Source organism: Pongo pygmaeus, chromosome 3 (assembly GCF_028885625.2).
Source record: "Pongo pygmaeus isolate AG05252 chromosome 3, NHGRI_mPonPyg2-v2.0_pri, whole genome shotgun sequence".
Taxonomy (NCBI): Eukaryota; Metazoa; Chordata; class Mammalia; order Primates; family Hominidae; genus Pongo; species Pongo pygmaeus.
In genome coordinates, this window is record NC_072376.2 from 16474973 (window position 1) to 16547061 (window position 72089).

A 72089-nucleotide genomic window follows, 5' to 3' on the forward strand; every position below is an offset into this window, starting at 1 on the left:
AAGCCATGATTGTGTTTTGAAATGTGAGAAAGACATGAGATTTGGAAAGGGCCAAGGGCAAAATGATATGGTTTGGCTCTCTGTCCCCACCCAAATCTCATGTCAACTGTAATTCCCAATGTTGAGAAAGAGATCTGGTAGGAGGTGATTAGATCATGGGGGCAGATTTCCCCCTTGCTGTTCTCATGATAGCGAGTGAATTCTCATGAGATCTGATTGTTTAAAGTGTGTAGCACCTCCCCCTTCACTCTCTCTCCTGCCACAATGTGAAGAAGGTGCTTGCTTCCCTTTCACTTTCTGCCATGATTGTAAGTTTCTTGAGGCCTCCCACCCATGCTTCCTGTACAGCCTGCAGAATTGTGAGTCATTTACAGCTCTTTTCTTCATAAATTACCCAGCCTCAGGTAGTTCGTTTTCTTTTTTTCTTTTTTTTTTTTTTTGAGATGGAGTCTTGCTCTGTCACCACACTGGAGTGCAGTGGTGCGATCTTGGCTCACACCAACCTCCACTTCCCAGGTTCAAGCAATTCTCCTGCCTCAGCCTCCTGAGTAGCTGGGATTATAGGCACATGCCACCATGCCCAGCTAATTTTTTTGTATTTTTAGTAGAGATGGGGTTTCACCATGTTGGCCAGGCTGGTTTCGAACTCCTGACCTTAAGTGATCCGCCCATCTCAGCCTCCCAAAGTGCTAGGATTACAGGTGTGAGCCACTGCACCTGGCCAGTTCTTTATAGCAATGTGAAAACGAACTAATACACTAACCATTCATCATTTTATTTTAAAGAGCTTTTTAGACTCATCTAAATACTTTCATGTATCATTCTTGTGCATAAAAAGTAATATATATGTAAAATAAATTATTTACGGTATTAATTAAAACACTTTAAATCAGTGTTAAACTCTGCTAAACCTCTTTTTGACTCAGACTGGGTAATGTCTATTTTTCCTTTCTCATATGATATCATACTCTGTGCCATCAAATGCAGTGATATTACAGCAATTTTTGAAAGAGTGTTGCGCTATCGTCTCTGAAGGTATTCTTTGGAACCACTGACACCCATCCTGCAAGTCTTGGCACTGAAACTACCTTTATCAAAAGGTATCAATGGAAAGTTTTCAAACACAAACCTGGATTTATATTCATTCCTTGAAAGACCTTGGAATAAAGACCAAGTCCACTGCTTTATGAGCAATGACAACTACATCTCAACAGCCATTTGGCTGACATCTATTGTAACATTCCATTGACTGTGAGACATATATCCCAAAGTTAAAATACGAAAAAGTGTTCTCAGAGTCAGTGAAATTTAGTATGTGCCAGGCAGTTTTCATTCACATTCAACTGATATCCATTATACTCCTGTGATGTAACAGACACTACATTAGGCACCAAATTACATCAAGAAATAAGTTGTAGAATGCCCCGAAGAGACTACAGTATCTTATAATCCTCACAAGAACCCTGCAAAGTTGACAGAGATATCCCCACTTTGCTGATGATTTTTTACCACCTTTTACTATAATCCCCATTGTACAAACAATTCCAAGTACAATTTTGCTTTGTAGGTTTTATAATTTAGTGGTGGAGCTTAGATAGCAAACCTGGTATTCCCTACTTTTAAATATACATGAAACCCACTAAAAAAGTAAAAGTAGTAATAACACAATCCAGAACTGAACTGAACAGAGATTTAGCTGTTTCTACATAAAGGTTTTTACCAATTCTTTTAAAAATAAATTGTAGATAAATATCAAAGGCCCACTGTATCATATCTCTTGCACGAAAGTATGCTTATACTAGCTGTATCCAGTTATTATTCCAATGTGTGAGTATAAACATTATCAACTGAACTATTTTATAGTCACCAAACGACGCCTTACATGTTACTGCAGACAGAAAAAAATATTTTTAATAGCCGCACTATAGAGTAGCAGTTAGGAGCACAGACTCTAAAGCTAGGTTGCCTGGGTCCAAATCTTGTGCTGCTTACCAGATGAGCGACATGGGCAAGTTATTTATCTTGTCTATACCTCAGTTTCCTCTTCTGTAAAGTGGAGATGATGATGATTGTATCTCTCTAATAATCTGTTGAGTATTAAATGAGTTAATGTGTATAAAGCATTCCAAACAATATATTGTACATAGTCAGCACTATATGAGCATTAGCCAAAATTATTCTTATACCCAGATAATTTTTAGATCTCAATTGGTGCCCTACCAGTATTACAGTCAAGATTTCAGTGCCCAAGAGTGATTGAATCAATCAATAAATGAATGAATGGAGGTTGCTTTTACAAGGGGCATTTCTGGGTAAGGGAGCAGCACATTATCTTTGCACCAATTGGACAAATACTCTGACCACCCCAGACATGCACATCAGCCAGTGAGTTATTGAACCATGAAATCTAAAGAGAACTCAGAAATCATTTTGTCACTTACATAAAATCCAGTTGCAATTTTAAAATATCCTATTTATAAGAGCTCGACTCTGAGTTCACTTAACTCTGAATGAATATTTTAAACATTATTTTCTATAGTGCCTCCAAAGAATTAAGTGTCTTCAGAAGAATAACTTCCAATTAACACTAAACAAGTAAAAGGGAACTAGTTAAAGATCAATACCCATTTTCTCTCTTACTTTATAATTAATGGAGTGATTGCTTTGCTTTGACAACTACAACTTACTATGAAAAAAAAACCACAAGCTTCAGGGTTGGAGACTGGGAGAAGTGTGTGAAATATACAGTTCTACTTACATATTCAGTATTCTACAGTCTCTTCTCATTTTTCCTGAGGCTTTGTTTGAAAGCTTCTGCCTTTGCTCCGTTTTCACCCAATTTGCTGAGAACAATGATTTCAGCCTTCTGAATTTGTTTTGCAGGGAATTGAGACATGAGCATGTTGCAGCTTTTAGAAATGTTTAAAAAAGAACTGTCTCTCAGCTGCTATCAGGGGATTAAGGGAAGCTGGGAAGCTGTGCTGTTCGGAGCTGCATGGAGGAGCTGGTGAAACAAGGGGCAAGGGGAAGGAATGTTATAACTTAAAAGATCAGGGAGAATGGAAAATGAAATTCGGTATTGGAGCATCACAGGTAGGTCAGAAAACCCCAGTTCTGATCAGGTACTTGGGTACCAGTAGACACAGTTGGTCTTGCCTGCCCAGCATCCATTCCATCATCTTTCCTTCCCTTTGCAGAGTTCCTCATCCCTCACTATCAGCTTGTAGATATCCAGTGGAACTGATCACTCTCATCCCTAGAATGACCACATAATTTATCTTCAAAATTATGGCATTGTGAGAATAAAAGTTTTAAAAATTGTAATTATGTAGTTTTTGAACTATGTATTTAGTAACCAACAAATTTATTTTATTAAATGGGTGGGCCTACGAAATAGTCCTATTCAAAAATTGTTTTCAAAAATACATTTTTTCCAAAAAATACAACATATGCACAACCATTAGAGCAAAATATGAGGTGGGGAAGAGGGACATCTAATTTTATTTATATTGATTTTCTGAACATTAAAATAACAAGCAAAATAATTATTCTTCATACATCATTAGGTATTTCAATCAATTTCAATTTCTTTCTTTTTTTTTGATACAGGATCTCACTCTGTCACCCAGGCTGGACTGCAAGGGCCTGATCATGACTCACTGCAGCCTCAATCTCACTCTGAAGCATTCCTTCCACCTCAGCCTCCTGAATAGCTGAGACTGCAGGTGCATGCCACCACACTCGGCTAACTTTGCGTGTGTATGTAGAGATGGGATCTCACTATGTTTCCCAGGCTGGTCTAGAGCTCCTCAACTCAAGCAATCCTCCCATCTCGGACTCTCAAAGTGCTGGGATTACAGATGTGAACCACCATGCCCGGCCCAATCATTTTCTTAACCATATCTGTCTCTAATACAAACTTGTATTTTCTGAAGAATTAATGATCATTTTTAATATTTTCATAAAACTGCATGCACTATGACACTGGTTGAAAGCTTCAACTGACTCTCTTGTCTGTAGATTCAAACATTTCCCATATCTAATTGTTGATAAGTAGTAAGGAAAAAAGTATGCCAGGCTGAAGAGGAGCTTTTTTTGGTTGGTTGTTTGTTTACTGTGGATATACTTTAGTCTTTTTTGTTTAAAACTGAAACTCTTGGAATTCAAAATTAACATCCTTGCCAGTGAGCTTCTTATAGACATCAGAAAAAGTCTCAACCCCGTGTTCCACATTGTTCTGCTGTGCTTTGTCTGAATGAACTTTCATCAGCCGGCTGCCATCCAGTTTCATGCATATTCTCTTGTGCATAATTTCACTTGGGAAAAGCAAGTCCTCAAGGATGGTACCATGCATGGCTGTCAGAGTACGGCTCCTGGGACACTTTTGCTTATTGTTTGTATGGCTTTTTTGAGTTGCCTTAGGCAGAATTCTCCTCTGAACAATGAAAACAACATTCTTCCCCACTGAACTTTTTCTCCAATTCATGTACTAGCCAGATGTGGATTTTCTGGAAAGATTCAGTTGAGGAACAGGAACAAAGATGATGATAGCTTTCTGACCACCACCAACTTCAATTTCCTTGGCTGCCATAATTTTCAGCTCCCTGAGCTGAGCCTGAGGTCCAAGTTCATCTCCAGCTTCAGAAGTGCCTGGAAGAGCTACACTCGAACATACTCAGCTTCCCGCAGCTGGGCTTCACGATCTTGGCGCTCTAACTGAGCGTGGCCTCCTTTCTGAGCTCTGGCTTAAGAAGGGGCCCAAGTATTACAAAAGCCTCTCAAATTCCAGCAGCCTGAAGAGATTTCTTTAAATTCAACATCAGCTTAATCATAAAAATTTTGCAGTTTTGTCATTCAAACTGCATGTTTAAAAATTATATAAAATTGACAGGAAAGCTCTATTTTGATTCATAGAATATCACAGCCTATTCAGATGCATTTCTGAATTATGTGTACAGTACAACCAATTCCATGTACAATTTTCCTTGATAGGTTTCAAATTTAGTTTTAAAAAGTTGTTTTACCTTGACGTCATGTTGTTCCAAAAATTGTAAACGTATTTATTACCTTAAATAATTTTATCTTCAATGTTGATCTTTCTAACTTAATCTACAACATCCATTAGTCAGATGTTTCACCATTAATAGAACAAATTTCCAAATTTAGTTTGTTTTCAATAATTGGGTGAAAAATGCAAACCCTTATAGATATTAATTCTAGAAGTTAACTTTTCTATTTGAACCATCTCAGAACATGGATATAAAGCTGGCACCCCTTTAACTGTCTGCAAATTTCTTTTTAATGGAGACAACACACTAACAGCTATCGTATTACTTTTTGTATTGCACAAGAAAACGTGGTATAAAAAATGAGCAAACTGAATTTAGAAGAGCAGTCACTTGATCTAAAAGAAGAGTCATGATTTGGCTGGGCGCAGTGGCTCACTTCACACCTGTAATCCCAGCACTTTGGGAAGCTGAGGCGGGCGGATCACGAGGTCAGGAGATCAAGACCATCCTGGCTCACACGGTGAAACCCCATCTCTACTAAAAATACAAAAACAAAATTAGCCAGGTGTGGTGGCAGGCGCCTGTAGTCTCAGCTACTTGGGAGGCTGAGGCGGGAGAATGGCATGAACCCGGGAGGCGGAGTTTGCAGTGAGCCGAGATCACACCACTGCACTGTAGCCTGGGTGACAGAGCAAGACTCTGTCTCAAAAAAAAAGAGTCATGATTCACAGAGGGATAGGCAAAAGCACCTAAGGCCATGGCACATGTTAATTTATCATTATAAGTCACAATCTTAAAATAACTACCAACACTGGAGGTAGATCCTGATGCTCCCATACACTTGTGCCTTCTGGTTTTCAAGTGGTCAGTGATAATATTATGCCTTCTCCCACACCTATAATAAAGTCAATAAATATCTTCTACAAGTTAACCTTTATCATCAACTTTCTTGTGGGTTTTTTTTGGTTTTTTTGTTTGTTTGCTGTTTTTTTTTTTTTTTTTTTTTTTGAGACTGAGTTTCACTCGGTTCCCCAGGCTGGAGTGCAGTGGCACGATCTCGGCCCACTGCAAACTCTGCCTTCCACGTTCAAGCAATTCCAGTGCCTCAGCCTCCTGAGTAGCTGGGTTTACAGGCACGCGTCACCACGCCCACCTAAATTTTTGTATTTTTAGTGGAGAAAGGATTTCACCACGTTGGCCAAGCTGATCTTGAACTCCTGATCTCAAGTGATCCAGCCACCTCGGCCTCCCAAAATGCTAGGATTACAGGCATGAGCCACTGCACCCGGCCTATCATCAACTTTCTTGAGAAATTAACATTCATTCAGTAATTTTTCAACAACAAGCACATTTTTTAACTCATTGATGTTAAAATAATATTAAAAGTCACTGCAAAATAGAAAAAATATTACTAAACAATGAAACAAATAGTTGCAGATTTCACCACACAGTAATTGACAAAACCACTGTGGCAAGAACATTCAGATTATTTTCTATTATAATGTGAGCGATATGGAGGAAATGATGCACAGCATAGAGAATATAATGTGTACATTACAGTGTACACTCATTTCCTCCACATGCCTCATATACACCTGACTAGTTTCCATTTTTCCAAGTGATCCTGCCAGCTGGAGACCTGGCAGTCCCAGGAGTCACATAGGCCTTGGCACAAGCCACAGCCCTCTTTCAGGTACCCTCTGTGGCCAGCCCGGGCAGCAGCATCAAATACCCCACTACCACCCGAGACCAAAAGAATTTGCAAGCCCAAGCTGCTCTTCCCTAAGCATCCAGCTTACTGCCCTTGAGGACAAGGTATTAAGTTATTTCATGCCAGGGTCCAGACAAGGGAGTCATCATGGCTGGATGGACTTTTAGATTTAACTACGGACTAAACTCAAGTGTCTTCACTACATATGTTTCTCTCATTCGACCAGAGGAGTCTATGGCAAAAGGTGGAAATACAAAGTAGAGGTTTACCAAAATACATTTCCGTGTATTTTTAATGTCACTATTAATAACATTTTATTAAAAATAAAGAAATCAGGGTAAATGCTAAACTACCCAGGAAAGACAACAGGCACAAACTTAGACCTTCTCCCACAAACCAGAGCACATGGTCATCAGAGAGACAGGCACCTCCTAGCCTGGCCTATCAAAGCTTTGCAGCCTCCTGGCCACAATGATTGGTTCCAAGTTGAACACACATGACTCTTCTTGAACCAATGAGAATCAAGCTCCAGATCTTTTGCTGGGAATCTTTTTTTTTTTTTTTTTTTTAGACGGAGTCTAGCTCAGTTGCTCAGGCTGCAGTGCAATGGCACGATCTCAGCTCACTGCAACCTCCACCTCCCGGGTTCATACAATTCTCCTGCCTCAGCCTCCCAAGTAGCTGGGATTACACTCAACTGGGATTACAGCCTGAGCAAGGCCCAAGACAGGAATGAAAACGTTTGTTAAGCCATCTTAGGATGTACACAGTGCTTTTCATAGTGCAGCTATCACTCCAAGCCCATTTTAAAGGCTTGAGCAGTTGAAAAGGACAAAGAGATGATCTGCTGGTCAACAAATCTCAAATATTTATCTAGCAGGGATGGTTTAACATACACAAGTCAATAAATATAACACATCACATAAACATGTGATCTAAATAGATGCAGAGGAAGCATTTGAAATCCAGCATCCCTTTATGATAAAAACTCTCAACAAGCTAGACATAGAAGGGACCAACCTCAAAATATTATAAAAGCCATATGTAACAAACCCACAGCCAACATCATCCTGAATGGGGAAAAGCTGAAAGCATTCCCCATGAGAACAGAAGCAAGATAAGGATTCCCACTTTCACCACTCCTGTTCAACATAGTTCTGGAAGTTCTAGCCAGAGTTAATTAGGCAAAAGAAAAATAAAGGGCATCCAAATTGGAAAGGAGGAAGTCAAACTATCACTGTTTGCAGATGAGATGATTGTATATCTAGAAAATCCTACAGACTCCCCCAAATAATCTTAGATTTGATGAATGAATTCAGTAAAGGATCAGGTTACAAAATCACGTATACAAATCAGTATCACTGCTATACACCAACAACCACCAAGCTGAGAATTAAAAATCAAGAGCTCAATCCCTTTTTACAACAGCTGAAAAATAAAATAAAAAAGTAATGTAGGCCTGGCGCAGTGGCTCACACTTGTAATCCCAACACTTTGGGAGGCCAAGGTGGGTGGATCACGAGGTCAAGAGATTGAGACCATCCTGGCCAACATGGTGAAACCCCGTCTCTACTAAAAATACAAAAATTAGCCGGGCGTGGTGGCATGCACCTGTAGTCCCAGCTACTTGGGAGGCTGAGGCAGGAGAATTGCTTGAACCTGGGAGGCAGAGGTTGCAGTGAGCTGAGATCTCGTCACTGCACTCCAGCCTGGTGACAGAGCGAAACTCCATGTCAAAAAAAAGAAGTAAAGTAAAATACCTGGGAATATACTTAGCCAGGGAGGTGAAAGATCTCTGCATGGAAAACTACAAAACACTGCTGGAAAAAATCATAGATGACACAAACAAATGGAAATGCATCCCACGCTCATAGATTGGAAGAATCAATATTATGAAAATGACCATACTGCCCAAAGCAGTCTACAGATTCAATGCAATTCCCATCAAAATACCAACAGCATTTTTCACAGAACTAGAAAAAACAATTCTAAAATTTATATGGAATCAAAAAATAACCCAAATAGCCATGGCAATACTAAGCAAAAAGAACAAATCTGGAGGCATCACATTACTAAACTTCAAATTATACTACAATGCTATCATTATCAAAATAGCATGGTACTGGTATAAAAGTGAGCACATAGACTAATGGAACAGAATAGAGAACCCAGATATAAAGCCAAATATGTCCAACCAACTGATCTTTGACAATGCATACAAAAACAGAAATTGGGGAATTGACACCTTATTTAATAAATGGTGCTGGAAAAACTGACAAGCCACAAGAATTAAACTGGATCCTCATCTCTCACCTTACATAAAAATCAGCTCAAGATGGATCAGAGACTTAAATGTAAGACCTGAAACTATAAAAATTCTACAAGATGAAATTGAAAAAACTCTTCTAGACATCAGGCTAGGCAAAGAATTCATGACTAAGACACCCATAAGCAAATGCAACAAAACCGAAAATATATAAAGGGGACCTAATTAACTAAAAAGTGTCTGCACAGCAAAAGAAACAACCAGCAGAGTAAACAGACAAGCCACAGGGAAAATATTTGCAAAGTACACATCCAGCCAAGGACTAGTATCCAGAATCTACAAGAAACTCAAACAAATCAGCAAGAAAAAAATAATAATAATCCCATTAAAAAGTGGGCAAGGGACATGAATAGACAATTATCAAAAGAAGATAAATAAATGCCCAACAAACAATGAAAAAATGTTCAACATTTCTAATCATCAGGGAAATGCAAATCAAAACCACAATGAGATACCACCTTACTCCTGCAAGAATGACCACTATTAGAAATTCAGAAAACAACAGATGTTGGTGTGGATGCAGGAAAAGGGGAATGCTTATACACTGCTTGTGGGACTGTAAATTAGTACAACCTCTATGTAAAGCAGTATGGAGATTCCTCAAAGAGCAAAAAGTAGATCTACCATTTGATCCAGCAGTCCTGCTACTGGGGATCTACCCAGAGGAAAAGAAATCATTATATGAAAAAGACACTTGCACACACATGTTTATGGCAGCACAACTCACAATTGCACAGGTGTGGAACCAACCTAAGTGGCCATCAACTATTAAATGGATAAAGAAAATGTGGTATAGATCACCAAGGAATACTACTCAGCCAGTAAAAAGAATGAAATAATGTCTTATGCAGCAACTTAGATGGAGCTAGAAGACATTGTTCTAAGTGAAATAACAGAGGAGTGGAAAACCAAAAACTGTATGTTCTCACTTATAAGCGGAAGCTAAGCTGTGAATATGAAAAGGCATATAGAGTGACATAATGGACGTTAGGGACTCAGAAGGGGGAAGGTGGGAGTGGGAGGAATAAAAAACTACGTATTAGGTACAATGTACACTACTTGGGTGATAGGTGCACTAAAATCTCAGAATTCGCCACTAGATAATCCATCCATGTAACCAAAAACCACTTGTACCCCACAAGCTATTGAAATATAAATAAATGAGGTAATGAGGAGAAATAAACTAAATAAAATATTCAGAACTTTGAATCGTGTGTGTGTGTGTGTGTGTGTGTGTATAGCACTTGAGCCCAAAAAATTCTCCACTGTCCTGGATGCCATGAGAAAAAAAAAACAAAGAAGAATAAAAGATCTTTGGCTTTTAAGGAATTTAAAGGCAGAGGTGAGTGCATGAGACAGACACAGAAAGCATGGGGGTTCGACTTGCTTTATAACAACTCGCTCATGCGATAACTAACCAGCCTCTGCAAGAAGGACATTAATACATTCATGAGGGCTCCACCCTCATGACCCAATCACTGCTGATTAGGCCCCACCTCCCAACAGTGTTGCACTGGGGATTAAGTTTCCAACATATGAAATTTTTGGAGACACAGTCAAACCATAGCAGTGTGATTCTGGCTGTAACTGCAGTTTCCCTCATTAGAGAACTACTGGATCTTTAGGGAATTAAATGTTTCAGTCCTGATCCAGTTGTGTATGTTCTTTTGAAGTCTCCTGTTTACTGACATGTCAGGCTACCTTGCACCACGTTTCACTGGCTAATTGAGGAGAGTTATCTGTTTCTCTGCCACCGCTCAAAGGCTTCATCGTCATCTACACTTCTAAGCTGTAGTTTTCATTACCCCTCATTTGATACCTCATAGATCTGTGCCTTGGTGGAACTTATGGAGGCTCATATTTCTCCAATTATACTCTGTAAAATTTCCTGCTGCTACAGCCTCTTATTCTCAGCTGTGAGGTCAACGACTACATCAACAATAGGTTTTGGTAAAAAGAGAACAATTTCCAAACTGTTCTTAAAAGTTTCCTAACATTATGAAAGGAAAAAAAAAACCCAAATCTATTCTTACTGGGTTGTGCTAACAAATATCCCTTCACCATCTGCAAAGGTCAGGGTTTTGTTTTCTAACAACATATTGCCCACTTATTAGGATGATAGCAATCAAGTGTAAATGTCACTGAAATAGTATAGACAATAAATGCCATAGAAATCCACTAAAGAGAACTCTCACTTCCCAAGCAGACTTCCATTCATTTGCTCACTTATCCATTCAATGAATATTTATTGATAATCTACACACACCAGGCACTGAGCTAGGCACAGACATAGCCTCTGCCATCGTGGAGCTTTTAGAGACATACAGAAAATAGTCACACAGATATGGAGATAATTACAAAGTGTGGTAAGTGCGATGCAAAAAAAAAAAAAAAAGTGCAGAGAGCTATGAGAAAAAAATAGCCAGCATGCGAATGAAATTTAATTTAGATTTAGACGGAAAGTAAGATTTAATTGGGCTATAGGCAATAAACGAGATTTATTATGATCAGAGTCTAAACAACAAAGAAAATGACTGAGTGTTGAGGCCTCTCAAGAAAGTCCCAAATAATTGAAGACAATTATGATGACTTCTAGGTACCAGCAGGTGGTGACCTCTAACAGGTCAGGGGACAATGCTGTCCCAACATGAGCCCCTCTCAGAAACTTGGGACCTCTTCTGACACAGGTTTGATACTCACCTCCTGCTCAGATTCACTCCCACCAGCGGCGTTCCCCAAACTGTGACGCTGGCGAATCTGTGTTTTGGTGTTGAAACGGGAAAAATTCCCTTATCCCCCTCGTAGGGCATGTGATGAGTCGCTCACTTCTTCGGTGCCCCACTGCTCAAACCCCTAGGGGGAGCATGCAGACGGGCTGGTTGTGGGGCTCCGACCCCACAGCAGTGTCCAGAGATGAATGTTTTACAGCTCCTGGGGCCCCAACGGGCATGTTACAGGGTGGTCTTTTAGTTTAGCCATTTGTAGGCGGCTTGTGTTAGCTCAGTTAGACCCCCTGCCTGATCACAAGAACAGAGGACTTTCTGTATCCCAGGATTTCTTGCCTTGGTGTGTCGGGAATTGGCGGGTTCTTGGTCTCACTGACTTCAAGAATGAAGCCGAGGACCGTCGAGGTGACTGTTACAGTTCTTAAAGGTGGCATGTCCGGAGTTTGTCCCTTCTGATGCTCAGTTGTGTTCGGAGTTTCTTCCTTCTGGTGGGTTCGTGGTCTCACTGGCTTCAGGAGTGAAACTGCAGACCTTCGCGCTGAGTGTTACAGCTCTGTGTCCGGAATTGGTGGGTTCTTGGTCTCACTTCAAGAATGAAGCCGGGGACCCTCGCGGTGCGTGCTACAGCTTTTAAAGGCTGCGTGTCCGGAATTTGTTCCTCCTGATGTTTGGATGTGTTTGCAGTTTTTTCCTTCTGGTGGGTTCGCCGTCTTGCTGGCTTCAGGAGTGAAGCTGCAGATCCTCGCGATGAGTGTTATAGCTTAAAAACGCAGTGTGGCCCCAAAGACTGAGCAACAGCAACATTTACTGCAAAGAGCGAAAGAATAAACTCTCCACAACGTGGAAAAGAACTCCAACAGGTTGCCACTACCAGCGCGGGCAGCCTGCTTTTATTCTCTTATCTGGCCCCACCCACATCCTGCTGATTGGTCCATTTTACGGATAGCTGATTGGTCCGTTTTGACAGAGTGCTGATTGGTGCCTTTACAGTCCCTCAGCTAGACACAAAAGTTCTTCAAGTCCCGGCTAGATTAGTTAGATACAGAGACCTGATTGGTATATTTACAAACCCTGAGCTAGACACAGAGTGCTGATTGGTGCATTCACAATCCCTTAGCTAGACATAAAGGTTCTCCAAGTCCCCACTACACTTAGGAGCCCAGCTGGCTTCACCCAGTGGACCCTCACCGGGGCATGCTGCAGGTGGAGCTGCCTGCCAGTCCCGCGCCTTGCGCCTGCACTCCTCAGCCCTTGGGCGGTCGATGGGACTGGGCGCTGTGGAGCAGGTGGCGGCGCTCGTGGTGGAGGCGCGGCGCTCGTGGTGGAGGCTCGGCCCACGCAGGAGCCCTTTGCGGGGGTGGAGAGAGGCTCAGGCATGGCGGGCTGCAGGTCCCCAGCCGTGCCCCACGGGGAGGCAGCTAAGGCTGGGCGAGAAATCAAGCGCAAAGCCGGTGGGCCGGCACTGCTGGGGGACCCGGCGCACCCTCCGCAGCTGCTGGCCCGGGTGCTAAGCCCCTCACTGCCGCGGGCCGCTCTGAGTGCGGGGCCCGCCAAGCCCACCTCATCTGGAACTCTGGCCCGTAAGCGCTGCGTGCAGCCCAGGTGCAGCCCAGGCGTGCAGCCAGCATGCTGTCACCTCTCATTGGTGTACTGGAAGAACTGGAGGGCACATGGGCTTGGAGAATGAGTGCAAGGTTTTATTGAGTGGAAGTAGCTCTCAGCAGATGGGGGACCCAGAAGGCTGATGGAGTGGGAAAGTGGTTTTATTCCGGGAGTAAGGCAGCTCAGCGGCCCAGGCTTTCCTCCAACTATCCTATCCAAACTCTGAGCCATTGCACCCGTGGATAGCCAGCTGGTGTGCTCTTCCTTAGGTGTGCTCCCCTCAACGTTCTCTCAACCTCCAGCCACTTGTGTGTTTTTCCACCAATGTGTTCCTTTTTACTTCCAGCCACATGTGTGTCTGCCTGCTGGTGGCGGGGGGGTGTTGGGGGGTTTATAGGCACTGGATGGGGGTGTGGCGGCCCGGGGTTGTCTTGGGAAATGCAACATTTGGGCAGGAAAACAGAAGCCTGTCGTCATCTAGGTCCTAGGGCACAGGCCCAGGAGTGAAGCCCTAGCCAGGACCACGCCTTTGCTTTCCCAGCACTTCCCTTCCCCGCTTCTGTATCAGTAACAGTCTCTGAGTACACAAGCGGTTCCATCCAGCGTCCTTGTGCACCAGCACAGGAGCGGGTAATAAGGGAAGTATTGAAGAGAGCCTCATTTGGTCAGTCACTGAGCCCAATTGGCCAGTTACTAAGTAATGATCCCAGTGTTCTTTTCTGTTGTTGAGTACATGGGAAAGGATTGGTCAAGGCTGCCTTTTTCTCTGCCCAGGACCAGCAAAGGGTCAAACAGGAAGAGGACAATGAGCATCAGATCTTAAATCTAAATTTCCTCTCAGTAACCCTACCCTCAATTAAACCAAGTGCACAGTGTTTCCTTACTGCGGGATTTCTCCATGTCTTTTTATGCCTTTGTGTATTGTGAATTTCTAGGAAAGGAGTGTTTTATGCAGTGTTTTCTATTTTTTTTTTTTTTTTTTTTTTTTTTGAGACAGAGTCTCGCTCTGTCACCCAGGCTGGAGTGCAATGGCGCAATCTCGGCTCACTGCAACTTCCCTCTCCTGGGGTCAAGCGATTCTCCTGCCTCAGCCTCCTGAGTAGCTGGGATTACAGGTGTGCATCACCGCACCCGGCTAATTTTTGTATTTTTAGTAGAAACAGGGTTTCTCCATGTTGGTCAGGCTGGTCTCGAACTCCTGACCTCATGATCCACCCGCCTCAGCCTCCCAAAGTGCTGGGATTACAGGCATGAGCCACCGCGCCTGGCCGTTTTCTAATCTTTTATGACCACTGCATTAGGTCGTAAACTGTTTGCCATGCTTCCGGTTTCTCTCACTACAAGAATATACATCTCTACACTGATGAACTCAAGCGAAACGGGCAGAAGTGATACATATCACTTCCTGTTGTCAGTTCTGGGCAAAGCTTTAGCCAGCTCACGTCTTCTCTACTCTCTTTCCTCTCCCATGGCAGAGGAAGCAGCCTAGTCCACATACAGAGTCCTGGAGTAAAGATGATGTAGAACAAACTTGCAGTCATGGCACCATGGACAGGTTGTATGCACAAGAAATAGGTCCTTGTAGTTTAAGCCGTTGAAGTTCCACAGTCATTTGTCATCACAGCATAACTAGCCTGGCAGTTCTCAAAATGCAGTCTTCAAACTCCTGTGGGTCCTCAGACCCTTTCATGGTATCCATTAGGTCAAAACTGGTTGTTGTTTTGTTTGACATGGAATCTCACTCTGTGGCCCAGGCTGGAGTGCAATGGTGCAATCTCTGCTCACTGCAACCTCTGCCTCTTGGGTTCAAGCGATTCCCCTGCCTCAGCCTCCCAAGTAACTGGAATTACAGGTACACACCACCACACCCGGCTAATTTTTCTATTTTCAGTTTTTGTATCTTTAGTTTTGCATTTTAGTTTCACCGTGTTGACCAGGCTGGTCTTGAACTACTGACCTCAGTTGATCCACCCACCTTGGCCTCCCAAAGTGCTGGGATTATAGGCATGAGCCACTGTGCCCAGCCAAAACTATTTTTGCAATAATACTGAGATATCGTTTGCCTTTTTCATCATGTTGACATTTACATTAATGGTGTAAAAGTAATGGTGGGTCTCCATCCATTTGTGTTACTATAAAAGAATATGAGACTGGGTAATTTATAAAAAAAAAAAGGTATATTTGGCTTATGGTTCTTCAGGCTGTACAAGAAGCATGACACCAGCATCTGCTTCTGGTGAGGGTCTCAGGCTGCTTCTACTCATGGTGGAAGGAGAAGGGGAGCTGGCTTCTGCAGAGATCACGTGGCAAGGGAGCAAAAGAGAGGGGAGGTCCCAAGCTTTTTATAAATAACCAGCTCTCTCAGGAGCTAACAGAGTGAGAACTCATTCATCTCCCACCCAAGGAAGGCCTTAACTTATTCATGAGGGATCCACCCTTGTGACCCAGACACCTCGACTGCACCCCACCTCCGACACTGGGGATCGAATTTCATTATGAGGGTTGGAGGGTCAAATATCCAAACTATAGCAATGGGTAAAATGGCTGATCCTTATCACAAATCACAGTAGAATACCAAACTGTACTTAGTAGCCATTGTAGTTTTCACCCCATGCAGTCACAGTTTTTTTAAATGCAAGTTCTTGCCAGGAACTGTGGTTCATGCCTGTAATCCCAGCACTTTGGAAGGCCACGGCAGAAAGATAGCTTGAGCCCAGGAGTTTGAGACCAGCCTGGGCAACATAGCAAGACCCCGTCTCTTCAATAAAGAAAACATTAGGCATGGTGGTGCATGACTGCAGTCACAGCTACTTGGAACACTGAGGTGGGAGGATCACTTGGGCCTGGGAGGTTGAGGCTGCAGTGAAACATGATTATGCCACTGTGCTCCAGTCTGGATGACAGAGCAAAACCTTGTCTCCAAAAATTAAAAAATAAAATCAATAATAAATAAATAAAATATAAGTTTTGCCTTATCACTTAATGCAACAGAAAAAAAGACATTTTTTAAATCTCACTTTTGAGTACACATCTTAATATTCTTTGTGATGAAATATAATGTAGACATAAAGCTCTTTCACTGCATACCAAAATACTGTGGTTTGTCATGAGAAAAAATACTTATGATTGTTTGAGCTACAAACTGAATTAGCTACTTTTCCATTTTTAAAAAATTTCATATTTATGAGGATGACTGACAGACAAATTACAGTTATTCAGACTTAATTATTTGGCAAACATATTCTTGCCAATGATAAACTTCAGATTTTCAAGTGAATCTTAGCATTTTGGAAAACTTTTATCTGACATCGTGAGCTTGATAGCTGCTAATACTTAAATACTTTTTTCCTAATGAGATCAGTGGTAATGTGAATGAATGTGGATTTTTTCATATTATATAAGAAAATGTGCGTCAAGCATGGTGGCTCACACATGCAATCCCAGAACTTTGGGAGGCCGAGGTGGATGGATCACTTGAGGTCAGGAGTTCGAGACCAGCCTGGCCAACATGGCAAAACCCTGTCTCTACTAAAAATACAAAAATTAGCTTGGTGTGATAGCACACACATGTAATCCCAGCTACAGGGAAGCTGAGGTAGGGAAATCACTTGAACCTGGGAGGCAGAGGTTGCACTAAGCCAAGATTGTGCCACTGCACTCCAGCCTCCAGCCTGGGCAACAGAGCGAGACTCCATCTCAAAAAAAAAAATGGAAAAGAAAAGAACATGTGCCGCAACAAATTAGGCTTCAAAGAAGCATACCTCAAAATAATAACAGCCATCTATGACAAACTGACAGCCAACATCATACTGAATGGGCAAAAGCTGGAAGCATTCCCCTTAAGAACAGGAATAAGACAAGAATGCCCACTCTCACCACTCCTATTCAGCATAGTACTGAAAATCTTAGCAAGAGCGATCAGGCAAAAAAAGGAAAGAAAAAGCATCCAAATAGAAAAAGAAGCAGTCACATTATCTTTCTTCTCCAACAATATGATTCTATACCCAGAAAACCTAAGAGCTCCACAAAAAGGCCCCTAGAACGGAAAAAGAGATTTCAGTAAAGTTTCAGGATACAAAATCAGTGTACAAAAATCAGTAGCATTTCTATACACCAATAATGTTCAAGCTGAGAGCCAAACAAGAACACAATCTCATTTACAATAGTCACAAATAAAATAATAAAATAAAAAAAATACCCAGGAATACATCCAACCAAGGAGATGAAAGATCTCCACAAGGAGAAATACAAAACACTGCAGAAAGAAATTATAGATGATACAAACAAATGGGAAAACATTCCATACTCATGCATTGGAAGACTCAGTATCATTAAAATGGTAATACTATCCAAAGCAATCTATAGATTCAACACTATCCCTATCAAACTACCAACATCATTTTTCACAGAATTAGAAAAAAAAACTATTCTAAAATTCATGTAGTACCAGAAAAGAGTCCAAACAGCCAAACAAAAAAAAATAAAGCTGGAGACCTCACATTACCTGTTGTTAAACTATGCTATACAACTACAGTAACCAAAAGAGCATGGTACTGCAGTGTACAAAAACAGACACATAAACCAATGGAGCAGAATAGAGAACCCAGAAATAAAGCCACATGCCTACAACCATCTGATCTTCTACAAAGTCAACAAAAATAAACAATGGGGAAATGACTCCCTGTTCAATAAGTGATGCTGAGATAACTAGGTAGCCATATTCAGAAAAATGAAATTGAACCCCTACCTTTCACCACATACAAAAAAATTAAGAAGAATTAAAAATTTAAATATAAGACCTCAAACTATAAAAATCCCAGACAAAAACCTGGGAAATATTCTTCTCAACATTAGCCTTGGCAAAGAATTTACAGCTAAGTCCTCAAAAGCAACTGCAACAAAAACAAAAATTGACAAGTAGGACTTAATTAGACTAAAGAGCTTCTGCACAGCAAGAGAAACTATCAACAGAGTAAACAGACAACCTACAGAATGGGAGAAAATGTTTGCAAACTATGTACCCAACAAAGGTTTAATGTCCAGGATCTGTAAAGAGCTTAAACAATTCAACAGGGAAAAAAAAAAAAAAAACAAATAGGCAGATTAAAAAGTGGGCAAAATCAGCCTGGGCAATATAGTGAGACCTTATCTCTACAAAAAAAAAAAAAAAGAAAGAAAAATTTTTTAATTAGTCAGGTATGGTGGCATGTGCCTGTACTTTCAGCTACTTAGGAGGCTGAGGTGGGAGAATTGCTTCAGCCCAGGAGGCTGAAGCTGCAGTGAGCCCTGATCACACCACTGCACTGCAGCCTGGGTGACAGTGTGAGACCCTATGTCAAAAAGAAAAACAGTGGACAAAGGACCTGACAGACTCTTCTCAAAAGAAGACATACAAGCAGCCAACTAGCATACAAAAATTGCTCAACATCATTAATCATCAGAGAAATGCAAATCAAAACCACAATGGGATACCATTTCACACCAGTCAGAATGGCTATTATTAAAAAGTCAAAAAAATAACAGATGCTGGCAAAGCTGCAGAGAAAAGGAAATGCTTATATACTGTTGGTGGTAATATAACTTAGTTCAGCCACTTGGAAAGCAGTTTGGAGATTTCTCAAAGGACTTAAAAGAGAATTACCATTTGACCCAGACATCTCATTATATAACCACACAAAAATAAACTGTTCTACAAAAAAGATACACGCAAAAAAGGTACATGTTCATTGCAGCACTGTTCACTATAGCAAAGACATGGGATCGACTTAGGTGCCCATCAGTGGTGAATTGGGTAAAGAAAATGTAGTACATAGACACTGGACTACTACACACTCATAAAAAAGGATAAAATCATATCCTTTGCAGTAACATGAATGCAGCTAGAGGCCATTACCCTAAGTGAATTAACACAGGAAGAGAAAACCAAATACCACACGGTCTCATAAGTGGGAGCTAAACATCAGGTACTCATGGACATAATAGAAATGGAATAATAGACTATATTAGTCAGTTTTCATACTGCTATAAAGAACTGCCTGAGACTGGGTAACTTATAAAGGAAGAGGTTTCATTGACTCACAGTTCAGCATGGCTGGGAAAGCCTCAGGAAACTTACAATCATGGCAGAAGGCAAAGGGGAAGCAAGGCACCTTCTTCACAAGGTGGCAAGAAGGAAAAGTGATGAGTAAAGGGGGAAGAGCCTCTTATAAAACCATTAGATCTCATGAGAACTCACTCATTATCATAAGAACAGCATGGGAGAAACCGCCCCCATGATTCAGTTACCTCCACCTGGTCTGTCCCTTGACACGTGGGTATAATAGGGATTACAATTCAAGATGAGATTTGGGTGGGGACACAAAGCCTAACCATATCATTTCATGCCTGGTCCCTCCCAAATCTCATGTCCTCACATTTCAAAATACAATCATGCCTTTTCAACAGTCCCCCAAAGTCTTAACTCATTCTAGCATTAATCCAAAAGTCCAAGTTCAAAGTATCATCTGAGACAAGACAAGTAAGTTCCTTCCACCTATGAGCCTGCAAAATTAAAAGCAAGTTAGTTACTTCCTAGACACAATGGGGGTACAGGCATTGGGTAAATACACCCATTCCAAGTGGGAGAAATTGGCCCAAATGAAGGACTACAGGCCCCATGCAAATCCAAAATCCAGTGGGGCAGTCAAATCTTAAAGCTCCAAAATGATCTCCTTTGACTCCATGTCTCACATCCAGGTCACACTGATACAAGAGGTGGCCTCCCACAGCCTTAGGCAGCTCTGCCCCTGTTGCTTTGCAGGGCGCAGCCCCCTCCCAGCTGTCTTCATGGGCTGGCATTGAGTGTTTGTGGCTTTTCCAGGCACACTGTGCAAGCTGTCAGCGGAACTATCATTCTGGGGTCTTGAGGATGATGGCCTTCTTCTCACAGCTCCACTAGGCAGTGCCCCAGTGGGGACTCTGTGTGGGGACCCCAACCCCACATTTCTCTTCCACACTACTCTAGGAGAGGTTCTCCATGAGGGCTCTGCTCCTGCAGCAAATTTCTGCCTGGACATCCAGGCATTTCCATACATCCTCTGAAATCTAGATGCAAGTTTCCAAACCTCAATTCTTGACTTTTATGTACCTGCAGGCTCAACACCACATGTAGGCCTCCAAGACTTGGGGCTTTTCCCCTCTGAAGCAACAGCCTGAGCTGTATATTGGCCCCTTTTAGCCACAACTGGGTTGCAGGGCACCAAGTTCTGAGACTGCACAAAGCAGCAAGGCCCTGGACCCACCCCACAAAACCATTTTCCCTTCTAGGCCACTGGGCCTGTGATGGAAGGGGCTGCCATGAAGACCTCTGACATGCCCTGGAGAAATTTTCCCCATTGTCTTGGCGATTAATATTTGGCTCCTCATTACTTATGCAAATTTCTGCAGCTGGCTTGAATTTCTCTTCAGAAAATGGGTTTTTATTTTCTAACACATTGTTAGCCTGCAAGTTTTTTAAACTTTTATGCCCTGCTTCCCTTTTAAACAGATGTTCTAATTTCAAATCATCTCTTTGTGAATGCATAAAACTGAATGCTTTTACAAGCATCCAAGTCACCTCTGGAACACTTTGCTGCTTAGAAATTTCTTCTCCCAGATACTCTAAATCATCTCTCTTAAGTTCAAAGTTCTGCAGATCTCTAGGGCAGGGGCAAAATGCCACCAGTCTCTTTGCTAAAGCACAGCAAGAATCACCTTTATTACAGTTCCCAACAAGTTCCTCATCTTCATCTGAAACCACCTCAGCCTGGACTTCATTGTCCATATCACTATCAGCATTTTGGTCAAAGCCATTTAACAAGTCTCTAGGGAGTTCCAAACCTTCCCACATCTTCCTCTCTTCTTCTCAGCCCTCTAAACTGTTCCAACCTCTGCCTATTACCCAGTTCCAAAGTTGCTTCCACATTTTGGGGTATCTTTATAGCAGTACCCCACTCTCTGCAGTACCAATTTACTGTATTAGTCTGTTTTCATATGGCTATAAAGAACTGCCCAAGACTAGGTAATATATAAAGGGAAGAGGTTTAATTGGCTCACAGTTCAGCATGGCCAGGGAGGCCTCAGGAAACTTACAATCATGGCAGAACTTGAGAAGCAAGGCACCTTCTTCACAAGGCAGTAGGAAGGAAAAGTGCTGAATAAAGGGGAAGGAGCCTCTTATAAAACCATCAGATCTCATGAGAACTCACTCACTCGTTTAATATAAAGCCTTATTAAACATAACAGGGGGCCAGGCGCAGTGGTTCACGCTTGTAATGCCAGCACTTTGGGAGGCCAAGGTGGGCAGATCACCTGAAGTCAGAAATTCGAGACCAAGCTGGCCAACATGGCCAAACCTTGTCTCTACTAAAAATATAAAAATTAGCTGGGCATGGTTGTGGGTGCCTGTAATCCCAGCTACTCAGGAGGCTGAGGCAGGAGAATTGCTTGAACCCGGGAGGCAGAGGTTGCAGTGAGCCGAGATCACACCACTGCACTCCAGCCTGGGTGACAGAGCGAGACTCCATCTCAAACAGAAAAAATAAATAAATAAAATAAAATAAAATAAAAACAACAGGGGAGTAGCTATAGAGATGGGAAGAGTACACTGAAGAATACTCCAGGGCCAAGGAAGAGCATCCAAGGAGAAGCAAACTTGGAAGTTGGGGCCTCCCCAAGGCTGGGATTCAGACCTTGTTGGAAAAGGTGTGGTTGCAGCCGACAGGAAGAGAATCCCCCTCCTCCTGCAATGTTTCTCCAGTGTTCCTCTACTGACAAAGCTTAACACCATGCTTGCTACAAAAGAGCAATGCTTAAGGCTTCACTGTGGAGCTGGTAACAAAAGGGTGAATTTGGAGCTGAGAGGTAATAAATTGATAGTTGGCACACTGACAAAAAACACACCACATAATCCTTTTTTATACCATATTCATTAATTCATCCAAAAATAGTGTTCTAGTGATCACTTTTTTTTTTTTTTTCTTAGTTGAAGTCTTGCTCTGTCACCCACGCTGGAGTGCAGTGACGTGATCTTGGCTCACTGCAAACTCTACCTCCCGGGTTCAAGCGATTCTCCTCCCTCAGCCTCCAGAGTAACTGGGACTACAAGTGTGCCACTGCGTCCGGCTAATTTTTTTTCTTTTCTTTTTTTTTTTTTTTTTTTTTTGTATTTTTAGTAGAGACAGGGTTTCACTATGTTGGCCAGGCTGGTCTGGAACTCCTGACCTCACATGATCTGCCCAGCTCAGCCTCCTAAAGTGCTGGGATTACAGGCATGAGCCACCACACCCGGCCGGGACCACGTTGTAAAAAACACTGATCTTTGCCTGTCATGGACAATACATTCTCAGTCTCCTCTCCCTCTTATATGTATCCATTGTGTTTGAATTTCAAAATCTACATGTCAACAACCACATGTGGAAAATACTCTCCACTTAGGAAGGCTGCCAAGGGCCGAAAACTAGGTGTGTATAGTTTGGGCAAAATTCTGCAGCAAGATTTTTTTAGTGCGGGAAGCAAAAAAAGATTGATGAATCATTAATAAGGGCAATTGAGCAAAATATATCAACAAGTTATTGCATTTAGTGGCAATGTTATGACTATTTCCCCATTAGCCCAGATCTCTGGTTATATGGGCTTTGAAAAGCTTAAATTACACATCTCCCAAGCTGGATTTTTCTGCAGCATACGAATAAAACTCCTAAAGCTAGAGATACAACACTGGCAGTTTTTTATACCTCACAGAAAACCATCAAGGTCTTTGTCATCCTTCAAGTACTAACTTAAAATACAGCCTTCCCAGACCCCTCCCCAACAAACAGAACAGATCTCTCTCCCTCTGGACCCTGACTTTTTCTGTTTATGCCTCTGCTGAAGCCCTTCCCCAGGCTAACTTGTTCTGTAGCCAGTTATGTCTGCATTGTTCCCTCCCACTAGACTGTGAGCTCCTCGAGGGCAGGAGCATTCCTTCTTCATCTTGGTATCCCCACAGCCAAGCACAGTCATTTGATGTAAGCTCCTATCCTTATTTGTTGACTCAAATTTGTTCATTTCAAGTGAAGGAAGAATGATAGTTTAAAGTCATATGATTATCATTCCTTACTTGCAGAGAAACTTTGCAACAGACGGGTGCTTAGCTGGTTTCTGCTGTGAGCAATCTTCAAGGCATTTCAAAAACAATGGTCTTCGAGGAGATTCCTTTGAGATAGGCAAAGGTATAGAATTTATTTGAGAATCCTGGAATGCAAGAAGGTTACAGGCTAACTCAAAACCCAGAAAAAGCAATTGATTTTAGACAGTAATTCTGTTGCAGCTTCTCCAGATTCATTGCTTTCCTTCCCCTCATTTCCCACCTCCAGTCTTGATTCCCCATCATTTACCAGTAGACTATTTGGCATAGTTTTAGGATATTTTGTTGGTAGCACAGAATACTTTCTACCCCATTTCAAACCTTCCCCGTGAGGCTCAATTGGTCAGAATAAACTAGATTATGAGGCAGTAACAGATAGCCCTCAAATTTAAGTGCCTTCATACCATAATAGTTTACTCTTCATGTTTGCTACATCTACTGTATGTCTGGGCAGCTCTCCAGGACAACTAAGGTCAATGCAGTAACTCAGCAAACTACATGTCCCTTGCCTTGTGGCTCTAACATCTCAAGACAAGCTTGAAGAGAGAGTGTGGCAGTCCCAACATCTGTATGTTCTATGCTTGGGCTCTGAAGTGAAACTGGACACATAGCTCCACCTACTGGCAAGGGAGCTAGGAAATGTAATCCTCTGTGGACCCAGGAAGAAAAGAAAAACCAGATACTGATAAGCTCTCGTACTGTCTCTTCTAAGGGTTTCACAATAACTTTTTTGTTGTTGTTTTTTAGACACAGGGTCTCTCTCTGTTGCCCAGACTTTGATGCCCAGTAGTACAATCATAACCAACTTTACTGAAGCCTCAACCTCTTAGGTTTGAGCAATTCACCAACCTCGGCCTCTTGAGTAGCTAACACTCCAGGTGTGTGCCACCACCCAGCTATTTTTTTTCTTTTTTTTTTTTTTTTTTTTTTTTGGTAGAAACAGAGTCTCACTATATTGCCCAGGCTGGTCTCCAACTCCTGGCCTCAAGTGATCCTCCCACTTGAGCTTCCCAGTGTTCTGGGATTACAGGCGTGAGGCACTGTGCCTGGCTCACAAGGACTTTATAAGTTAAAAATGTACAAGTGCTCCACCCATCAAACCCATCCCCTTTGTAAAGCAGTGCCATGAACCACTACATGCACTTGGAAGGCAGATTAGAAGAGGCAGCTTGCTGCTTCTGCCGAAGATTAACCTAAGAAGACTAAGCCAGGACCAGTCTCCTCCACATCCCCTGAAGCAGAAACCTCCCCTGCACAGATCAGAAGGGAAAGTGCAGACTCCCTGCCTTTCTCACCTACAATCTTTTTTATGGGGTGGTGAGGGTGGGGGGGCCTGTATGCCTATTTGTTTATCAGAGGTGTTTTAGCCTAATTGGTTAGGAAAGAAACAAAGCAATTAGACAAATAATTGGCCATTCCAGGACATCCACCCTTGAAGAGTTCCCTGACCAGGAAAAGAAGATTCAAGAGTAAAGTTTGAAAGGTTTCAGCTTTCTTTCCAATGTTAGAAGAAAAACCTTAGCCAAAGTAAATGTAACAGTTTAATTGAGCAAAGAATGATTCATGAATCAGCCAGCCTCCAGAGCGAGAGTAGGCTCAGAGAGTTCAGAGCAGCCTCAGGGTGGAAGATTTATGAACAGAAAAAGGAAAGTGACACACAGGAAACAGAAGTGAGCTATAGAAACAGCTGGACTGGTGACAGCTCAGGCATCTACCTTATTTGAACACGGTTTGAACAGTTGGCACCCTTTGATTGGCCAAAACTCGGTGATTGGCACAAGAGTAGGTTACAGTCTGTTTACACCTCTGTTTAGGTTATAGTTCATGATGTACAGAGAAATCTTTAGGCTGAACTTAAAATATGTAAAGCGGTAGCTCTAGACTAAACTATTTAACACCAAATTCAATAACTAATTTTATTTTAATATAATACTTCTCTTTGCTTATCGATATTAGAATTCAACACCTCCAACAAATATTCATTGAATACTTACAATATACCTGACTGCAGGAAATAGAAACCCAAATATTTTTCAAACAACTATGATGTTCCAAGTTCCAAACTGTATGTTCTTTTATTTATTAAACTTTATTTTATCCTTTATTAAAGGATAAATTACTTTATCCTTTTCGCATCCTTTGATGTTCTTATGATTGCTCCCATTTTGCAGAAAAATAAACTGAGGCTCAAAGAGTTGAGCAGTTTAGCCAAGGTCAGGGATAGGAATAGTGGGAAAATGGGCATCTCAACTACATTGGTCTCCTTATGATAATGGAGGTCCACATATTCATTCCAAATCAATTAAAACTTAGAAGTCATTGGTTTAACAACCATTTTTAGACTTGGTATTACTTGAAAGTATAATCAAGGGATCATTTATTCATTAGAGTAACTACAGTTCTATTTGAATAAGCTGAATTTTTTCCCTGCTAATTACGTCTTTTGTGTACTATTCATTATGGCATGATGATCTTTTCAACTTCATCAACTTCCCTGTCTCTGTAATAACTCATTGAACAGAATGCAGTTCTATAAATGGTCCAGGGATGTACTCCTATCCCAGGATTTAAAAAGATAATATTCATAAGGCACTTAACGAAATGCCCATAACTAATCGGTGTATAAAGATTATTTATTTTCTTTAGTAAAGTTGCAGAGTATTGGTCCTTATGTCATATAGTAAGTGAAAACCTAAAAAATAAAACCCCTAATACCTGATAAGAACTGTAAATATCACAAACCTATTAGAACTGAGATAGAGATGGAGACCATTATATGTGTCTAAAGTGACGCATCTTTAGCTTCAAACACACACTTATGGGGCTTAACAAGAGCAATTCTGTGTTCACTGATAGAAAGACAAAAATCAAAACAAATTTAGAAATATTTTGAAAAGTTGGGAATCTGTTGTCAAAGTTATGACTAAAAGGCAAGATATAAATAGAAGTTTTATAATATTTCTTGGCTTTTTTTCAAAGAACACTCCCTTATACTAGATAAGCCTAATGTTTAGATTTTCTTACATTTTATTTTATGCACATTTTCAGGAGCCATTTACACAAAATTAGGATACTGCCAGTGTGTACTTTTTTTACACAATAAGTCTACTTTGTTCACTGTCTCCCCAGTATCCAAAGCAGTGTCTGGCGCACAGCAGGCTCTCAGGAGGTCCTTGATGAATAAATGAATGACCAGATCTACATAGGATAATACATGTGACAAAGAGGAAAAAAAAACTTCAAAAGCTAGAGCTGAATTCCCCTTAGGGAGATAGCTGCCCTTTTATGGATAATCCATTGTGATGATTAATTTTACGTGTCATTTTGCCTGAGCCATTAGATGCCCAGATATGTGGTCAAACGTTATACTGGGTGTGTCTGTGAGGATGTTTCTGGATGAGATTAACATTTGAATCAGTACACTAAGAAAAGAAGATTGCCTTCCCTGATGTGGGAGGACCCCATCCAATCAAATGAAGACCTTAACAGGACAAAAAGGCTGAATAAAGGGAAACTCCTCCTGCTTAACTGCCTTGAGCCAGGACGTTGGTCTTTTCAGGCCTTAAGACTCATACTGAAACATCAGCTCTTTTTCTTTTTAGTTATTTATTTTTAATTTTTTTAATTGACACATAATTGTACATATGTATGGCATACTTAGTGATATTGCAATACATATATAAGGTATAGTGATCAGATCAGGGCAATTAACATAACCATCATGGCAAACATTTATCTTTTTTTGTGTTGGGACTGAGATGGGATTGTTTCCTTGACCTTGACCCCCTTTGTGGGCAGGAACTGGAGTGGCTCATTTCACTCAGCCTGCAGTCCATGGATGGCTAACTGTTAGAGCTCAGTGAAGGGTCAGAGTGATAGCCTCCTGCACCTGCCCTTTTTGACACCTGAGTTCTTGTTCGGTATCCAGGAAGAATCAGGTCACATGAACTATTTGAAGGGTAGTGTATGTGGAGGATTTTACTGGGTGATAAAAGTGGCTCTCAGTGGGATGGGGAATTGGAAAGGGGATGGTATGGGAAGAAGATGATCTTTCCCTGAAGCTGAACCATCTGAAGTTAACTGCATCTCCGTAGTCTCTGATGCTCAGCTGCTTGTATCCCCAAAGTTCAGCAACTTGTATCCCTGAGGCTCAGCAGCTTGCATCCCCAACCACTTGCACCAGCCGCTTGTGTTGCTCTGCCAGATTAAGTCTTTTTATGGGCACAGGATGGGGGTGGGGAGGGCCAAAAAGGCAATTATTTGAGCAGAAAAATGAGGTCAGCTGCTTTCACTTAGGGCCCAGGTTCCAGGCTTGAGAGTGGAGTTTAGCCAGGAGCTCAGCCATTCTGTATCAGGAACATTCAATGCTCTCTTTCTAGCTATTTGAAACTATATAAATTATTGTTAACTATAATCATTCTACAGTGCTGTAGTAAACTAGAACTTATGCCTCCTATCTAACTGCAATTTTATAACCTTAACCAATCTCTTGCTATCCCCCTTTCTCCTTACCCTTCCCGCCTTCTAGTCTCTTCTATTTCTTACTTCTATGAGATCAACTATTTTTTAGCTTCCACATATGACTGAGAATATGTGGTGTTTAACTTTCTGTTTCTGGCTTGTTTTATTTAACAACATAATTTCCTCCAGTTCCATCCATGTTGCCACAAATGACAGGATTTCATTCCTTTTTATGGCTGAATAGTATTCCATTGTGTATATATGCCACATTTTCTTTATCCATTTATCTGTTATTGGACACCTAGATTCATTACATAACTTGGCTATTGTGAAAAGGGCTGCAATAAACATGGGACTGCAGACGTCTCTTCAATACACTGATTTTCTTTCCTTTGGATAAATGGGACTGCTGGATCATATGACAGTTTTATCTGTAGCTTTTTGATGACCCTTCATACTCTTCTCCACAGTGGCTGTGCTAGTTTACATTCCCACCAAGAGTATGTAAGAGTTCCCATTTCTCCACATCCTTGCCAGCAATTTTTTTTTTATCTTCTTGATAATAACCATCCTAACCGGGGTGAGATGATACCTCACTGTGGTTTTGACATGCAGTTCTCTGATGATATGGTTTGGCTGTGTCTCCACCCAAATCTCATCTTGAATTGTAGCTCCCATAATTCCCATGTGTCATGGGAGGGACCCAGTCGGAGGTAATTGAATCACGGGGGTGGATCTTTCCCACACTGTTCTTGTGATAGTGGATAAGTCTCATGAGATCTGATGGTTTTATAAACGGGAGTTTCCCTACACAAGTTCTCTCCTTCCTGCCACCAGGTAAGATGTGACCTTGCTCTTCCTTTGCCTTCTGCCATGATTGTGAGGCCTCCACAGCCATGTGGAACTGTGAGTCCATTAAACCTCTTTTTCTTTGTAAATTACCCAGTCTCGGTTGGGTGTGATGACTCTCGCCTGTAATCCCAGCAAGCACTTTGGGAGGCTGAGGCGGGCGGATCACCTGAGGTCGAGAGTTCGAGACTAGCCTGACCAACATGGAGAAAACCCGTCTCTACTAAAAATACAAAGTTAGCCAGGCATGGTGGGGCACGCCTATAATCCCAGCTACTCAGGAGCCTGAGGCAGGAGAATAGCTTGAACCCAGGAGGTGGAGGTTGCAGTGAGCTGAGATCATGCCACAGTCACCTGAGGTCAGGAGATCAAGACCATCCTGGCCAACATGGTGAAACCCCATCTCTACTAAAATACAAAAAAAAAAAAAAAAAAAAAAAAATTAGCCGGGTGTGGTGATGCACGCCTGTAGTCCCAGCTACTCAGGAGGCTGAGGCAGGGGAATCGAACCCGGGAGGCGGAGGTTGCAGTGACCCAAGATCGCGCCACTGTACTCCAGCCTGGTGACAGAGCGAGACTCCATCTAATAAAAAAAAAAAAAAAATTCTCCCATCCTGTAGGCTTTTTACTCTGTTGATTGTTTCCTTTGCTGTGCAGAAGTTTTTTAGTTTGATATAACAAAAGCAAAAATAAACAAATGGGATTGTATCAGGTATCAGCTTTTCTGGGGTCTTGAGCCTGTCAGCTCTCATACTGAAACCCCACCATTGGCTCTCCTAGGCCTCCAGCTTGCTGATTGCACATCTCAGGACTTTTCATCCTCCACAGTCACACGAACCAATTCCTTATAATAAATCTCTTTCTTTAAATATGTATATAAATATGTAGTTTTATATACTGTTCTGTTTCACTGGAGAACCCTGACTAGTACAGGCATTAAAGGGATTTTTATTTCCAGCAGGATGGAAGACCAGGTACTTCGAACTACCTTTCTAATGGAAAATCACTAAAATACGAAATGAAATCTTTTTTTAAACTATCTTTGAAATGCATCACTAATTAAGCCGGCACAAATGTAAGGAATTTGCAGAGACAAAAACAAAGCAAAAGAATTAGGTCACCAAACTCTAAAACTAACTTTGACTATGAAGTTTTCTGCTGCACCCTAGAGACCCTGAAATTTGCTAGGTCATGCATTGCAGTGTGGGAAGGACTGGAAGACAAAACTGAAGGTCTGCACAAAGTGATCAACCCTTCTTGTTTTTACCCCTTTATAAGCTTGACTTCCAGTTTTTACTAAAGGCATACCTGCTTTTATTTCACTTTGCTTTATCGCATATTTTTGAAATTGAAGGTTTGTGGCAATCCTGTGTCAACTAAGTCTATTGGCATCATCATTTTTTCAACAGCATATGTTCGCTTCATGTCTGTGTGTCACATTTTAGTAGTTCTTGCAATATTTCAAGCTTTTTCATTATTATTATATCTGTTATTGTGATCTGTGACTCATAGTCTTCGATGCTACTATTATAATTGTTTTGGGGCACCACTAACCATGCCCATATAAGATAGTGAATTTAACTGAAACATGTTGTATGTGTTCTGACTACTCCACTTCCCTTTTGGGCTCCCTATTCCCTGAGACACAACAATATTGAAATTAGGACAATTAATAACCCTGCAATGGATTCCAAGTGTTGAAAAAAAAGGAAGAGTCACAGGTCTCTCACTTTAAATCAAAGGCTAGAAATGATTAAGCTTAGGGAAGAAGCCAGGTCAAAAGCCCAGCTAGGCCAAAGCTAGGCCTCTTGCACTAAACTGTTAATCAAGTTGTAAATGCAAAGGAAAAGTTTTTGAAGGAAATTAAAAGTGCTACTCCAGTGAACACATGAATGGTAAGAAAGTGAAACACTCCTATTGCTAATATGGAGAAAGTTTCAGTGATCTGGATAGAAGATCAAGTCAGCCACAATATTCCCTTCAGCCAAAGTCTAATACAGAGCAAAGCCCTAACTCTCTTCAATTCTACGAAGGCTGAGAGAAGTGAGGAAGCTGCAGAGGAAAAGTTGGGGCCAGCAGAGATTGGTTTATGAGGTTTAAGAAAAGAAACCATCTCTGTAACAAAAAATGCAAGATGAAGCAGCAAGTGCTGATGAAGAAGCTGCAGCAAGTTGTTCACAAGATCTAGCTAAGATCACTGATGAAGGTGATTACACTAAACAACAGATTTTCTTTTTTTTATTATTATTATACTTTAAGTTCTAGGGTACATGTGCACAACATGCAGGTTTGTTACATAGGTATATATGTGCCATGTTGGTTTGCTAAACCCATCAGCTTGTCATTTACATTAGGTATTTCTCCTAATGCTATCCCTCCCCCAGCTCCCCACCCACTGACAGGCCCCAGTGTGTGATGTTCCCCACCCTGTGTCCATGTGTTCTCGTAAACAACAGATTTTCAATGCAAATAAAACAATCTTATTTTGGAAGAAGATGCCAAAATGGGACTTTCACAGCTAGAGAGGAGATGTCAATGCCTGTCTTCAAAGTTTCAAAGGACAAGCTGACTCTCTTGTCAGGAGCTAATGCAGCTGGTGACTTTAAGTTGAAACCAGTGCTCATTTACCATTCCAAAAATCCTGGGGTCCTTAAGAATTATGCTAAATCTACTTTGTCTGTGCTCTATAAGTAGGGGAAAAAAGCCTGGATGACAGCACATCTGTTTACACATAATTTACTGAATATTTTAAGCCCACTGTTGAGATCTACTGCTCAGAAGAAAATATTCCTTTCAAAATATTACTGCTCATTGACAATGCACCTGGTCATCCAAGAGCTCTGATAGAGATGTACAAAGTGATTAATGCTCTTTTTATGCCTGCTGACACAACATCCATTCTGTAGTACATGGGTCAAGAATTCATTTCATAAGGCTCTAGCTGCCATTGATAGTGATTCCTCTGATGGATCTGGGCAAAGTAAACTGAAAACCTTCTGGAAAGGATTCATCTATCTAGATGGCATTAAAGACATTCACAATACATGGAAGGAGGTCAAAATATCAACAATAACAGGAATTTGAAAGAAGTTGATTCCAACCCTTATGGATGACTTTGAGGGATTCAAGACTTCAGTGTAGGAAGTAACTGCAAAAGTGGTGGAAATAGCAAGAGACTACAATTTGAAATGGAACCTGCGGATGTAACTGAATTGCTGCAATCTCATGGTAAAACTTGAATATATGAGGAGGCGCATCTTATAGATGAGCAAAGAAGGTGGTTTCTTGAGATGGAATCTACTCCTAGTGAAGATGCTGTGAACATTGTTGAAATGACAAGAAAGGATTTAGAATATTACATCAACTTAATTGATAAAGCAGTGGCAGAGTTTGAGAGGATTGACTCCAATTCTGAAAGAAGTTCGACTGTGGTAAAATGCTATCAGGCAGCATCACATGCTATAGAGAAATATTTTGTAAAAAGGAGTCAAATGATGCAGCAACCTTCATTGTTGTCTTATTCTAAGAAATTGCCAGAGCAATCCCAACCTTCGGCAACCACCACCCTGATCAGTCAACAGCCATCAACATCAAGACAAGACTCTCTGCCAGCAAAAAGATTATGACTCTCTGAAAGCTCAGATAATCAGTAGCATTTTTAGCAATAAAGTATTTATATGTAATGCATGTACCTTGTTTGTGAGATGTAATGCTATTGTATACTTGATACACTACAGTATAGTATAAAAATAACTTTTATATGTAATGGGAAACCAAAACATTGTTGGCTCACTTTATTGTGAATTGGCTTTATTGCAGTGGTCTAGAACAAAGCCCACAATATATCTGAGCTATGCCTAAATTAGTTTTACCTAGACTTAAAGCTGGTACCCTCAAAGAACTATAACTCATTTTTAAAGGAGGACTAGACACCAATTTGTTGTTCAGAAGTAAAGTGTCTGAAAGAGGGGAGGAAAAGATGAGTGGAGGGAAGCCAAGCTCTCTGACCTCTCTTTCCACTGGACAACAAAGCCTCCTCACTTTCAGATTTATCCAGAGCACCTTAAAATTCTCAGTTCAAATAAGGCTCTTCCTGATTTATTGCTTTAGCTCAAGGATTACAAAGTAGAGCAGTGCGTTCATTTTAAGGAAACAGCTAAACTTTATTAAAATTTTCTTTTCTTCATTAGATCATATACATACAGAAAATTATTACCTGCTTAGGATTCTCTCCACTTTATAGAAATCTGCTGCCCTTGATTTCGGTGTAAAGAGCATGTTGCTTGGAGAAGCCACTAAAGTGGCAGTGAGTGAGCATTAGGACATCATCCATGGATTTGACATTGTGTTCAAGGAGTGTTTGGAAACTCAACCCCGAGTTCGGCAGAGAGTTTAATCACAATACTGGAGAAATGATATCTCTTTAAAAGCAAACATTATATTGATACCTCTACAGGACAAGGTGTGCAATTAAGGTTTCTTTTTAAATAATCAACTTGGTATAAACAACAGAGGAAAGAATTGATATGGCAATGGGTCTCTGAGTGGGAATAAAAGAAGAAAAAATATATTTTCAAGAGGCACCATGAAAAGCAGAACTTTCCATTCAATTAGATTCTACATATATCTGTTAAGTATCTCCTATGTATAGGGAACAGAACTAGGCCAGAGCATTTAAAAAAAAAAAAAAGGGCCAGCTAATGTCTGGATGCACGTACTCCATTCTAGTGCTATAATCAGTGATTATAATGTCCAATTCTCTTTTTTTAGTAAATTTTCTTACCAAAGTAAAACATACACACAGAAAAGTTTATGAGTGTACAGCTCAATCAATCTAAACAACGTGAAAAAATTTATGAAATCACTACTCAGATCAAGAAATAAAATATTATCAAAATTCATTGCTGGTTTGGCTGTTCTCTGAGGCCTTCAAGTGCCTGTTTTTCATAATTTTTCTAGTTTGTATACTTCTGTCAAGGGTTAATCCATCACCAACTGCTCCCTCATCCTCAAGCAAACGTTCATTATACACTATTGAATTCTCACAAAACCTTGTGGGGTGGTATTATTATCCTAATGTTCAAATTTAGGAAATTGAGTTCCTTTGCTCAAGAAACCAGCTGATAAGGTTGGTAACCTGGAGCTAAGGTTTAAACTCCAGACTTGACTCCAGAGCTCCCACTTAACCATGATACCATATTGCTTTCCAAATAAGACACAGACTTGTGCATAAGGAGTTTAGAGGTTTTAAGATATTGCTATAATTTGAATGTTTGTGTTCTTTCCAAAATTCATCTTGAAAATTATTCCCCAATGCTACAGTATTAATAGGTGGGGCCTTTATGAGGTGATCAGGCCATGAGCTTCACCCTCCTGAATTGGATTAGCACACTTATAAAAGGGCTGGAAGGAGCTAGCAAGGTCCTTTTTGCCCTCTGCCCTCTGCCGTCTGAGGACACAGCTAGAAGGTGCCGTCTTGGAAACAAAGAGCAGGCCTCACCAGACATTGAATCTGCTGGCACCTTGATCTTGGACTTCCCAGCTTCCAGAACTGTAAGGAATAAATTTCTATTGTTTATAAATTACCCAATCTCAGGTATTTTTTTTTAGACCAGCATGAACAAACTAATGAAATGGGAGAGTTCCCTGATTCCCCTTGCAGGACATGCAACAGGGGTGTGGTCACCCTGTTTGGTCCCCCCACAGCTCAAACCCTCTACAGAAGGGAGAGCATGCAGATGGGCAGGTGCAAGAACTGGAGTAAGCACTTTTGGGCTCTGACCCCATGGCAGCATCTAGGGGTGGGTGTCTGAGACTCCCAAAACCCAAGTGGGCATGTGCTACAGTGTACTCCTTTAGCTTTGCTGTCTGCAGATAGCTTGTGTATTAATTAGCTCAATGGACTCTCTGCCTTATAGCAAGGGCAGGGGGCAGTGTGACAACCTTCTGTATCCCAAGCTCTTGCCCAGTGTCCCAAAAGAATTGGATCACACGCAGGCTTGAAAGATGACAGCAAGGTTTTATTGAGTGGTGGAGGTGACTCTCAGCAAGATGGATGGGGAGCCAGAAAGGGGGATGGAGTGGGAATGTGGTCTTCCCCTGGAGTTGGGCCCAGTGAGCGGACTCTTCTCCAACCACCCCAGGCCGAACTCCCCCTCGGCGTCCAGACGTCTCTCCTCCTCTCTCTTTCTCTGCCACATTGTTCCACCATCACTGGTCTGTTGGTCTGCTAGTCTGCTGGTCCGCTGGTCTGCTGGTCTCAATGTTCAGCCACTTGTGGGTGTGCCCTCTAAGGTCTCAGGTTTGTATGGGCACATGATGGGGAGTGTGGCATGCCACAGTGGTCTTGGAAAATGCAACATTCAGGCTTGAAAACAGGAGCGCCTCTTCTCACTTAGGTCTGTGGGCACAGGCCTGAGGTTGGAGCTTTTGCCGAGGACCCTGCCCTTCTCTATCCAGCACTTCCCTACCTCACTCCCGTAACAGAGAGATAATATTATATAGAGATTTGGGTACCAATCCCCGTATATATACACGGATTAAATACGTGTATATTATATATACACGGATTAAATACGTGTATATTATATATACACGGATTATATACGTGTATATTATATATACACGGATTATATACGTGTATATTATATATACGGATTATATACGTGTATATTATATATACACGGATTATATACGTGTATATTATATATACACATGGATTATATACGTGTATATTATATATACACATGGATTATATACGTGTATATTATATACATATGGATTACACATAATATATACATATGTATTATATCTAGGGGAATTATATTTTTAAATATATTATCTCATTTAAGCATTACAATAATATCTCATTTAATAATTACAATGGAATCCTATGAGGTAGAAATTAATTTCCATATATTACAGATGTGGAAACTGAGGTTGAGAATGGTGAAACAACTTTCCTGAGCAGGCAGCCAGAAAGTAATCCCACTCCAGAGCACTGGCTCTTCCCACTCCACCGTCAGGACCACCTATCTCTTGCCCATACTACCCACATAGCCAATGAAGGTCTGTAGAATAAGAGAATAAATGACATCAACATCCATTTGTGAGTTAAAATTGATAGCACAAGAGGACAATACCATAGTCCTGAGATCATCCCAGACATACAGTGACATCTAATCAGAGGTGCTTAGAGTCAGTCCCAATGAGAAGAGACAGAATCCTTCCAGTATGTTACTTCCTCATTCCTTATCATGGTCTTGGACGGGCATGACTATTTCCCTTGATATAATCTGTTTCTTGCTGGTTTTATCCAAGTTGTTCTTTAGTCTACTAAGGGAGGTATTATAACCACCCAATGGATTCACCTTGCCAGCTGCCTAGATAGAGCCATTTTATCAAGACAGGGGAATTGCAATAGAGAGGGTAATTCACACAAAGCCAGCTGTGCAGGTGACTTGAGTTTTATTATTACTCAGATTGGTTTCCCCAAGCATTCGGGGATCAAAGTTTTTAAGGACAACTTGGTGGGTAGGGGGAAGCCAGTGAGTCAACAGCTCTGATTGGTTGGGTCTGAGATGAAATCATAGGGAATTGGAGCTGTCCTCTTGCAGCTGAGTCAGTTCCCAGATGGGGACCACAAGACCAGATTAGCCAGTTTATCAATCTGGGTGGTGCCAGGTGATCCATCAAGTGCAGGGTCTGCAAAATGTCTCAAGCACTGATCTTAGGAGCAGTTTAGGGAGGGTCAGAATCCTGTAGCCTCCAGCTGCCTGACTCCTGAACTATTTCTTTTTCTTTTTTTTTGAGAGAGAGTCTCAGGCTGGAGTACAGTGGTGCAATCTCAGCCGACTGCAACCTCGGCCTCCCAGGTTCAAGCGATTGTCCTGCCTCAGCCTCCAGAGTAGCTGGGATTATAGGCACACAACAATGCCTGTCTAATTTTTTTTTTCTTTTTTTTTTTAGTAGAGACGAGGTTTCCCTATGTTGACCATCCTAGTCTCAAACTTCTGAATTCAAGTAATCTGCCCACCTCAGCCTCCCAGAATGCTAGGATTACAGGCGTGAGCCACCATGCCTGGCCCTAAACTATAATTTCTAATCTTGTGGCTAACTTGTTAGTCCTACAAAGGCAGTCTAGTCCCCAGGCAAGAAGGAGGTTTGCTTTGGGAAAGGGCTGTTATTGTCTTTGTTTTAAACCGTAAACTAAGTTCCTCTCAAAGTTAGTTCAGCTTACACCCCGGAATGAACAAGGACAGCTTGGAGGTTAGAAGCAAGATGGAGTTGGTTAGGTCAAATCTCTTTCTCTGTCTCAGTTATTTCAGTATTAAGACAAAGGTGGTTTCAGTATTAAGACAAAGGACACTAGCAGGTTACTGAGGGCTATGTGTATTCAAGACACTATACTAGATCTTTTAATGTAGTATTTCACTTCATTCTCACAATAAATCTGTGAGGTTGAGGCTAGTGCCCCCATTTTACAAATGAAAAACATGATAATCAGACAGGTGAAATAATTTGTCCAAGATCACATAGGTAGAAACTAAAAGATTTGAGATTTGGACTATGCTGTCCACTCCACAATCCCATTGCAATTGTAGGTCTTCCTCATAGTTCTGAAATCTAAGATCCTCAAAAGCAGTGACTGCCAGGGTCTGGCACATAGGAGAACTTAATCAATAACTAGTCAATCAGTCTGTCTGGTTCTCAATGCCCACCACCGTGCCACCTCCCTACCAGCTTTATATGTGCGCAACTCTGCCTTAAATTTACTTTCTATCCTAACAAGTTCTTGGTACATTCATTCTCAGTACACATTTTCTTAAAACTCAAAGTTTTCTTTCCTCTTTTATCCTTCTGCCCCTTGGGAAAGGCCACTCATTTCCCTGCTCAGACAGCTGCTCAGACAGCTGGTCATTTCCCAGTTGCACGCAGCAAAAGGGAACAGCTTGCCCACTGAACCACCATGCAGGAACAGGAGCTACATTTGGAATTCACAGCCCAGAAAAATGTCCAGCCTGCTTACAAAGCACTGGTAGAGGCTCAAAGGAAAACAGATACAACATAATCCTTTTCTTTTGCTAAATGACGTCCTCATTTACATCCTCACCATATTAATTCTCTTTGTTTCAACTTAACTAAAGTCAAAGACGGCTTATCAGGAAGTGTTATTCACATGTATTAGACAGCCTAAAATGACAAAATGTTCTAATTCCATTCGTGGATAAAAGTCAATTTGACACCAACACTAAGCTGTTATTTTTCAAATAATAATGGTAATGTTTAATTAGAATTTAACCTGGCTGCTTGCTTTCACTTAACAACGTACAGTACGCTGCTGGTTTCCTGACGAAAGCAAAGATTGATGTCCAATGTAAATGCTGCATTTCAAAAAAAGCTGCACACTAGTAGTGTCTAATTATGCATAACACTCTGCATAATTAATTACTAATTAATTACTAATATTTCAAGTGGCTTGGAGGGTTAGCTGGTCTTTTTAGTCCTTCCTATTATGACCACAGGTAAGCTTAAGTCTTTGTCAGATTATCACAATTGCTTTTAGTGATTACTTCTATAAACCAAGCCTACAAAAACCCTCCTAAATGATTAATTATATTTCTTGATCTGTTTTAACTAAAAAAGATAATAGAAGAAAGCATCTAGCATCATGCCCAGCACATAGTAGTTGCTTAATAAATAGTAGCTATTAACATAGTAAATAATCGGCTGGGTGCAGTGGCTCATGCCTATAATCCCAGCACTTTGGGAGGCCAAGGTAGGCGGATCATCTGAGGTCAAGAGTTTGAGACCAGCCTGGCCAACATGGTGAAACCCCGTCTCTACTAAAAATACAAAAATTAGCCAGGCATGATGGCAGGCACCTGTAATCCCAGCTACTCGGGAGGCTGAGGCAGAAGAATTGCTTGAACCCAGGAGGCGGAGGTTGCAATGAGCTGAGATCGTACCATTGTACTCCAGCTTGGGCGACAAAAGCAAAACTCTGTCTAAAAAAAAAAAAAAAAAAAGTAAATATTCATACTTTTTTATTTGATCATTCATTACCAGAGTCCCGAGCTACTCATTGATGCAGTAGGTTTTCTTTCCTTCTTTCCTCTCTTAGACTCCTGCAGTCCATCATCTCTAATATCCACTCACTGCGTCATTCATTCATGCCACACACAGTCACAGAGCACTTGTTCTGTGCCAGGCACACATTTTCTCTAGATACTGATTCCCAAGGAAATCTCCCTCTTGGAGATCCCCAATGCATATATTAGAGGCTTTGAGAAGTTTTATCTATCTATCTATCTATCTATCTATCAAATAGAGGATGGATAGATAGATGATGGACAGATAGATAGATAGATAGACAGATAGATAGATAGATAGATAGACAATGGATTAACTTTCAATATTTTCCTTACTTATGGACCTCTTTTTCCATGGACACCTATTACCATCCCAGCACAATGGTATTCTAAGGAACACACTTTGGGAACAGTGCAGGACCACACCTGACACACTGTAGCACACTCCTGACCAAGATTCTGTCCTTGACCAAACTCTAGCCAGGGCCCTCTGAGCCCTTTCTCTACTAGGCCTCAAGGCATGGCCTAGAAAGACTTGAGCAAACACCAACATAGTTTCTAACAGCTCAGCCATATCCCTAGGACAACTCCAGCTTCCTTAAAGTGCCTGCCTGAGAAAACTCCAGGTTGCCAAAAGAATGTACTGTTTGTTCCAGCAACCTGAGAACAGGGCCTGTCTCCCAGTCTCTGTGGGAGGGTAGGAGCCTACCTTCAAAAAGAGCCAGGCAACAAACCCAGATGGGTTTCACATGGACCAACCTCTTCTTCCTACTTTTTGTAATTTGTCATTTCTCTGACTCAAATGAGCCCCCAGTCGCCCCCAGCCTACTCTAGTCTCCCTTTAAAATGCCCGGTCACCTCCGTACAAACCAAAGTTGAGTTTACACCTGACCTTCTTCCCTATTTCAATAGTATACAGTAGTTAACCCCTTTCTGAGGTTTTACGCTTTGTGGTTTCAGTTACCAGCAACTGTGATCTGAAAATATAAAAAGAAAAATTCCAGAAATAAACAATTCACAAGTTGTAAATTCCATGTCTGTTCTGGGTATCATGATGAAATGTCACACAATCCCGCTGTTTCCTGACCTGGACGTAAATCATGTCTTTGTCCAGGATATTCACGTTGCCTGTGCCACCCGCCCACTAGTCACTCAGTAGCAACTGGGTTATCAGATCAAAAAAACAGTATATAGGTGATATGGTTTGGCTGTGTCCCCACCCAAATCTCATCTTGAATTCCCACATGTTGTGGGAGGGACCCAGTGGGAGGTAATTGAATCATGGGGGCAGGTCTTTCCCGTACTGTTCTCATGATAGTGAATAAGTCTCATGAGATCTGATGGTTTTAAAAAGGAGAGTTTCCCTGCAGAAGCTCTGTTCTCTCTTCGCCTGCCACCATCCATTTCAGATGTGACTTGCCCCTCGTTACCTTCCGCCATGATTGTGAGGCCTCCCCAGCCACGTGGAACTGTAAGTCCATTAAACCTCTTTCCTTTGTAAATTGCCCAGCCTCTAGTATGTCATTATCAGCAGCATGAAAACTAATACAATAGGGTTTGGTACTATCTGTGGTTTCAGGCATCCACTGGAGGTCTTGGAAGATATCCCCTCAGATAAGAGAAGACCACTGTATTACCAATTAAAATCTGTCCATACTACATTAATGGTGTCTGACTTTGTTTATCTTTGCCACTCCACCTAGTTCTCCACACATGAAAAGCCCTCAGGCAAGACTCATTAAAATTGATACAGGAGGATCTAGTTAATGCAATGAGGTCTAGGTGAGATTTGAGACTATCCTGTTTCCAAAAAGCAGGAAACAGGTATGTTTGTCCATGACAACAAATTCCAGAACTGGCCTTAGAGTCCCACAGATGTAACTAAAATCCCAATTGGTCCGCTGTGAAACCAACTTATCTGGGTCTCAGAGGTCCCAGTGAGGATTAACTGAGATAATGCTGAGGAAGACCAAAGCCTCCCCTGAGATATTTGCAGATGCTTTACTCTCACAGTTGCCTTTGCCTGTGCCTACCTACTCAGCCTGTGCATCACAGTCTGTCCCTCAAGCCACAGATAAGGAAATCAGCCTTTCCTTTAATAGGAGGGAGCAAGGAGGCAGGGATAAAAATTTTAACCAGTGGGCCAGGCACGGTGGCTCACACCTATAATCTCAGCACTTTGGGAGGCTGAGGCAGGAGGATCGCTTGAGTTCAGGAGTTCAAGACCAGCCTAGGCAACATAGACAGACCTCCTCTCTACTAAAAATCAAGAAAATTAGCTGGGCATGGTGATGCCTAACTGTGGTCCCAGCTACTTGGGTGTATGAGGCAGGAGGATCACTTGAGACCAGGAGGTCGAGGCTGCAGTTTGCCTCACTGCACTCCAGTCTGGGCAACAGAGTGAGACTCTGTCTCAAAAAAAAAAAAAAAAAATTTTAACCAGGCCAGGCACGGTGGCTCACACCTGTAATCCCAGCACTTTAGGAGGCTGAGGTGTGCAGATCACTTGAACTCAGGAGTTCAAGACAAGCCTGGCCAACATGGTGAAACCTCGTCTCTACTGAAAACACAAAAATTAGCTGGATGTGTAATCCCAGCTACTCAGGAGGCTGAGGCATGAGAACTGTTTGAACCCGGGAGGCGGAGGTTGCAGTGAGCCAAGATCGTGTCACTGTACTCCAGCCTGGGCAACAGAAAGCCTGCCTCTCAGGGAAAAAAAAATTAACCAGTGGAGGCCAGTAATTTTTTCAACCCATGCATGCACAGACACAGACACACACACACACACACACACACACAGCATTTTTATAGATTTTTTTCCAAGCATGAGATGAAACAAAGGAGCAGTTACACGGCAAGAATGAAAATAACTCCAGATTAACTATCAGACACCCTGTTCTTTAAGAGTTCCTCTGCCTCCCACCACCTCAGCAAAGCTGTGCATTCTCCTTTGCTCTCTCCTCACACTTTTAGGCAGAGCCAGTCAGCTCTTTGTGGCCTCAACCCCTGAATTTGATTCCAGGTCTACCAGCTCTCCGAAGGACATTCCCATAGAAGCCCTCATTAACAGGCAAGTATGCTCTCAAATAGCGAAGTTTTCCTCTGCCTAAGCCTGCACCTACACAGATCCCAAGAAAGCCAACTTCAAGTCCAAAAATGGCCCATAAGGAGGCAGCTGGAGTGTAAAGCAGAACTCCCCAATCTCCAGTCATTCAAACATGAGCTGCCTGAGTTTCCCCATACACCACACATTCATATCATGTCTACTAGAACGACACCCACCTAAAGATGCTTGTGTCCTAATTCCCGGAACCTGTGAATACGGCACCTTACATGGCAAAAGGGACTTCGCAGATGTGATTAAAAGGATCTTGAAAAGGAGAGATTATTCTGGATTTCCTAGGAGGGCCCAATGTACTTGTAAGGCTCCTTATAAGAGGGAGGCAGGAGGGTCAAACTCAGAAAAACCAGGTGTGTTGTGAGGATGGGGCCCTAAGCTAAGGAAGGCAGGCAGCTTCTAAAAGCTAGAGAAAGCAAGGACTCAAATTCTTCCCTAGAGCCCTCAGAAGAAATGCAGCCCTGGCAACACCTTGATTTTAAGACTTCTGTTTTTGTTTTTTGGGGTTTAGTTTTTTGAGATGGAGTCTCGCTCTGTTGCCCAGGCTGGAATGCAGTGACATGATCTTGGCTCACTGCAACCTCCACCTCCCAGGTCCATGCAATTCTCCTGCCTCGGCCTCCAAGTAGCTGGGACTGTAGGCACAAGCCACCATGCCTGGCTAATTTTTTGTATTTTCAGTAGAGACAGAATTTCACCATGTTGGCCAGGCTGGTCTCAAACTCCTGAGCTCAAGTGATCTGCCCGCCTTGGCCTCCCAAAGTGCTGGAATTACAGGTGTGAGCCACTGTGTCCAGCCACCATGATTTTAAGACTTCTGGCCTCTGTAAGTATAAGATGATAAATTTGTATTGTTTTAAACCGATAAGTTGGTGGTAATTTGTTACAGCAGCAATAGGAAGCTAATACACTATGTACATTACATTATGTAGTGTATTCTTCAGGTAATGTTTACTTTTTATGCACTGTCTACTTATCCTCATCCTCACAATAATATCCATGTATTTGTGGTTTTGATGTGGTTGCTATGTATTTTCCTAATACACATCAAAATAAACAAATGATTGTCAATTAAGAAGTGTTTTCCTGTGTCCCTCCCCATACCTCCAGTACACCTGCCCCGAGAGCACAGTGTGGATCCCACTTTGGGAAATTCTGGTGCAAAGGGATGCTCAAGGCCTTCAAGACGGGAAACCAGAGTTCCACGCCTGGCTCTTCCACTGATGGCCTTGAACAGATCACTCTGAAACTCCTGCTCCCTAGCACTCTCCTCTGTACAAGGGTTCCACAGAATCTCTTGTTGGACCCCAGCCCTCTGCTGTGCACCAGGATTAGCCAGGACAGTCGGTAGCTGAGCAGAGAGTCAGCCAAGGGTTTCCATTCCCTGGGCCCTTAAACCCATTCCTCTTACCTGAATTCTCCAGCTTGAACCCCCCACGCCGCCCCACGCGGTACGTAGAGTCAGAAAGCTGAAGTTTAGAGCAATGACAACCTCTCTCTCCACTCCTCTTTTTTCCCTCCAGAGCATCTATGCATTGAGCATAGATGACATCAAAGAAAAAAAGCTGCTTCACATCTCCCTCCACCCTCCGTTGGTCACTCTGAGTCACACTCACATAGAGAGATGATCAGCCAACCACTCCAGTGTGGTTTAAAGGCAGGAACACTACAGCAAAAGATCAAAAATCTGGTTTAAATATGGCTTCATGACCTGCCAATCCTGTGATTTTAGCCTCTCTGATACTCAGTTTCCTCTTTCGTAAACAGGGAAAAATCTTACTTAGCTCAAACTATGAGTATGAAGATTCAATGCAATAACATAGGCTCAATCTCACAGCACCAAGCCTGATGCATGGTAGGTATTCAGCAAATGTCACCTGAGCCTAAATTGGAATCAATAACCATTTCCAAAGTGTGCAGAGAGGATGAACACTGTACAGGGACTCCTGATATGTGACGGCAGGGCACAGACCTTTTTCCATGGCTGGCGGACACACTGAGGTATATACTGCTGTTGCGATGACCGTTGCTGTTTGTGTGCTGTTGTTTGAAGGTGGGTTGCGCTTTCACGATGTTGCAAACTTGGCGATGTTTAGGAAGCTGCTACTATTACATTGGTGCAAAAGTAATAGCGGTTTTTGCTATTGCTTTTAATGGCAAAAACCGCTATTACTTTTGCACCAACTTACACATTTTTGAACCTATTTCCACTTCTGTGAAGTAAGCCAGAGAAATGAGGGAAGACAGGGTGAGGGGAAGAAGACAGGAAGGCAGGGAAGGAGCGAAAGGCAAAGTGAACAGCAGCAGCTCTCCAGTGTTGAGGTGACTTGTCGATCTCAGATCCACTCACAGGGCTGAGCAGAGGCCCCACTAGGAAAAGAAAACTGAACCAAGTTTCCCACACTAGTTTTCCAAGACAAATCGTCTCATCGGCTGCCAATGCCTGCCCCCTTGTGGAAGTTCTTCAAACTGCTTGTATTTTTATTTATCTATTTATTTATTTTTAATGCCGGGACACTCGGAAAACCTCACAATGAGAAAATGTTTTAAGCTTCCAGAGGTTCCCCGTTGCCTGAAAGATAAAAACCACCTGACGGAGATCTTTCATGATGCAGACCCTGCCCACGAAGACACCTCTCCTCCATGCACTCCCTGCCAGCACTTTATTCTGTAATAATAACAAGCGCCATAGTTCCCCAATAATTAATTGAGTTGATAAGAGGCCAACTTGGGAATGAGATAGACCAGAGTTCAAAATTCTGATGCTTTTTCCTCTAGCTGTGTGGCTCTGGGTAAGTTATCTAACTCACAGCTGGGCACCGTGGCTCACGCCTGTAATCCCAACACTTTGGGAGGCCGAGGCAGGTAGATCACCTGAGGTCAGGAGTTTGAGACCAGCCTGGCCAACATGGTGAAACCTTGTCTCTACTAAAAATACAAAATTAGCCAGGTGTGGTGGCACACACCTGTAGTCCCAGCTACTCGGGAGGCTGAGACAGGAGAATCACTTGAACCTGGGAGGCAGAGGCTGCAGTGAGCCAAGATCATGTCACTGCACTCCAGCCTGGGCAAGACAGAGTGAGACTCCATCTCAAAAAAAAAAAAAAAAGATATCTAACTCTCTCAACTTGTTCCTTATCTGTAAAATGGGAATAATAACAGCACCTACCTCCTAGGGTTGCTCTAGAATTAGATTAGAATTAAACGAGGTAACGCATGAAAAGCATCTTCCAAGGGTGCTTTATGCCCCATGAGCTTTAGCTGCCATGGGTAAATGCAGCCTGTTCTTTCTTCCTTTTTTTTTTTTTTTTTTAAATTATACTTTAAGTTTTAGGGTACATGTGCACAATGTGCAGGTTAGTTACATATATATACATGTGCCATGTTGGTGTGCTGCACCCATCAACTCGTCATTTAACATTAGGTATATCTCCTAATGCTATCCCTCCCCCCTCCCCTCACCCCACAACAGTCCCCAGAGTGTGATGTTCCCCTTCCTGTGTCCAAGTGTTCTCATTGTTCAATTCCCACCTATGAGTGAGAACATGTGGTGTTTGGTTTTTTGTCCTTGCGATAGTTTGCTGAGAATGATGGTTTCCAGCTTCGTCCAGCAGCCTGTTCTTTCTACCCCTGAGCCATTCACTTAACAAGCGCTTATTATGCATTACTTGGATGACAAAGGAGGCATAGTCCCTGCTTTAAAGAACTTGTAGTTGAGTGAAGAGACAGAAATACAAACAAGTAACTATTATACTCTTAATTTGACAAAGGCAGTGGTTGAGTTAAATACAGCTTGTGTCCCTCTCAAGTAAAGCAAAACCTAAGATAAGGGGTTGCATGCACTAATTTATTTAAGGAAGTGGTCCTTGGAAGCAGAGTTGGGGACCAGGGGCATAGGAAGAGTGAAACAGGGCAGGAGGGAAAGCCAATACACATTTTATTATGTTGGTGCAAAAGTGATTGTCGTTTCTGGTATTACTCTGAATGGTAAAAACCGCAATGACTTTTGCACCAACCTCATATCAAGCTGCATCACGTTCTAAGTAACTGGGGATGATGCCACTAGAGGCTGTCTAAGGAGTGGTGAGGAGTGATGTGCCTCATTGTGACACACTGTCAGAAGGACAGGAGGGGAACATTCGTCCACCAGCCCGTCTCCCAGTGGTCAAGTGTGTTGCCCCTTGGAGCATTAACTCTCCACCCTCCCAGGTTTGTGCATGTGCAAGTGCCCGGCACATTTCTGCAGACATCCCATCCCTCAATGTCAGGCAAGCCCAGAGGAAGAAAGCGAGGTAGGCAGGACAGCCAGGGAAATGCGGTCAGCTTGCACTTGCTCAAAGCTGGTGGCCCCAGCCATGACTGGAATAAAATGTGGGCAGAGAGGATGCAAGGCTAGGCACAAGAGGTGGCCAATGACGACATAGGAAACTGCGTCGGTAGGAGGGGCACCTGACCCAGCCCAGCCTTTGGGCAAAGGGATGGGATTTTATCAGATAAGGGTTCCCGGAACGGATGACTATGCCAGGTCTAGGAGGAGTTAGCTGAATCAAGGTGGAGAAGAGCAGAGAAAGGGCTGGGCTAAAGCAATGGAGGAAGGTGGAGTGCAGAGACAGGAGGAGGGCAGTTTCAAGGAATAATTAGGGGGTACAATTGTCAGGGCGAGATGAGTGACGGGATGATGAGTGGGGAGTAAGAGTGGTTGTGGATAACATAGTTTCTGACCCCTGTGTCTCCATTCAAGACAGAAAGGGAAGGAGGAGCATGTGGCTCCCAGGATGGATACTGAGCTCTGATGCACTATGTTCAACTTAACTCTGTGATACCCAAGTGGAGAAGGTCAAGAAGCTCCCTGGTGCTGGAGTCAGACGCTTAGGAAGGCTTTAAAGTTGGAGTATGGAGAAACGGAACAGGATCTTGAAAAGGACTTGCTGTATCAGGTTTTCATTAATGCACAAAGGCCAAGAACAGAACAGGTACCAAGCCCCCACATTCCCAGGCAAAGTGTTAGGTCACTGGTGCAGGACACATCAAGAGACTAGGAAGCCACTGTCAGATCCCACGCATACCCACCACCAGCCTTTGATGCTGGAGAGGTGGAAGAGATAGAGAGACAATGTCTCCAGAGAGCTGTTGGAATCTTGCACCATTTCTCCTCTCCCTGCCCCTCTCTGGGGAGTGAAGAAGGAGGGCAAATGCTCATGTTTTCCCAAGGCCAGAAGTGGGCCACATGGGAAGGAGCCAACCTCAAGCCATGTTGAAAGGAACACTTCTCAGGAGTTAGCCTGGAAAGACAAAGAGACCCTGCAGGGATGGGGACCATGGAAGCCTAGAGGCTGAGGGGACCATGGAAGCCTAGAGGCTGAGGAGACCTGCTGGGAGAGAAGACTGTGTGCTTCAGGGTTGCTGTGGTCAGAGGATGCAACAGGGTGCACCCAGTCAAAGAACCAACATTTAATAATCTGCCATGCCCAGACAGCACCTACGTCTGGATATATCTGAGCCAGTCCAGCACATCCTCCCTGTCCTATACTGTTCCTGGATCCAGCTTGCCCCCTCAGAAGTGGATCCCTCAGCCCCAGTCGAGCCTTCAGATGAAGGCAGCCCCAGCTGACATCTAACAGCAGCCTCATGAGAGACCCTGAGCCATAACCCCAAAATAAATCACTCCTAAATTCCTGACCTGCAGAAACTATGAAAGATAATAAGTACTATTCTTTTAAGCTTCTAAGTTTTGGGGTGATTTGTTTACACACCAATAGATAACTACCACATGGCTCCACCCCACTACTACTAAATCAGGATTGGGAAAGATTCCAGGAATCCATTTTTAATAAGCTCCCAAAATGATTCCTTTGATAACCAACTAAATTTAGAGGAAGAAGACCAAAGTGGCATCTCTGGGAATCCTGACCTTCAGGGTTTCCATGAACTTTACAGTCTTGTGAGTGAAACTGACCATAATCCCACCAATGTTACTTAGTTGTAATTTTGATCTGGGTTTGAAGGAAGTAGGAAAGGGTTTGGGCACCAATTTTAAGAGTCACTGAAACATCACTGGTGTAACTTGCAGCTAAGTAAGCCAATCATACTTCCAGCTAAACTGACAGCTCCACCCAGTGGACATTTTGAAAACTTTTCTCATCTGAGTTTTTTTTTTCTTTTATACACTTGGATTCACTGGCAGCTGAAAGCCCACTATCACTATCAGCTAAGATGCTGATTCAGATCATGTTTGCATCTTTGCTGCTTACCAGCTGTTAACTACCTAAATTGCAAGCCATTTCATGCACCTCCGAAGGAGTCTGGTTTAGAAGATCAGAGAGCGAAAGTAGTTAAGGAACAAACACTACAAAAAAAGTTGTGGTACAAGCAGGGCACAGTGACTCACGCCTGTAATCCCAGCACTTTGGGAGGCCGAGGTGGGCGGATCACGAGGTCAGGAGATCGAGACCATCCTGGCTAACATGGCGAAACCCCGTCTCTACTAAAAATACAAAAAAATTAGCCAGGTGTGGTGGTGGACGCCTGTAGTCCCAGCTACTCGGGAGGCTGAGGCAGGAGAATGGAGTGAAACTGGGAGGCGGAGCTTACAGTGAGCGGAGATCGCACCACTGCACTCCAGCCTGGGCAACAGGCAAGACTCTGTCTCAAAAAAAAAAAAAAAAAAGGCGTGGTACAAATATATTTTCAAAATGTTGGGTCTGCTTCTACCCATGGAAATAAATCAGATTTTTAAAAAGGAAGGGTGTAGTGACTCCTGCCTATAGTCCCAGCCCCTTGGGAGGCTGAGGCAAATGGGTCACTTGAGCTCAGGGGTTCAAGACCAGCCTGAGCAACATAATAAGACTCTGTCTCTACAAAAAATACAAAAATTAGCCAGGTGTGGTGGCACGTGCCCATAGTCCCAGCTACTTGGGAGACTGAGGTGGGAGGATCACCAGAGCCTGGAAGTCAAGGCTGCAGTGAGCTGCAATTGCACCACTGCACTCCAGCCTGGGTGACAGAACGAGGGCCTGTCAAGGAAGAAAGAAAGAAAAGAAAGAAAGAAGAGAATTCTGCATGAAATTTTTATTAACCAAAAATTCACTTCTCCACAGTAGATATTTTTAATATTTATTCAAAGAATCACCAAATTATTAGCCTTGCCCAGTGGCTTGCACACCGCAGTGAGGCTTGTCAGAGCCTCTTTGAGGCACAGCAGAGCTGCCAGACCATTGCAGGGATGAGGTGACAATGTGCTGATGGGAACCCGAGTGGGATATGGGAAAGTCCAAGGGATAAAAAGACTTCAACATCACATTTACTGATCCTGATTTCTGTGCTGTTTCCCTGAAAGCAAACAGGCACTGGGCCCACCTGTAAGTGTTGCTTCACATGAAATGGACAAGGTCACGACAGAGAGATGGGCTGCAATTCACTCAGTCAACAGCAAGGCCATCTTTGCTTGGCCTGAGTACCTGTGTTCCTGTGCCACACCAGTTTCAGTCCCTTACATGGCTCTGGCACAACCCAAAAAAAGAGAGATGGCAAGAGGAGCTGGGCAGGGAACTGAATCCCCCAGGCCATTACAATGGATTCAGTTCAAGCCGACCCCACACAGGTTCACAGCAGCCCATATTGCCCAGGGAAGACCATGACCTCCTTCCCTCCCCAGGGCTCCTTAACATTGACTGAACACTTACTATGCTTTGGCCTTGCTTTACAAGCATTGATTCACCTTCACAACTTTAATGAGGAAACTTCTATTATTATGTTCATTTCACGATTGAGAAGAGCGACGCACAGAGAGAAGTCTGCCTGTTCAGCAGTTACTCTATGGCCTTACTATGTGCCTGGCACTGAGCTACATACTGGGAGTTGCAAGGATGAGTTTAAAAAACAGACAAGTTGGTCAGGCGCGGTGGCTCACACCTGTAATCCTAGCACTTTGGGAGGCCAAGGCGGGTGAATTGCCTGAGCTCAAGAGTTCGAGACCACCCTGGGCAATAAGGTGAAACCCCATCTCCACTAAAATACAAAAAATTAGCCAGGCATGGTGGCACACACTTGTAGTCCCAGCTACTCGGGAGACTGAGGCACAAGAATCGCTTGAGTCCAGGAGGCAGAGGTTGCACTGAGCTGAGATCATGCTACTGCATTCCACCCTGGGTGGACAGAGCTAGACGCTGTCTCCAAAAAATACATAAATAACAGACAAGTAAATGGCACTGCTCCTGTCTCATGAATTTATTTCTTTTTCCTGTTTCATTAAGTCATACAGCAAAACTTGCATTTATTTTATTTTATTTTAGAGATAGGATCTTGCTCTGGGACCCAGGCTGGAGTGCAGTGGCATAATCATGGCTCAAGGGATCCTCTCACCTCAGCCTCCCAAGTAGCTGGGACTAAAGGCACACACCACCATGCCCAGCTAATTTTTGTATTTTGGGTAGAGATGGGGTTTCGCCATGATGCCTAGACTGCTCTCGAACTCCTGGCCTCAAGCGATTCTCCCACTTTGGCCTCCCAAAGTGCTAGAATTACAGGCGTGAGCTGCTGCATCTGGCTCACATCTTACCACATCATAACATATATCATGCATGCTGTCTTTCGCTTGACGCTGTACCATGAGAATTTTCTCATATCACTAAAAATTATTTGAAGATGTGATTTTTAATAATTCTTAGCACAACTAGGTTATGCTAATTAACTGTACAGCTTATTTGCAGTCTGGTATAATGTAGTAGCTAAGAGCGGTCTGAATGCGTGCTCAAATCCTGACATTTGCTGCTTCCTAACTGTGTGACGTTGGGCAAGTAACTTCTCTCTATGCCACACTCTTCTCAACTGTGAAATGGACATAATAATAGAAGTGTCCTCGTTAAAGTCATGAAGATGGGTCAATGCTTGTAAAGCAAGGCCTACAGCATAGTAGGGATTCATTTAGTCAATGTTAAGGAAGAGAGATGGCAAGAGGAGCTGGGCAGGGGACTGAAGCCCCTAGGCCATTGCAGCAGATGCAGTTCAATGTCAAGTAGACCCCACATGGGTTCACAGCAGCCCATACCCCCGCAGAAAAGATCTGGACCTCCTTCCCTGCCCAGGGCACGCCTCCCATTCAGCAGTTATTCTACAGCACAAATCATATTATATCATAATGTATGGTGATTATTTAACAATTCTGTGCTGCTAGTCTTTTGGATTGTTTCCAAGATTTCAGTAATGATGCAGGAATTTCATTTGTTATATTTTTTTGTCCTTGTTGCTGACTATTACATAACACTTAAGATACGGAATTATTAGATCAAATGGTATAAAGTTGTAAGACCCTCAAATTACTTGCCAGAAAAGTTCTGCTACTTGGCTGGCCACCAGCAGGGTTTGAAATTCCACTTTACCAATTACCACCTGCATTAAAAATCATTGCTAGTTTGGTAACTATTATTAATGCTATCTCACTGTTTCCATTTGCAGTTCTTAGATAACCATTGAGATGGGATATCTTAATTCTTCTCTTACTCAGATTTTCAGTCCAAATTACTTTATCCAGAGCTAAAAAATAATCTGCAAAATCGCAGTAGGAAATTCTGCCAGGAAATAGAAAACTGAGACAGAGGCCAGAAAGGGACTTGCTTAGTCCAGGAGTATCTCCAGACTATACAGAGGCTCGCTCAATGCTAAGAACATTCTAGAAAAACATTAAGTTTCAGGCCTGGCATGGTGGCTCACGCCTGTAATCCCAGCACTTTGGGAGGCCGAGAGAGATGGATCACCTGAGGTCAGGAGTTCAAGAGCAGCCTGGCCAACATGGAGAAACCCTGTCTCTACTAAAAATATAAAAATTAGCCGGGCATGGTGGCAGGCACCTGTAATCCCAGCTACTTGGGAGGCTGAGGCAGGAGAATCGCTTGAACCCGGGAGGCGGAGGTTGCATTGGGCTGAGATTGCGCCACTGCACTCCAGCCTGGGCGACAGAGCAAGACTCTGTCAAAAAAAAAAAAAAGAAAAGAAAAGAAAAGAAGGAAGGAAGGAAGAAAGGAGGGAGAAGAGAAAAACATTAAGTTTCTTCCAATAATCCCCTGCACGGAGCTCTAGGACAGCAGAAGCCCCTGGCACAGTAGGATTTTCTCTCTAATGTGCTTTCTTTATCCCCCAGGGAGCTTTGCTTCCCCTGTCTCTGTCTCTAAAATGCCCCCCAGTGGCCTTTATTTTACATCTAAGTGATGGTATTACAATAGAAATTGACCTGAAGGGGAAAAAACTTGGACTCAGCACCAGTTTCCTCCCATGGACAGAGCCTCCGAAACTGACCCTTCCCAATTCTTTTGCCAAGCCCCCAGGAGAGGCTGTCCGTCGCACTTTGAAAGGCAGCATGCGGCCACACCGTTCACTTCACTTAGACACTTTCCATTTTCTGGGATTTTAAGCAGCTGTGACTTGAAAACACTCATAGGTGACAGCAGCATATTGCCCAAGTCCCCAGCTAGACACGATCTGCTACAGAATGGGACCACACTGGGAGCACCTCTCCCCAGGCCCCAGGCTATTCCAGAAGGGTGAGTGGCGACATTGCTACCACCCTACCATTCCAACAAGTAGAAATTGAAATTAAGGACTAATGGCTTTGGGGCAAATTAAAAATGCAGAAGTCAGAGGCACTGTTTCCCAGAGAGGCCCACTCTTCCCTCTAAAGTACAGAAAAAAACAGTAAATACTAACCAGCTGCCATCTCATTGACTACCCATAGCCACACCATAAGGGACATGGTAACACTCCCATTTTACTGATGAGGACACTGCATCGGTCAGGGACCAGCCAGAAAACAGAACCACTCCAACAGAGGAAATTTAATAAAGGGGATGGGTCATATCAGAGATGGAAAAATCCAGAATCCAAACAGGGGACAATGAAGCGACCCAGAGATGAGCAACAGTGAGAAGCCACTGCAATTCAAGGGCTGAGAATCAAAGGAAGAGCCGTGGGCAGGCCCTGGGGAGCTGTTTCCACCGAGGAAGGAGCCAGTCAGTGGGAGCGGGGAAAACAGAGGAGACGCAGCCACAGCTGAAGACGTCACCACTGCCCCTGAGATGCCACTGAGGCAGGAGGGGTAATGGGGATACTATGCTTCTCCCCTCTCCCCATCCTCCCTTTCTCTACCAGGCCCCCAGCTGCCTGACCCTACAGGAAGCCAGGGACAGGGGAGCCTGGAAAATGTGGTGCCTGACATGCAGACTGGGACTGAGAAGGGCTAGGAATAAATGTGAGAAAAGAGGCCAAAGGCTGGCCCATTGCTCGTGGTCCCATAACTACGGTGTGGCAGGGCCAGGTAGTGAACAAAGTGCACCTGAGTCCACTAACCTGCTGCATGGAAGAAGCCTCCAGGGAGATGAGAGGCGGACAAAGCAGCAGATGGCAGGAATAAACAGGAGGAGATGTTACCGTCATGCCTCCCTAACCACAGAATCATACAAACCACCAAGGGTGGCGCTTGGGTGTGGACCCCGGCTCTCTGACTCACTTGCATCACTTAGTAGGGATGTGCGGGATCGTAAATTTCTCCAAGGCTGTTTCCCCGTCCACTCATTCAACACTTACTCAACACTGAACAGGTGGAGAGGCAATGTGAAAAATAATGCTTCAGGGGGTAAGAGAAACCAATCTTCATCCCTTCTCTCCTCTACGTTCCTAAACCACCAGGAACAGACAAGAAGGTAGAGGTGAGAAATCAGTTCTGCATAGGCAAGAAAAGGGCAGGAGAGTGAGCAACCCACACAGCCCAAAGTCCATGCAGCAGACCCGCCCCTGGTCCATATGTTCCAGTCAGTCTTTATTTACAGTCTCTCCAATCAGATAAATCCGTCCTTCCTCCTATGGTGAGGAGCAAGTGAGGACCTCAAGAGAGGAAAAGATACATTCCTGCAAAAACCTTCCCATCCTGGAGGCTGAAGAGGTGAATGCCTTAAGGATATATGAGGAAGGATGTATGTAGAACCCCACGCACACAGCAGATGGCCCACGAATGCCACATATCATTAGCACATTCAGGGACCAAGTGTCAATGTGCAATCTCTTTTTTTTTTTTTTTTTTTTTTTTTTTGAGAGAGGGTCTGTATTAGTCCGTTTTCACGCTGCTGATTAAGATATACCCAAGACTGGGAAGAAAAAGAGGCTTCATTGGACTTACAGTTTCACATGGCTGGGGAGGCCTCAGAATCATGGTGGGAGGCAAAAGGCACTTCTTACATGGGGACGGCAAGAGAAAAATGAGAAAGAAACAAAAGCAGAAACCCCTGATAAACCCATCAGATCTCGTGAGACTTATTCACTATCACGAGAATAGCATGGGAAAGACCGGCCCCATGATTCAATTACCTCCCCCTGGTTCCCTTCCATTCCCACAACACATGGTAATTCTGGGAGCCACAATTCAAATTGACATCTGGGTGGGGACACGGCCAAACCAAATCAGGGTCTCACTCCATGATGGCTGGAGTACAATGGCATGATCACAGCTCACTGCAGCCTCAACCTCCCAGGCTCAAGTGATTCTCCCACCTCAGCATCCCGAGTAGCTGGGGCTACAGGCATGTGCCACCATGCCGGGCTGATTTTTGTATTTTTTTGTAGAGAGGGGGTGTTACTATGTTGCTCAGACTGGTCTCTAACTCCTGGGCTCAAGTGATCCACCCACCTAGGCCTCCCATAGTGGCTGGGAGCCACCATGCCCAGCCTTCCAATGTGCAAGCTCAACTCACACTTAGTATGTCCCGCACCCTGTCCGTAAGGGATCTCACAGACTTCAGTGCAAATTCTGGCTTCTTTCTACACCGGCTATGTGGTTTGGGAAAATTACTTAAACTCTATGATCCTTAGTTCCCTCACCAGATATGGAACTAATATCTACCTCACTCAGGTGCTTAGTCCAGGTTCCCTAGAAAACAGCGAGAAACAAAAGCTTATGTGCAACTGGAAATCATCAAAGTTAAAAATTATGTTCTTCAAAGGGCACCATCAATAAAGTGAAAAGACAACCCACTGATGAAAGAAATGTGTGGCAAATCACTTATCTGATAAGGGAATTATATCTAGAGTACATAGAGAATCTAAGAATTCAGTAATAAAAGGATATTATTAAAAATTGAGCAAAGAATCTGAACAAACATTTCACCATATGCAAATGGCCAACAAGTACATGAGAAGATGCTCAACATCATCAGCTATGAGGGAAATACAAATCAAAATCATAATGAGATGCCACTCCACACCCACTAGGATGGCTATAATAAAAAAGAGACAACCTATAATCAAGCAACCAGTGCTGATTTTAAGAAAACCAAAGTTTTAGAGTCTAAGATAGCAACTGAATTAAAAATTATGTAATACTTGTGGCACTTTGACAAACGAGACCTTGAGGTCCTTACTTGCTCCTCACCATAGGAGGAAGAGGATGGACCTACCTGACTGGAGAGATGTAAGTCAAGACTGATTGGACTGGACATGTGGAAAAACTAAAACCATCATACACTACCAGTGGAAATGTAAAATGGTGCAGCTGCTTTGGAAAACAGTCTAGAAATTGCTAAAATGGTTGAATATAGAGTCACTATCTGATATTCAACAACTCTACTTGTAGGCATGTAACAAGAGAAATGAAAATATATGTTCACACAAAGGGTGAGTTTTGCAAATGTTCACAGCATCATAATTGATTATTGCCAAAAAGCAGAAACAATTCACATGTCTAACAACTGATGAGTGGACAAATAAAATGTGGCATAACCATACAATGGAATATTATTTGGCAATAAAAACTGAAGTATTGCCACATGCTGTGTAACATGGATGAACTTTACTTTCTCATCATACTTCCATATAAAATTAGAAACAGATAATAACAACCAATACTTTCTGAGTACTTCTATATGCCAGTCCTTTTGCATGCATTCATTTGTTTAATCCCTGGAGATCATGATAATGTTCCCATTTCTCGTATGACTGAGATATGGAGATATAAGAAATATTCTTAAGGTTCTACAGCAAGTAAGTGGAAGAACTATGCTCAAATGCATGTGACCTGACTCAGGGTCCCTCTATAACTCTATATTGCTTCTAGGTGTAGGTTATACTCACACTGAAAGTTCCAAAGAAAAAGTCACAATTGTTTAATGTAACAGACCACAGTGGGTTCCTCCCCAGTACTCTGGAGCCCCATGGCATGCTGCTCTATTCCTAGAAGCTGTGAATGCTCTCGGCTTCCAGGAACATGCAGGCTGACCTCCAAGCTGGTGACAGCCCATTTGGAAGGGGGCAGAAGCCACAATCTGGAATGTAGCAGGAAATTAGCACCTAGAGGCAAGCTGTCTTCAGGCAAGTTCGGGCTGAGGGAAGCTAAAATTCAATAAGCCAGGCTTCAAATTACATGTATCTGATCAATTCACCAAGAAATGATTTCAGCTATAAAGCATATCTGTGAGAACAAACAGATTCAAAAACCTGGTGGAGTTTTCCAGATTCTGTTCAAGGATAAAGTTTAGAAGATTCCAACAAAATACCTAACCTAAGTTAAAGTTGGCTGTACACCATTTCTTCTCCTCTCATGCTTTCATAACCCCACTCAAATCTTCCCTACTCCCCATTACTCTACTGGAACTGTTTGTCAGGATCGCAAGGACCTCCCCACTGCTGAGTCCAATGGTCAGTTTTTATAGCCCTTATCTTACTTGACTTCTCACAGCATTCAACACTGCTGCTCATTCCTTCCCTTCTTGATACTTTCTTCACTTTATTCCTGAGACACCACATTCTTACTTTTTCTCCTACTTTATTGGTTGTTACCTATCAGTGCCCTTTTGTTGATTTTTTTTCTCCCTATTATCAGAGAAATTATCTTCTTCTCTTCTCACATATTTAGTGTATTGCCAGTTTCCAAAGTATTTCCTCTCTGCTCCAAAGCCACCCTTCATTGCCTGTTCTGCAATAATGGAACTGGACTCTGTAAACATTTCTCCTGCACAGCTGATACAATGTTCAGTTTTGCCAACAGAGAGTGTTGGAGGAGGGGGCTTCCTTTCCTGGTTCTGGTGTGCTTCCATATGGTTCCTGCCACACGGCTACCATATACATGTGAGGGACATCCAGCAGCACTTCATGCACCCTGGCAGGGTGCTTCCTGCTTCCCCAGTGGCTGTAGACCAACACAGGCCCACGGAACCCAACAAACTGTGCTGTCCAGTGCCATACCTTCTCCATATCCACCTTTCTATGTTCTACTCTATGTCCACCGCCATACATCCTCCAATGAAGCTCAGGTCCCAGCCTTGGGGAGGGACTTGTCTTCCAAATTTGTTCCTCAAGTGCTGTCCCTCAGTGCAAGAATATTCTTCAGAGTTCTCATTAGCCTTTTAGAATTAATCCTTGCTACTCGATAATTCTTTATATTACACTGACCTCATTCACAATACTGTGCGGCTTCTGTCTTCTGGACCCTGGCCAATACATTCCCTTAGTGATCTCACCTAGTCTCATAGCGTTAACTGCTTAGGACCCCCAGATCTCTCAGGACCCCTAGATCTCTCTCTCTCTCGAACACCAGACTTAATACAACTGCCCACTTGACATCTCCACTGGGGTATTAATAGAGCAAACCTCTATGTCCAAAACAACACTCCAGATACTCCCAATACTTGCTCTATCCACAGCCTTCTCTATCACACTTGCTAACTTAATCCCTCCATTTGCTCATGTCAGAAACTTTGGGAGACATCACTGACTCTTTTCTCTCTTACCCTCACGTTAAATCCACCAGGAAATCCTCTTGAATCTATCTTCAAAATATCCGCCATTTCCCAACTCTCCTCTCACAACCTCCACTGCTACCACCCTAACCACTGTCATTTCTTGCCTGGATTCTTGCAAAAACCTCAGTACTATCCTCAACACAACAGCCAGAGCAATCTTTTAAAACATATCATGCCACTCTTTTGCTGAAAATCCTTGCGGTAGTTCCCAAAATCCAAAACCAAATCCTTACAATGCCCAACACTCCCTTACATTTGCTATTCCCAAACCGTGCACCAAGGCACTCCAAGGCAGCATTCACAGGGACTCTACAGGGTACTTTCCATATTCTAGGTTATACAGCAACATCAGTCATATTACTACTATAAAATTGTTAGAATCCAACCACTTGTAAATCCAAATCATTAGTTATTTTCTTTGATGTAGGGGCATTGTAAAAAATTACTAAGACACTAAGGGCACTATGGACCTAGAAAGTTGAGGAACCCCTATCCTACACAGTCATCTGTCTGATCTTATCTCCTGAAACTGCCCCTCTGTTTGCTCTACTCTCTGCCCCAGCCAACCCAGCCTCCCTGTGTTCCTCACCCCACCTGGTACACTCCTGCCTCAGGCTCTTTGCAATGACTGGTTCCTCTGTCTTAAAATGTCCTTACCTCAGATGCCCTTCTACACTTTCTTTCAGATGTGTTCAAATGTCACTTCCTCACATGAGATATTCCATCACTGCCTGTATTAGTGTGGGCTGCCATAACAAAACACCACAGAGTGGGTGGCTTAACAACACACATTTATTTTCTCTGTTCTGGAGGCTGAAAGTCCAAGACTGAGGCTCCAGCCAATTCCATCTCGTGAGGGCTCTCTTCTCAGCTTGTGGACGGCAGCCTCCTTGCTGTGTCCTCACACAGACTTTCCTCAGTGCGTCCGTGTGGGAAGAAAGTGAGAGGGAGAACTCTGGTGTCTCTCCTTATAAGAACACTAATCCTGTTGAATCAGTGCCCATCCTTACGAACTCATTTCATCTTAGTTACTTCCTTAGAGGCCCCATCTCCAAATACAGCCACATTAGAGGGCGGGCTTGAACATACAAATTTGAGGGAGACACCCACATTCAGTTCATAACACTACCATTTCTGAAATTGCAATCCCATTCTCCCCAACACTCCTTCACCCCCTTACCTTGCTCTCTTCCCCCCACAGTTCACCTTTCTCATACTCTCCAATGAATTCATATTATGAATTCTATTGTTTATTATCTGTCACCCTCTCCCCCAACTAGAATAAAACTCAATGATTAAGGGTAGGAGCCTTTGTCTACTTGTTCATTATGTGTCCCAGGCATCTAGGTTAGTGCCTTGTACACAGTTGGTACTCAGATTAGCTGTTGAATGAATGAAGGAGAAAAAACATCTCCTTCCTGGCCCCTTTTCCCTTTTCATTCTCTTTGCACATCACCAGGGAAGGAAAAGGAACACACCTCAATAATCGATTAGTTTCAGGAGAGCTGGTAGTCTTCATTCCATTTAGAAACAGATCTGGTATTCAATAATTAAAAATAATTAATAATTAATAAGCAGCCCAAATTTCTACCAACGGATGAGTAGGTAAACACCAGATTAAAAGGCTTCCAAGCAGTCCATGATTCTAGCATACTCATCTATGACTGCTGGATATGAGACGTGATTTGATTAAAGAAGACAGGCCAGGCGCGGCGGCTCACGCCTGTAAATCCCAGCACTTTGGGAGGCCAAGGCAGGCGGATCACAAGGTCAAGAGATTGAGACCATCCTGGCCAAAGTGGTGAAACTTCATCTCTACTAAAAATACAAAAATTAGCTGGGTGTAGTGGTGCACGCCTGTAGTCCCAGCTACTCGGGAGGCTGAGGCAGAAGAATTGCTTGAACCAAGGAGGCGGAGGTTGCAGTGAGCCAAGGTCATGCCACTGCACTCCAGCCTGGGTGACAGAGCGAGACTCTGTCTCAAAATAAAAAGACAACACGATAAATAAAGTGTATTTATTAGGATAATCAATAATTACCAGGTCCGGTTCTAAACGGAATGAAAACTACCAGCTCTCCTGAAACTAACTGTACCCTCGTTAAGTCTCTTAGTGTGTGGAACTGTTTCTTCATCTGAAAACTGGAAACAACAAGACATGCAAGGTACAGCATGAGGTAATGTGCTCAGGGTGCTCTCAACAGCTAGACTTGTATACTAGTTTCACGTGCGCAGCTCTCTAGCTAGGTGACTTTGAATAAGCAGTCCAACCTTCTGAGCTCCTATTTTCTTTCCTGTAATAGTTGGATAAAATCACCTCGTAGTGGCAAGAATCAAGACTTCTCAAAAGTTAAACATAGAGGCCAGGCGCAGTGGTTCACAGCTGTAATTCTAAGCACTTTGGGAGGCCGAGGCAGGTGGATCACTTGAGGTCAGGAGTTTGAAACCTGCCTGGCCAACATGGTGAAATCCCGTCTCTACTAAAAATACAAAAAATAAATAAATAAATAAAAATAGCCAGGTGTGGTGGTGGACACCTGTAGTCCTAGCTACTTGGGAGGCTGAGGCAGGAGAATCACTTGAACCTGGGAGGTAGAGGTTACACTGTGCTGAGATCACACCACTGCACTCCAGCCTGGGCAACAAAGCAAGACTCCATCTCAAAAAAAAAAAAACAAAGATAAACACAGAAATTACCATATGGTCGAACAATCCTGCTCCTAGGTATATATCCAAAATCATTGAAAACAGATACACAAACACTTATACATGAATGTTCACAGCGGCAATGCTCACAACAGCCAAAAAGTGGAAGCAGCCCAAATGTCTATCAACAGATCAGTAAACAATATTGCAGTGGATACATATAATGGAATATTACGCCACAAAAAGAAATAAAGTACTGATACATGATGCAATGGGGAAGAACATGGAAAACATAAAGCTAAGTAGAAGGAGCCAGATACGAAAGATCACATACTGATTCCATTTATACAAAATACCCAGAAGAGGCCAGGTGCAATGGCTCACGCCTGTAATACCAGCACTTTGGGAAGACAAGGCAGGAGGATTGCTTGAGTCCAGGAGTTTGAGACCAGCCCAGGCAACATAGCCAAGACCTGTCTCTACAAAAAACTTTAAAAAATATCTGGGCATGGCGACACGTGCCTGTAGTCTCAGCTCCTCGAGAGGCCAAGGTGGGAAGATTGCTTGAGCCCAGGAAATCAAGGCTGCAGTGAGCCATGTTCATGCCACTGTACTTCAGCCTGGGTAAGAAAGAGCAAGACTGTCGCAAAAAAAATAATAATACCCAGAATTAATTCACAGAAACAAAATGCAGATTGGTGGTTGCAGGGGTTAGGGAGCAGGAATGGGGAGGAACTGCTTGAAGAGCTCTGGTTTTTCTTTTGGGGTGATACAAACGTTTGGGAACTAGACAGAGGTGGTGATTATGCACTACTGTAAATGTGTTAAATGCCACTGAACTGCTCACCTACTTAACTTTTAGTACTTAAAATTAGCCTTAAAATGGCTAATTTTGGACGGGTGCACTGGCTCACGCCTGTAATCCCAGCACTTTGGGAGGCTGAGGTGGGCAGAGCACAGGGTCAGGAGATCAAGACCATCCTGGCTAACACGGTGAAACCCCGTCTCTACTAAAAATACAAAAAAACTTAGCCGGGCATGGTGGCAGGCGCCTGTAGTCCCAGCTACTCGGGAGGCTGAGGCAGGAGAATGGTGTGAACCCAGGAGGCGGAGCTTGCAGTGAACCGAGATGGCGCCACTGCACTCCAGCCTGGGCAACAGGGCAAGACTCCGTCTCAACAACAAAAAAAGGCTAATTTTATGTGAATTTCACCTCACTAAAAAAAGAAAGAAAATACGTGGTAAAGGCGTTTAAAAACAGCAACTGTCTGGTGACTAGCGATCTGGACTTAGCTCTGCCAGTTACTGGCAACAAGGTAATGTCTCTCTGGGCTTCAGTTTCCTCACCTGTAAAATGATCGGGTTGGATTAAATCACTACTAGTTCTCGACCAGGACAGTCTACATTGGCCATATGTGGAGAGCTGCTTCTAAATGCACAGGGCCATCCCATCACCCCCAGATTTTGACATGTCCAAGGCAGAATCAGGCCTGTGTTCTTGTGTTGAAATATTTATTTCAGGATTTAAACCCACGCCCTTCTGAGAACACCAGATTAAAAAACCTCCAGCAATCCATGATTCTAGTGTACTCATCTCTGACTGCTGTATATAAGATGTGATTTGATTAAAGAAGACAGAAAACAAGTACATTTATTAGGAACAACATTCTGAATACTCACAAGTAGTTATCTTGCACACTTAACCCTAGGCCAGAGGACACGGGGCAACCACACAGGAAAAGGATACCAGGACAGAGTCCACGGAGTTTTGCTTATACCACAAAAGGAGTTTTAAGGCAGTTTAATTCAAGGCTGCAAAAACTACATCTATGACATAAACACGACATTCAAAAATAACTCAGCCTTTAAAATGTCCCCAATACCAACAAATCAATAAAGTAGTCAAGATGACAGCCACTGTCAAGGACAGATAAACATTCTCAAAAGTGATCCAACATGACACCACTATAGCAGGTGCTATGCAGAGCCCTCCCTATGCAGTTAACACAGACTGACGGATGCTATTTGCTGGCCGCCAGTCTCGCATGTTTTTACTTCACATAAATGTATTACACTGTCCTAGGAGAGCAAATGCACGTTACATGAGAGAAAAATAGGACTCATTATCTCGTACCACAAACAGGGGTTACAGAAAACACAAGGCTGGACAAGGCCACACTGAGATAGGTTAGTGACTTTTCTGGCAGGCCCCTCACAGGCACAGAGATGAGGCCTAAAAATATGCTGGGGTGAGTTCCGTCCTTCCTTCTGTGGTTACCACCTGGATTAGGCTTCCTGAGCTCGGTCGGTTTTTCCCTGTGATCCAGTCATGGAAGGTTCTGGAACAGAAAAGAAAAGTTTTTTGTATATTCTCAAAGCAAAAATCTGGGCACATGGTGACCTTCACAGTGACGGCTTGTGGGGTGGGGGGAAGGGGTGGCACAGCAGCGACTGTTTAAAAGCCACTAAGGGCTGAGCGCCATGGCTCACCCCATGATTCCAGCGCTTTGGGAGGCCGAGGCGGGCAGATCGCTTGAGGTCAGGAGTTTGAGACCAGCCTTGCCAATATGATGAAACCCCATCTCTACTAAAAATACAAAAATTGGCCATGGTAGCACGTGCCTGTAATCCTAGCTACTCAGGAGGCTGAGGAAGTAGAATCACTTGAACCCGGGAAGCAGAGGTTGCAGTAAGCCAAGGTCGCACCATTGCACTCCAGCCTGGGCATCACAATGAGACTCCGTCTCACAAAAAATAATAAATAAATAAATAAAAGCCACTAAAGGTCAGGCATTATGGCTCACCCCTATGATCCCAGTACTTTGGGATGCCAAGGCGGGCGGATCACTTGAGCCCAGGTGTTTGAGGCCAGCCTGGACACAATGGCAAGACTCCATCTCCAAAAAATAATAAAAAATAAATAAAAGCCACTAGGCATGATGGACACATACCCAGGCCCCCAGTGAGTTCAGTGGTGTACTCGTTCTAATCTCTGAGTGGCAGGATTTGGCGTAAGTTTAACTTTCATTTTGGTATGTTTCTACATTGTTGGAATTCTTTTGTGATTTTTAAAAGATTTTAATTTGGCCAGGGGTGGTGGCTCACACCTGTAATCTCAGCAATTTGGGAGGCTGAGGCAGGTGGATCACTTGAGCCCAGGAGTTTGAGACCAGCCTGGGCAACTGGGTGAAACCCTACCTCTAAAAAAACACAAAAAATAGCTGGGCATGGCACATGCCTGTAGTCCCAGCTACTCAGGAGGCTGTGGTGGGATGACTGCTTGAGCCCCGGAGATCAAGGCTAGGGTAAGCTGTGATCGTGACACTGCACTCCAGCCTGGGTGACAGAGTGAGACCCTGTCTCAAAAAATAAAAAAAAAAAATTGTTTTTAAAGATTTTAATTAGTTCATTCAAAGAGAGAGACATATGCACAATACTTTGCTATATTACCTTCTCATAAATTTATGAGAGAAACAGACGGAATTCACTTATTTGGCATTTTTTTAATCAAACATTTATAGAGTACCCACAGCTGTGCCAAACCATGGAAAAAGAGATAGAAAAAAAACAGACTATTACAATAAAATGTTAAATACAGTAACAGGGCCTTTCACAAATCTGAGGAGAGGAGCAACTGACCCCACTTGCGGCAGTCAAAAAGACCCTCTAAGAAGACGGGAATGAAAAAGGGCAAAAGAAATTCACAAGAAACAAGAAGTAGATGATAATTCTTTAACACAAAACATTTACATTTGAGTACATCATCCATTTTGACAATTCACCAGCTGAGACTTCAGACCTTTATTAACTGGAAAGCGCTTAGCAGTTCCTTCCTGGCAGACTCCCAGTACCGATCTGTAACCTTCTGGGCCAGCGCTGATGTGTAAAGGTCCAATCATTCAGGCCCCCACTCTGGGGTTTGAACGAGCTCATTTGAGCACATGGGCTTAAAAAACAAAGCGTTGCTAAAATTCTCTAAAGTACTGTCATGTCATGGCCTCATCTCTGGGGACAGGGCAGGTCTCGGTGAGGGAAGGCTCTGAAAGAGACCAGTGCCGTTTGGATGTGTAGGGTTTTGTGTGTTGGTTACACATGTTTTTTTGTTTTTTTATACTTTAAGTTCTAGGCTACATGTGCACAGCGTGCAGGTTTGCTACACAGGTATACATGTGCCATGTTGGTTTGCTGCAATGCATGTTTTAAATGGTCTTACTTCTCCTTCACCCTCATCTGCAGCGTGGATAGGTGAGCGAGAACGCCATTCTAACCAGGGATAGTAGAGGAAGGATGTGCTCGCAGACTTTATGCCAAAGCAAAACTTTATGCCAAAGCAAACTTTATGCCAACTTTTCTGAGAGTTTTCAAATACCACAAATGGGTGGATGTGATCTCTAGAACAAAAGGGGGCCTGTGACAGCCCGTCCTCTGTGGGTCTGTGGCTCAGCACGAGTTCAGACACAAGATCCCAGATGTTCCATCAAGAGTCTAGGTCTTAGATGAATATCTCAAGTGTGGTTGGGAGTGTTGGCCTTTAAAAAGAAATTCAAACACAAACACAATTCAAAGCTTGATTTCCTCTACAACTTCAATTTTTTTCCCTGCAAATCAAGCATTAAGCATGATTCCTGGCATAGATAGAAATAACTGTCAGCACACCAGTTAAGACCATAGGCTCTGCAGCCACACCACTTATGTCAGATCCTGGCTGTGCTGTGTGAGCTTAGGCGAGTGACTTAGCCCCTGCCATCCCTCCAAGTCTCTAAGCCTCAAACAAAAATGACAGCTCCTCCCTCAGAGTTTGCTATGAGCATTAAATAAGAGTTATGAAGTGCTTAGAATGGTGACTGGGACATAAAAAGTGTTCTGTAAGTATACGTTTCAAACATAAAACGCAAGTCCCAAATTTCTCCCGATTTAATTTAAATGAGATTGTGACATCAGGCCAGAAGCACACTGCTAACTTCACAAACATCTCTTATAAACAGTCGTCAAAGCAGTTTACACAGAGGCACTGCTGGGTCAGGCTGTCACCTTGACCCTCTCGGCACCCCTGCTCCACGTGGGCAGGGATCCCATCTTTGTCCTCACTGTGACCCCGGAGCCGAGGGCAGCACCTGGCCCATAGTGGGTGCTCGATGAACACATGCTTACTAACTAGAGAGGCTTGGGGAACTGACACCTAAACAAACACAAAGGAGGAATTCAGCTCTCTGTCCCATGAGCGTTCAAATGCCACCCATATTCACAAACGGGCAAAAAGGATTTCGGAAATTAAAGGGCACTTTCTGTGGGTCTGTGGCTTGACACAGATTCAGACATGTGCCCCCAGGCCATCTACCTGGTGTCCCCCTCCCCCATGGAGTCTCCTCATCACAGCAGTAACGACGCAAACTGCAGCTGGGGATCACTGAGCACTTGCTATGGCCAGACACTGTGTCGAGTGCTTGGCGCACACTATCACATTTAATCCTCCTAACAAGCATGATGGACTTCATGATACAGGTGGGGAAACTGAGGCCTCGGCAGGTCAATAATGTGCTCAGCATGGCCGGAGGTGAGGGAGGGAGCCAGGATTCATGTTGGCACTACCCATTCCACCACTCTGCTGCCTGTCTCCAAGTCCAGCTACCCTGAGATTCCGTCTGATGTGCAATGCATCCTCAGAGTCCCAGAGACCTCCCAAGACCACCCGGATTGACGATCTCAGGGAACACAGACTTGTCCTCTGGACCAGAGCAGGCAGAGAATAGGGGCTGGAAGCTGCTCAGTCATGGACATGACTATAATACTCACTCAACTAGGAATTCTAAGGGTGTCCAGGAGCTGAAGTCAGCCTCAGGCATTGATTTCCTGTTCATCGGGGTATCCAGGGTAACCCTGCAATGGACACAGATAAACATGTCATTCATGTCGCTCCTTCCTAACAACAGGTGCCCAGTCCCCCTTGGCCAGGAAAACGCAAACATACAGCATGACAGCCTAGAGCCTCTGGCACTGAGGGTGCTGTTTACATGGAAAGATCAGACAGAGAGATAAGCAGAGAGAGAGCAGGAAGCTGTCCCCGCTAGCAAAGGCCAGATCTGAGCATAATTCAATAAGGTGTGCCGTGGCTCACCACTTAGGCAAATAAGAACAAAACAGAAGGAGCCACATTTTGCCATTTTTAAAAACAGTCTTCACTGAATTAAACTGCTTTGTTGCTGTGTCTTTATTCACTCCCTAACATGCAGCACATTCATTTCTAAGGATTTAAGATAGTAATATGCCTTTAAATATGAGAATACTGAAATACTAAAATTTTAAATATGTGGCTATTTCCCACAAAACCTTAAGATTTTTGGCAGAAGAATACAGAATTCAGATATGCATGAATCTCCCAAGAACATTCAGGCCTCGGGAATCATTCGAATCATTCAAAACAGCTGTGGGAATCATGTCACAGAATCACAGAACCTCACAACTAAAAGGGAACCAGAAAGTCAATCAGTGCACTCCCTACAGTCTCAGCATCCCTTTATAGGACCACAGGCAAGAGGCAAGCCTGCTGGCGCTGGAAGCCTTCCAGCGAGAAGGAGTAGCCTCCCTCCAAAGCAGCTGCCTCTGCCTGGGACGGCTGATGGGGGACTGTCCCCCGATGACCAACAGAAACACCTCCAACAGTTTCCCATATTCTCTCTCTCTCACACACACACACACCCCATATAATGACTTGAAAGACAGAACTACGTATAAAAAAGTAAAATGTGTAGTCTAATTTTAAAGGAAGAAATGATGAAGGGAGAAAAGAAAGGGAGAGGAAAAAAAGAAGCAAAAAAGACAGACCCATCCAACCAGCCAATCAAACATTCTGGACAGCCCAGGAGAACCCAAAACTTGAAGTATTGCTATGGTCCGAATGTATCCCCCTCAAACTCACATACAAAACGCAATCTGCAATGTAATAGTATTAAGAGGTGGGGTCTGCAGGAGACAACTGGGGGCCTTTAGGAGGGGATTAGCATACTTATAAAGGAAGCTGGAGGGAGCCCATTTGCCCCTTCCACCATGTGAGCACATATAGAAGGCGCCATCTATGAGGAATGAGCCCTCACCAGGCACCAAATCTGCTGGTGCCTTCATCTTGGACTTCCCAGCCTCCAGAACTGTGAGCAATACATTTCTGCTGTTTATAAATCACCCAGTCTAAGGTACTTTGTTAGAGCAATTCAAACAGATTAAGATAGTAAGTATCTTAAGAGACTTTGGTGTGTTTCAGAGCCAGAGGTGAGAGCACACACAGCCTGTGGAAAGCTACAGTCAGACAAACGGTCACCCGCAGCAGTGGGGCAGAGGTGGGCAGCAGCCAGGGAACCCCAAGCACTTACGGGAGCACAGCGATGGCGGCTGCCCCGGGCGGCATGCCGCTGTTCTTCCCAGCCAGGCTCTGGCAGAGCTGGTGAACAGCACCCTTGGCCATGCCGTACCCGATCATACCTGGGAAATGGTGAGAAGATGGCTCAGTGACCACTGGCAGCCAGGGGGACAGCAAGGACATGCAATCTTCTCTTGCGATCTCTATTCCCTGAAAACTTTATAAATAGCTGCGTCTGGCCTCCTCCTTCAGGCCGGACGCCCTCACCAACCCCCACCAAAAAATGGCAGAGAGCCATGAGAAATAGGGGATGGGAACAGGTGGGTTGGGAGTTATGGCCTCTGGCCAGTTTCCAAGAATACAGGCTTTACACAGGCCACCGGTGCATCCAAGGTGCGGCATTCCAGGGCCCAGAAGAGGCCAGGAAGAAAAGATAAATGAATATTTATGGAGAGAAAAGTGGAGGAGACATGACATTTCAGGTGTACCTACTATTCATCTAACACTTAACATTTATTACAAAAGCCAGAAGGTTGATCTTATTTTTATTCTTAGGAAGCCAAGACTCAAGACAGGTTGAGTACATGCCAGGCTCACACACAGACTTGTGCCAAAGCTGATGGAGAGGTTAAAGCCCAGGCAAGAAATGGGTTCTGAACCTTTTGATCACTAAATGCTTGTGAGCACCTGGCACACAGTGGTACTCAATGGGACAGCAAAATCAAGCAGTCATTTGGAGTACAGGCCTTAAAGTTAAATTACACACATTCAAATCCCAGTTCCTCCACTTACCACTAAAGAAATTCTGGGAAAGTTCCCAAAACCTCTCTAATCCTCAGTTGCTGCATCTGTAAAACGGGTTTGAGGTGTTTTCTAACACAATCAATTCTCTAAGTCTCCAGACACCAACTGGGTGTCTGACAATTCAATTAGAACTCCCGGCTAGGTGCAGTGCCTCATGCCTTTAATCCCAGCACTTTGGGAGGCTGAGGCAGGAGAATTCCTTGAGCCCAAGAGTTCCAAGACCAGCCTGGGCAACGTAGTGAGACCCCATCTCTACAAAAATTAGCCATGCCTGCTGGTACATGCCTGTGGTCCCGGCTACTCGGGAGGCTGAGGTGGGAGGTTCACTTGAGCCTGGGGGAGGTCAAGGCTTCGATTAGCTATGATCACATCACCGTACTCCCGTCTGATTTAAGGGCTCAGTCTCACAAGACCTACCCTACTTCAGATGCCAGTCACAAGTCCTGGGCCACTTAGACTTCTGACCGACAGGCTAAATCAGGGGTTTGCACAACCTCCTCTTCAGGTGCAATAATTTGCTAGAATGGCTTGAAGAACTCAGGCAAACCCTTTTTTTTTTATAGTTACTGATTTATTATAAAGGATACACTCAGGAACAGCCAGGTGGGATGACACAGAGGCAGGGTAGGAGAGGGGATGGGCGTGGAACTTCCACGCCTGCTCCAGCCACGCCATCCTCCCAGCGCAGACGCCTATCACATCTGGAAGTTTTTATAGAGCTTAATCTCCAGCCTACTTCCTTCCAGGAGGTCAGTAGGTGGAGCTGAAAGTTCTAACCTCCTAATTGCTTGGTCATTCTAAGAAGTAGCTCCATCCTGAGACTGTCTAGGGGCCCCAATCTACTAATCACCTTATCAGTATAAACTCAGGTGTGATCCAGAGGGGCTCACAACAACACACAGGAATAGAGTAGTTAATTGTGAGCATACCCTTAGCACAGGACAGGCACTCAATGAAGGTTTCCCATCAAATCAATAGAAGTAATGTGCCCTGGAACCCAACCACCTGGCTTCGTGTCTAGGCTCTGCTGCTTGCTAGTGACTGACACTGGGAGAGGCTACTAAACCTTGGAATCCTCTGTTTCCCATTTCGTGAAATGGGAATGACAATCCCAAATGCTAAGGATAATACAACAATCAAATAAAATACCATGTACAAATGTAGCAGACAGGGAGGGTCTCCAGGGACTATAGGAGTTTCATCAGCTTGAACAATTGGCCTGTTTCACAGCCTCCTGCCCTTCAGCCTGGTTTTTCCCACAACTTGCATGGAATGCAGTCACCAGGTCAGGTGAAACCAGCAACTTATAGAGATGATCCCAAGTGGACTTTCCTCATTACCGTGCTACAGTCTGCACCCGGGAGGAGCTATAGCTACATCACCAGAACATGTGACTATGTGCTGGCGTGATGACTCACTGCATCTGTGCCACTGGGACCCCTCCTCCATATGCAATGACACACCCTCTCCACTCTCCATCACCCCATGAAACCCTCCTGGGAGAGACGCTGCTTTGGAGAATACTTCCAGCATCCTCCTTAATTATGTCAAGTAATAAAACTCCATTGATTGTTTTTTTTTCCAGGTTAACAAATCCCCTTTGTACAGTACCAAGCACAGAGGAACACTCAATCCTGGCCATTATTGTCATTCATGACTCTCAGCAGGTCACTGGCAACTCCTTTTCCTCGGACAGCAATAGGAATTGCAAAAAGGGTCATCAACTTGGAATTCAAAGAGTGCAGCCCTAACTCCTGCCTTTCCAGCCACCAAAAAAAAAAATCACAGGTTCTGTGGGCCTGCTTTTCCATCTGTAAATGGGAGTGGTATCTCAGATCACAATTTATTCCCAAGGCCGTGCTGAGGATGGGAGGAGACCGCATCCAAAAAGGGACTTGGAAACCATGGAGGCCATGCACAGAACCCGACCGACCAGGGCGGAGGGAGCCCAGCCTGGTGTAGGAGGGGCTTTGCTCAGCACCTTGCCAGGGAGATGTTCTCCCAGTGACTGCGACAGGGAGGGGGTGATGCTTCTCCCACTCTCCCAGCTCATCATTATTCATATTATAATACATGATTCCTCTCCAGATCAAGCAGTCATCTGCGGCCCATCCGGGGCATTTCCTTCCTTATCAGCGATGGAAGGACAGTGGCATGACTGGGATGGTGACAACTCTGGCCTTAACACCATCAAACCGACCTGCCATCACTCTGCTGCCTGTAAAGCCAGAGCCTGGAAAGGGGCTGCCAGGGTCTGCCTGCTCCCGGGCATCAAAACCCACTTACCCCACCCCATGTCATGGAGCCTCTTCTATGTGGGAATCCCTAGGCTCAGTGTTAGAAAGACGAAGAAGCACAAGGCAGCTCCCTGGCTCCCAGGAATGGCACAGCACACCAGAAAGAACCCAGAATCTGGACTTCAAGGCCAGGGCTTGGAACCCAGGTGATTCCGCACCACTGTGACTTCGGCGAGCAGCTCTTTCAGCCTCTGGTTCTTCCCTGCTAAATAGGATCCAATGCCCAGGTCATAGGCTTTCCTGAAAACGACGTGAAACGTGACACGCCTCATAAACTCGAAAGGGCTCTTTCATTCCCAGAAGAAAGTAAGTTCCACAGAGGCAGGGATTTTTGTTCACCAATGTATCCCAAACCAAAAGGTGACATTCAATAAATACTTTATTTGGCCAGGTGAGGTAGTTCAGGCTTGTAATTCCAGCAGTTTAGGAGGCTGAGGCAAGTGGATCTCTTGAGCCCAGGAGTTTGAGACCAACCTGGGCAACATGGTGAAACCCTGTATTCACAAAAAATACAAAAATTAGCCAGGTGATGGCGCGCGCCTGTAGTCTCAGCAACCCGGTAGGCGGAGGTGGAAGGATGGCTGGAGCCCAGGAGGTTGAGGCTGCAGTGAGCCAAGATCACGCCACTGCACTCCAGCCTGGGTGACAGAGCCAGACCACGTCTCCAAAAAAACAAGTAAAATAAATAAATAAATAAATAAATAAATATTCATTGCTTTCAGAAAAGAGCAATAGGTGGGTTTCTCAAAGGAGGATAATGGGGCTTAATCAAATGGTGGGCACTCAAAAACTGTGGGAATGAGAAAACAAACTGGGGCCAGGTGCGGTGGCTCACGCCTGTAATCCCAGCACTTTGGGAGGCCAAGGCAGGTGGATCACCTGAGGTCGGGAGTTCGAGACCAGCCTGACCAACATGGGGAAACTCCATCTCTACTAAAAATACAAAATTAGTTGGGGGTGGTGATGCATGCCTGTAATCCCAGCTGCTCCAGAGGCTGAGGCAGCAGAATTGCTTGAACCCAGGAGTCAGAGGTTGCTGTGAGCCAAGATTGCGCCATTGCACTCCAGCCTGGGCAACAAGGGCAAAACTGTCTCAAAAAAAAAAAGAACAAACTGGTAGCTCTGTTCATTAAAACTATGGTAGGTGATTCTCAGTAACTCATGAGTTTCTCAATATTCC

At 43.4% G+C, this 72089-nt stretch overlaps 1 protein-coding gene and 1 pseudogene across 1 annotated transcript in view; both read right to left on the minus strand.

Moving 5' to 3' along the window:
• Positions 1–4141: 4141 nt before the first annotated feature.
• LOC129034517 (small ribosomal subunit protein eS7-like) lies at positions 4142–57858 on the minus strand (annotated as a pseudogene).
• A 4097-nt stretch (positions 57859–61955) lies between these two features.
• The window catches only part of QDPR (quinoid dihydropteridine reductase), a 25927-nt gene continuing 15793 nt past the window's right edge, over positions 61956–72089 (minus strand). The window contains exons 5-7 of the mRNA XM_054485529.2: positions 67822–67930; positions 66251–66334; positions 61956–62796 (exon numbers count right to left, since the gene is read on the minus strand). Of these exons, the coding sequence (XP_054341504.1) occupies positions 62691–62796; positions 66251–66334; positions 67822–67930 (299 nt within the window). The 3' untranslated portion in view covers positions 61956–62690. The remainder of the gene's footprint in view (positions 62797–66250; positions 66335–67821; positions 67931–72089) is intronic.